The sequence below is a fragment of the Schistocerca gregaria genome, chromosome 8, assembly GCF_023897955.1.
Source record: "Schistocerca gregaria isolate iqSchGreg1 chromosome 8, iqSchGreg1.2, whole genome shotgun sequence".
Classification (NCBI taxonomy): Eukaryota; Metazoa; Arthropoda; class Insecta; order Orthoptera; family Acrididae; genus Schistocerca; species Schistocerca gregaria.
Window position 1 is genome coordinate 138480477 of NC_064927.1, and position 72089 is coordinate 138552565.

Below are 72089 nucleotides of genomic sequence, written 5' to 3' on the forward strand. Positions count from 1 at the left end.
TGTGATTACTAAGCCCATTCTGGCACAGAAATCCAAGAGTTGTTTCCCGTTCCTGTTGGCCTCCATATCCTCTCGAAATTCACCCATAACCTTTTCATACCCTTCTGTTCGATTTCCAATCCTGGCATTAAAATCACCCATGAGCAGAACACTGTCCTTGTCCTTTACTCTAACAACTACATTACTGAGTGCCTCATAAAAAACCTTTCCATCTTATCTTGATCTGTCCCTTCACAATGCGAATATACTGACACAATCCTAATTTTCTTGCTAGACACTGTCAAATCTACCCACATCAGTCGTTCGTTTACATACCTTATTGCAACTACGCTGGGTTCCATTTCTTTCCTTGTGTAAAGCCCTACACCCCATTGTGCTATTCCTACTTTGCCTCCTGACAGGTAGACCTTGTATTCTCCCACTTCCTCTTCTTTCTCACCCCTTACCCGAATGTCACTAACAGCTAAAACGTCCAACCCCATCGTACTTGCAGCCTCTACCAGCTCTACCTTCTTCCCAGAGTAGCCCCCATTGATATTAACAGCTCCCCATCTCATTACCATTTGTTTGCCAAGTCGTATCTTAGGAATCTCTGGTTTTTCAGTTAGAGGTGGGATTCCGTCACCTCCAAAGGTCTGAGGCATTTTGCTCTGATTGTTGCCAGCATCATATTTAAAGTGCCAGGGAAGCAGGTTGCTAGCCTTACTTGCCCCGAGTACCATTGAGTTTTACCCCTAACGGTTGAGGGACTCATAGCATGTAGGCTTTCACGGCCGGCGTCTACAGTGATTAAAACTTCCGGGCGAAGAGGCCGTGGTCCAATAGTAGAAATACTTCTCCCTGACGTTTCGATGCCCGCAGCTGCCAACGAAACGTAAGGGAGAAGTATTTCTACTATTGGACCACGGCCTCTTAGCCCGGAAGTTTTAATTATGGTTGAGGGACTAACCGGTGGATTTGGTAGTCTTTGCCGTTTGAGCACAAAGGTGACCACGACTCAGAATATGTCCGAGAAGCCTAGCCTTATTCCAAAGTAACTGGTATACCGAATGTCGGGACCACTTACTTGGCCACTCATACGTTGCCCGTGGTTCATGAACTAGGACATGACTACATCAACCCACACCATGAACCACTCAGATATTTAGTTGCTCCTGAAAATATAGAAGGTTCCAGTACTACTTGCCCCTATTCATTGAATGTTAGACTTCTCCCGTATTTCCAGATAAATTCATTTTCATAGTCTGAGCATGCAAATAATACTATCCGTGAAGTCATTAACCATAGTGGTGGTGCCATCCTTTATAAGGTCACACATGAGAAGTATGAGCAGTTTCGAATATATACACTCATCAGCTTTATAATAGAATGACGAAAATGAAAATTTGTGCCGGGCCCAGAATTCACGCTTGTAACGAACGGTCGCCTTACCATCAGGCTACCCTACCACGATTCAGGATCAGATCCTGACTTCATTTATGTCGTTGACCATGCACCCGTACAGGGGAGACATTTTAGTTGAAAGTCGCTTGCCCGATGTTGGCGGATGAATACGATATTGCAATGCTTGTGTTGTTCAGAAGTACGAAGTAATATTCTGCAGATGCGCACTGCAATATCATATAGCATACGTGTTACAGAGCTAGCGACAGCACCCATGACGTCATGAAGCCGGTGCAGTGAGAGTCCTAAGGGACTTCCCGCTGTAATCTTGGAAATGTTATAAGCTACGTCCGAGTCCTAATCCCATAGGCCTGAGTTGTGGGCAACATGCTGATCAAAGTACCAGTATTCATTACTTAAGAAATGTTTTAAGGCTGCTAATTCACTTTAAAAGTTTACCACTGTTTGTACTTTCGCCTATACCGAAAAATTTACACCTGATACAGATTGTTCCTTGCTACATGCAACTATCACAGTTCCTCATTTAATTACATATCCTTTCTGAACTTAAATACACTGCTAAATTTTGTTGTTGAGTAAGATTCAGTTACATCTTCTAGGGAGTTGTTCTGTTCTACGCTGCTAGAAAAAAATACAACTACCTCGAGGACTCTATTCAGTGTGTAATGGTTCTTCTTTTACGTTACCATTACGGTACTCCAACCCTAGTTCTCGATACCAGTAATATCGTACTACTATTCTGCGAAGTAACAGACATATTTTTGTGACAATATTCACATTTAGTTTTATTAATGTATAGGTACTCCGATGTATCGATATATTACAGTGATATGGTTCTTGTGTGTATTCATTTCTGTGAGACTGTCATAATCTTTGACGTACTTGTAACCGTTTTGGCGTGAATGCGCACAGAGCAGACTGTTTCACGTTGCACAAGTTAAGTTGTTATTTCGCTTTGTAAAATAACAGTCACGTCTTGTGTTTGGTTAAAGTGGAAATTAAATATATGAAGATTGATAGAAAAAGTATATGTGAAAATACAAGAAGTTTAATAAAAATGTGGATCGTGAACACCAAGTCAAAAATTATTTCTACCATACCATTGTTCTGATCTGGGATTGTTTGATCATTAAGATTGGATTGGATTGTTTGGGGGGAAGAGACCAAACTGCGAGGTCATCGGTCTCATCGGATTAAGGAAGGAAGGGAAGGAAGTCGGCCATGCCCTTCCTAAGGAACGATCCAGGCATTTGCCTGGAGCGATTTAGGGAAATCGCGGAAAACCTAAATCAGGATGGCCGGACGCGAGATTGAACCGTCGTCCTACCGAATGCGAGTCCAGTGTGTTAACCACTGCGCCACCTAAAAAACGCATTTGTTAGGTCCTCAAATATTGCTAAAATACAGATCTGAACCTTCTAGCAGTCAAAGTGGAGTCACCCCAGAATCAACAAGATAACAACTTCTACAAAATCTACGCGGGAATCCATACAAGATAAGTGCCAAAATTAATGAATTTTTTACGGTGACTTCATTATTTCCATTCTGACGGTACCATCCACAGTCAATAACTTTGTTGTTGCCCGATAAAGCGAACATATGCTGCGTGAGCAACATTATTAATCTGATTTCTAACCTACTTAGCATGTGGTGGTATTGTTAGAAATGGCACCATGGTGTATATGTGCATACAGAGCGGTTTTACTGTTAACGATTCATTTGTCACGGTGATCGGCGGTCAGACGGCGTTCAGGAGCACTCTCTGTGAACCCTCTGTTTAGACTCTTCAGGCAGTAAATGTGCGGAGTTCAGAGGTTGGCAACGGTCATTGTAGGGTACGACCATGCCTGACCGATGAGTACCTACTGCCACTGAATAGCTTCAGTCATTTGCAAAGGGTCGCAATGTGGGCCTGTGGGAAGCTGAACGGAAGCATTGCTGCAAATATATCGATGGTGTGTCGCTGCTTTCAACAGTGGTCTGTAGAGCACTTCCACACCCGTGGACCAGTACAGATGCCAGTATCGACGATTTGTACGAACAGCGGTGGCAGACCGAACATCATCCACGGACAAAATCTAGGAACATGTTACACCTGCTGTGTTACCAAGGAACACTGCGTAATCTGCCCTCAGCGGGAACACATCACGTATGCCTCGGGCCGGGTTACCATTGACACCACTACTCTCGTGTAATGAAACAGTGGACTGGAGGGTGAAATGAAGCTCTATTGTCTTCACTGATAAGACTAGCTTCCGTTTGTTATGCGACTGATGGACGTACACGTGTATAGCGTAGACATGGTGAGGTGCCTATTTAAAGAGTGCGTTCGCCGACGACACTCGTTCTCCAGTGCCTGCACGAAACATTCGCCGAATCGCAACAAAAGGTGCAAGATTCTTGAGACATTCTATCGTAGGATGCAGTGCGGCCCCTCTCCTGTCTCTCACCTGTTTCTCGTCATATGTTGTTGTTGTGGTTTTCAGTCCTGAGACTGGTCTGAAGCAGCTCTCCATGCTGCTCTATCCTGTGCAAGCTTCTTCATCTCGCAGTACTTAATGCAACCTACATCCTTCTGAATCTGCTTAGAGTATTCATCTCTTGGTCTCCCTCTACGATTTTTACCCTGCACGCTGCCCTCCAGTACGAAATTGGTGATCCCTTCATGCCTCAGAAAATGTCCTACCAAGCGATCCCTTCTTCTAGTCAAGTTGCGCCACAAATTTCTCTTCTCCCTAATTCTATTCAGTACTTCCTCATTAGTTATGTGATCTACCCAACTAATATTCAGCATTCTTCTGTAGCACCACATTTCGAAAGCTTCTATTCTCTTCTTGTCCAAACTATTTATCGAATATGTTTCACTTCCATACGTGGCCACACTCCATACAAATACTTTCAGAAACGACTTCCTGACGCTTAAATCTATACTCGATGTTAACAAATTTATCTTCATCAGAAACGCTTTCCTTGCCATTGCCAGTCTCCATTTTATATCCTCTCTACTTCGACCATCATCAGTTATTTTGCTCCCCAAATAGCAAAACTCATTCACTACTTTAAGCGTGTCATTTCCTAATCTAATTCCCTCAGCATCACCCGACTTAATTCGACTACATTCCATTATCGTTTTGCTTTTGTTGATGTTAATCTTATATCCTCCTTTCAAGACACTGTCTATTCCATTCAGATGCTCTTCTAGGTCCTTTGCTGTCTCTGTCAGAATTACAATGTCATCGGCGAACCTCAAAGTTTTTATTTCTTCTCCATGGATTTTAATTCCTACTCCGAATTTTTCTTTTGTTTCCTTTGCTGCTTGCTTATCCTTATATATATTTCACACGATTTTGATGCTTATGATGCATTTTATCACTTAATATAAACAAATTTAACTCTCAATGTGTTTGATGTACGAGTACGTCTAATATATGCAAGTTTGCATGTTTCATGGCTATTTTTTTTGGGGGGATTGATAGGTTACTACCTCTGAAATAACTGTCATCCATTCCACATATAGGATTTTTTGTGGCGAATATTACATACGTAGAGTCTGAATCTCTATTTGGCGCTTGGGACACTGCACAAGCGTCCACTGCCAGGAGGACCAGCCTGCATGCTTGATTTTACCATGTCCATGCAGAATGTGTGTGCGAGGAATTGGTTATTTCTGAATCCCTTTCAGTTTTCAGTACGGATTAAAGAACAAGGAGCATCCAGCGTTTTCCATGTTTACCATCATTTTAACTGTCGTCACGAGAGCTGTGACTGTAACGCTTTCACAAACAACATACTATTGATGTAAATCAAATGGTCCAAATGGTTCTGAGCACTATGCGACTTTACTTCTGAGGTCATCAGTCGCCTAGAACGTAGGACTAATTAAACCTAACTAACCTTAGGACAGCACACACATTCATGTCCGAGGCAGGATTCGAACCTGCGACCGGAGCGGTCGGTCGGCTCCAGACTGTTGCACCTAGAACCGCACGGCCACTCCGGCCGGCGTATTGATGTAGATCAGAACATGCAACCTCCACTTTGCGTGCGACAGCTGAATCAGTAGTATGTGTGTGTTGCATCCTGGTTGCGTTACTGGTATTGTGCCATACTCATATGTCTGCTCAAAATTTGAACCCCTGCAGATGACGGCTTGGCTCGGCTCAGATCGACTCCCTCGGCTCATTTCGAACCTCTGTTGCCTGCTGTGGAGTGTAGTGGATCGGATCTTAGCACTCTGACAAGGGGCACCTGTATGAAGTGGTCATAGACTTCTTGACTTGTCTGTCAATCGTAAGCGTAGCCGCCACCGAAAGGGCGCTCTCCCCACTCTGCTGTTCAAAATATAAACATTCCCAGAACAGCACAAGTCGACAAATTCTAAAACAAAGTAATTCCTGAGGTGAGTTGCTTAAACTTTGAACAAGTGGACTTTAACTTGGGTCAAGCAGTGTGTAACATCAGCGAGGAGAACTTGATGACTGTCTTTAATTCTGTACATAGAACAAATGATCTGACAGTCATGACTGTCGGTCCATTCATATAGGTTCCGGATAACATGTTAAGCGGTTTCAATTTCAATGGAACTAAAAGCCAATCCAAGTTGAAATATTTTATTTTTAAATCGGTGACTAGTTTCAACCCGAGACCCATTTTCATATCAAACTTCAGGGCAGAAGACCAAATTTACACTCATGCATAAAAATGTTATTTTCAAATTCTTAAGCATGTGCCAAAGGTACTGAACATATCGTTTTAAACTTACATAACAAAGTCGAAAATGGCATATCCAAAGATGTCAAAAAATGTCTAATATTTTTGCAGTGCATACAGATAACTGGTAGCTTACTTCTTCCTCTGTTGTGAGAAAACCTTAGAAAGGGAGCGTCCTATCAGGATATAGGAAACCTTTTTATTAATTAAAATGTTCTCCAACCAACAATTCATAAAATAACCGTACAAGTCCTCAATAAAATTAAAATTTAAAAAAAAAATCTTTACCAAAAAGTCAAATACTGAAAGCCGCTGATCAGTAGCACACAGCAGCTGTATACTATGCTGGCATATAAAAATCACTAAATGTGAAACCATGCAAGCCAACAATAAAATTGTTATATTTTTAAATTTTCTACCAGAAACATTCGATTATTTAAAACCATTAACAGTAAAACACAACAGCACCAAAAACGGCGTGTATTACAAAGTTGTATGCTATGTAGGCACGTAAAAATCATTAAATTCATTGCCCTGAAAGGGTTGTTACCTCTAGGATTAAAAACTGTTCGTGTCCCCTGGTCAGACAGGCATTCTTTGTCTAAAGCAGTCTTGGACCTCCATTGGAAATAAACACCTTCTGTTGTAGTTGTGTATGGCAGACAGGTTTGGACCTGTATGGGGGTGAACAACCTTCGTCTCAGGTGAGACAACGCTCTTTGTTCTAGAAATGGCACAGGGAGAGAAAGGGTGACCTTGAGAGATAGTGCCCTTTTCATGGAACCAAAGCCTCTTACTGGTGACAGAAAACATCTTTTTTTCTAGCACACAGATGTGCAGGGGAAACACACTATTTGTCCTAGAACCTGCTTATTGGGAGGGATGTCACCTCGGGAGACAAAGGCCTATGTCCGAAATCCCAGCCTCCGACTGGCATCTTTTGTCTGACATGAAGGCTTCGAACTGCAGGGAAAACAATCATCCTTTGCCCCAGGTGAGTGAAGTCAGAGGAAAATTCAGATAATCTGTCAATAATGCAGGCCGGGTCAGATCTCTCATCAGTCGTCTTGAATTCCAGTGTGAGAATGCATCAGTTTGGACCTTAGAATTTCCCGCTAATTTATACTTATAACAAGAGCCCTACTTTTACAGTGGTGTCATAGGAATTAGGGGGGAAGCAAGTAGTACAATTGGGCTATTCTGAATTTCCCACCAAATTTTCTATTTGTCGCCATTGTGAATTTCCCACCGTTTTATGCATATAGCAATTTGCCATAGAGGGGTGGGAGAGGAGAATGGGAGGAGAGGAAGGAAATCGGTCAGTAGTGCATCATGTCATAGTGGGAGGAGATTATCTGGCAACAATGCACTTTTGGCCAGAACTCTCTGCCTTCTTGATTTAGTATCAGAGTTTATAAACACGAAGTTGCCTAATACATATTGAATTGTTTCATTATCCTGCCTACTCTCTACAGTGGTAATTCCATTTAAATTTGAACTTTCTCATTGCAAGCCTTATCTTTATTCAGGAGAGCGTGAATGATTATAATCTCTGGTACTTCCTCGAAGAAAGAGTTGCGAACTCCTTGGCACATGTCGTAGACTGACCATGACCACACCAAACACATTCTTTTTCAAGACATTCCTTCCCTATGCTGCTATCGTTACCTATAGATGATGCACATCGTCAGTCTGCGTTTTGCTATTAGGTTTATACTAAGCTCGAAAATTCTGGTCAGCATGTTTGCAGTCTCAACATCGTTAGCATTCCTCAGTCTGTAGACCTTCACCGTTACGTAAAGAAACTTGCAATGGATCAACTGCGACAATGTCACCAAGACCATTTTAAGGTCACTCAGAGCCCATAACACTAATAAATTAATGATCCCTATTCACAAAGAGAGCCTGTCAATTTTTTAAGCTAATTTTTAAATTTCGTATTTATATATGAAGATTAAGTCTACTAACATTTTATTTTTCTAATTTAAACACTAACAGGTGCTATACACTTCAGTTTTTATTTGATTTTTTTTTTCTTTTTGCGTCATCAGTCCTACAGTTTGTTGCAGCCTGCTACAAATTCCTCTCCACTTCCAACCGCTTCTTCTCAGAGTAGCACGTATACACTATGCCCTCAGTTATTTGTAAGCCATAGTCCTGTCACTGTTTCCCTTATAGTTTCAAGTACCATATGTGCCGTGTCGAATGATACGACTCTTTTCCCCAGTGCCAGCGATCTCGTTCTTGAGTGTGTGGCTAGTAGCTGCTACAGGACATGTGACTGCCATGACCACCGCCACAGCTGAGCTTAGAGACTGGAGAGTCAATCATGGGAGTTGCTGACAGACACCAAGGAAAGCAACACTGATGGCGCTGACGCGTCGACAAGAACTTCTTTGGTTAGGTGCTGTTTTTTCTGGTCGCACACACAGCATTTCTGGAAGATGAAGAACGGCTTCAGCAGATAACGAGGAGCACAGTCCACATGCTTTTGAGTTAGTTTGGTACTCTAGTGCTCCTTGTTTCAGGTTAAGGCACACTGTTACATGCGAACGTGCAATAAGTGAAGTCATTAAGTCAATTGTAGCTCTCTTCAGCAAGAAGCATTGAATTAGGGTGGCCCTTTGCCGGTGATGCTGTGCTAAGTGAATTTTATGTATTTTACAGGGGGTGTGAGGTAGTGAGTGCCGTGTCAAAAGGCAAGCCGGTTCAGTAACATATCTACTAATCACTGCATGTAAACATGAGTAGTTCATTAGTGTATTGGTGGTTTGGTGACTGAGGGTACTAGCAGTAGCTAGTATCGATTTTACTCCATTTTACGTTATCGATAAGTGAATATATTAAGGTATAATCAGTTACTATTGTCATAACTATTTGAGACTGAAGACCACATTGTAAAGTGTTACGTGGTTCTCGTAGAATCGAGTGTACCGCCGGTGGTCTGCGTCTTCCCAACACAATATTTCAACGTCGTAGCTCGGCGTCTTCATCAGGTGTTCCCTGAGACTGGTTGACGCGCGGTCCGCATCATCAGAGTGTCTTCAACTTAGGAAATGTAGTGTTTACCAATTAGGCATTTACTACTAACAGCAGATTTATATAAGGAAAGAAGGGACATCACTTTCATTCATATGTCAGCATGCAGGCGGTGGAGAAATCGGAATTTCAAGAAGAGAGCTATACTTTGCACCTTAGCGAGTAAGTATCGCACTGGGCCGCTTATAGCGGTCTCTGTCATCAGACGGGGCACCGAGGCTCCGGATGAGTGGATTTGCAGAGTCCCCAGCAGAACGATAAAGAAGTCTGGCCTGGCGTTGAAAACGAGCCAGAACATATTCCTCTTGAGCTGCCTCGTGGAGAAAGCGAGATGGGAACGTGGCAGGAACGTGAAAGATACGGCGGAGGGCCTTGTTTTGTAGCTGTTGAAGGCGATGAATATGCTTAGTGGCGGCGTTTCCCCAGACAGCGCTGGCGTAATCCATCACAGGGCGGATAAAGAGGTGGTAGACGAGAAGCCCGTTCCTCACGGAGAGAGCAGAACGTTCATTGAGGAGGGGGTACAAGGCCCCCAGACGTTGGTGCAATTTAAGGCGGACAGCCGCTGCCTGCCGTTGCCACGTCAGTTGACGGTCCATAATGACCCCCAGGTAGGTGGCGGCGTCGGTCCACTCAATGTCCACACCAAACAGGCGGATCGGCTGGACTTGCGGCGAGCGTCGTCTGGTGAAAATGACGGCCTGGCTCTTGAGGGCATTAAAGGAGACTCGCCATCTCGTCGCCCACGTCTCGAGGTCAGAGCATGCATCCTGCAACCGACGGTGGAGAGCTGCTGGCCAGCGGCTACGTGTGTAGAGAAGGGTGTCGTCAGCGTACAGGGCCCTCTCAACGCGAGGAGACCGAGGGAGGTCCGACGTGTAGATGGAATACAACGTGGGGCCCAGGACAGAGCCCTGCGGAACGCCAGCCGTTATCAGCCGAGTCGAGGACAGGGCGTCGCCTATCCGCACCTGAAAGCGGCGTCCCTGCAAGTACGAAGTGAGGAGATGGACGATCTTCTTCGGGAAGCCCAAGTCCTTGAGTTTATACAGCAGCCCGCAATGCCACACACTATCAAACGCCTTCGAGACATCCAAGAAGACGGCGCCGCAGAACTCCCTATTGTTGAAGCCGAGGGTAATTTCCTCCACCACACGGATCAACTGGTGGCAGGTGGAATGCCCCTTCCGAAAGCCAAACTGTTCAGGCGGAAGAATGCGTCGGTGGTCCAGGAAGTCCCGTAAGCGGCGCAGCAGAAGCCTCTCGAAGACTTTGCTGAGGTGAGGCAGCAGGCTGATAGGCCTGTAGTTGCGAGGATCCTGACGGGGTTTACCCGGTTTAGGAACAGCCACAACAATCGCACGCCGCCAAGCTGTTGGGTAAGTGGACGTCCGGATGATGCTGGTGAAGATAGTGGCCAGTATCACGAAAGCGATGTGCGGCAATTCCTTCAGGACCCTCACAGGAACGTCGTCAGCACCCGGCGCCTTGGTCGACGATAAGGCAGCAACGGTGGACTTGATTTCCGCCGGAGTGATGGGAACGAGCAGATCGTCCTCCTCGCCAGTGTCTTCCGCCAAGTACGTGGCCATAGCCCCCTCCACGTGGTGAACATGCTGCAGATCGATGGGGTCATCGATGGGGCGAAAGTTCGCCTCAAAGACGTCGGCCAACGCGTTGGCCTTGTCTAAAGGTGCATAACCGACGCCGGCAGGAACGTCCAGAGGAGGAACGGAGGCCTTCCGTTTGGTGAAAAACCTCACAGCGTCCCAGGAGTGGGCATCCGGTGTGAAGGAGGATAGCTGCGACGCCCATTGACGATTCTTATGTTCAATGATGGCGGACTTGATGGTCCGGCGGAGAAAGTTGACATGCCGCTTCAGGTGAGGGTCCCGTGTAAGCCGCCAGTCCTTGAACAGCCGATTTCGCTCACGGATGAGATCGAGGATGTCCGGCGGAAGACCAGGCCGCGGCGGTGGAGATCGTCGAGGGCGCGGCGTGGAAGAATCCAAAGCATTCCCCACAGCGGCGGTGAATTCATCAACCGCCCAGTCCACGTCGCGAGCGTCGTCCTCAGGGTGAAGATGAACAGAATTCGTGAGGCGGGCACGGAAACGGTCCCAGTCCGTCCTCTTGAGGTCCCGACGAGCAGGCTGTGACGATGGGGTAACAGCAAGCCTGAAGAGGACAGGGACGTGATCCGAATTCAGCGCATGGATTGACTCCGCTGTGAGAAACTGCCGCAGCCCTTTGGTGATCGCAAAGTCCAGGACATCCGGAGCGCCCCTGGACGGAAAACAGGTGGGAGTGTCCGGCCCACAGGCATAGGCGTCCACCTGGTCCAGGACGCGAAGAAGTCGCCGGCCATTATGCGTCGTGGTGATAGAGTTCCACGCGGCGTGCTTTGCATTGAGATCGCCTGCGACGAAGAGCCGGCCACGAACTTGGAGCAGCGCTCGGGCTTCATCCATGTTGAGAGGTCCACGTGGCGGACGATAGGTCGCGATGAAAGTCACGAGGCCGGCAGAGGTCTCAACCGCGACCGCCGTCGTCTCAAAGGTCTGGAGCGGCGGCGTGGGTGCAGCATAGTGACGAATACTGGCTTTGACATAGATAGCAGTGCCGCCCCCAGCCGTCAGGCGGTCAGTACGGTAGCACCGGTAGTTAGCAATGTTGGCCCGGAGTGCAGGCTTTAGATGGGTCTCCGTGACAAGGCAGAGATCCACATCGTGGTCAAGAAGGAACTGCCGCAGGTCCAGGAGGTCGTGATAGAGGCCGTTGGCATTGTAAGTAACAATGCAGAGATCCTCCAGGCGTCTAATTCTGGCCATGCTGGGTAGAGGGTGCTTCGCTGGTTGCACGTAGTGCTCCTCGAACGGTCGCCTCGACCGCGGCTGCAATAGTAGCTGGGAGTGCGTGAATGGCCTTGGTCATCTCCGCAAGAGCAGCAAGCATCGTGTGAAGAAGAGTCTTCACGTCACAGTCGGCATCGTGGGGTTGACTCCCGGAGGGGTGCTGACGTCCAGCATCCGGAAGGCGACGCGGTGGTAACGCCGGAAAAGAAGTCTGCGACAGGTCCAAACCTGGAGCAAGAGCGGGGTTCTGAACCCCACCCCTGGCGACATCGGCAGCCGTAGGGCGCTGCAGGACGTAGGCTCGGCGCCGCTCCATCAAGGTAGGCGGCTGCGCTCGAGAGTCCGCTGCCGCCCGTGTAGACGTTACGGTGTTCCTAGTGGTGCCTCGCGGTGAGCGGCGCTTGGCGTTCAACGGTGGTAACCCACGCTGGCGCCGACTGGCCTCCTTGTGCTTCGGACAAGCACGATAGTTGGCCGGGTGGTTCCCACCACAAAGGCCACACTTCGCAGGCTCCTGCCGAGGGTGAGTGCAGATCTTACTCTCGTGACCCCCGCCGCAACGGACACACATAGCCGGCATGGTGCAATGGCGAGCGACGTGGTTGAAGCCCTGGCAGCGATAACACTGCAGGACTCCACGTGATTTCCGAAGTTTCTCCACCGTCACAGCCAGGGCACAGAGCCTGGTCAGTTGAAAAATTTCACAATGGCGGTCCGTGTCAGGCAGCACGACGACCCGCAAACCCGACTTCTTGTTCGTGCCAGGAATCTTGTGGTAGTCCACGACGGTGGCCACGAAACCGAGCTCTTCAAGCGACTCCTTCACATAGTCATTTTGAAGGGAGTTGAGAATCCCTCGAATGACAACTGTCAGAACCGGTGGGCGCACCATCGGGAAAGTATAACAGGCGATGCCCTGGGCGCCAACCATATCCATGACTGTCATGTAGTCGTCCGTGTGAGTCAGCGTCAGCTTCAGCTTATCCCCGCCGGCCTGCCTAGCGGTGAACGGCTGTTTGCAGTGCTGCTTAAGCCACTCGTACAACGTGCGATAATCTGCAGGATACTGTAAGACGATGGGCGGTATCCTCTGCTGTGGCGGCGGTGCAGGACGTTGCTGCTGTGGCGGTGGCTCCGGCGGCGCTGCCGCACCCGTTCCCTCATCGCCTTCTTCCATAGCTTCAAAACGATTTTGCAGGGCGATCGCGTCATCAGAAACTTCCTGTCGATTTCGTGCCACTTTCTTCTTGGGAGGGCGGACAAACCCTTCCTCGTCGATTTGCGATGTTGAAGGACGTTGGCGCCCTTTTCCTCTCAAGCGTCTGTCACTCCGACGGAGGTTGGAAATAAACTGCTGTTCAGCGTCGTCCTCGACCGACGCGTCCGTGGAATATTCCGCTGCGAAGTCCAGTTCACGTGCCGTGGTCGTCAATAGATCGTTTCCCGTCCTCCTTTGCCTGGTCGTCACCGGTGGAGTGACTGACGGGGCCGGCGGCTGGGCAAGCCCCACCGCACGGCGGTCAGTCCCCTCCTGAGCGCAGCTAACGTGGTCTGTACGCGTCGACATCCCCGTAGCGACTGGTGACTGGTTGACGAGTTGACCTAGTCCCATATTTATGTCTGGGCGGTGTGTGGCGCTCCCTACGCCGTCCGCGCCCGTTGCAGCTCTGTTCTGAGGTAGCGGACATCCCAAGGCGTACCGTATTGGGTCCGCGCCCGATAGGCGCGATCCTAGCACTATCATGGCTCTGTTAAACTTCCTTATGCTGTCCGCGACCGCGGCGAGTTTGTCTCGTGGCCGAGCTTTTCTCCTGGCCTTCTGAACCCGTTATGCGCCTATGAGATGCGCTTCCTGCGGCATCCGGCTGATGTTGGAGATGCATATTATGATGGCCATCCTCCAAGGAGCTTGCTGACGGAAGATGTTGCGCCTAGAGACTGATACCTCCACTAGAAATGGCCACAGTGGGTGCGGACGGCATAGGGAGCGCCACACACCGCCCAGGCATAAATATGGGATAAGGTCAGCTCGTCAGCCAGTCTCAGGGAACACCTGATGAAGACGCCGAGTTACGACGTCGAAATATGGTGTTGAGAAGACGCGGGCCACCGGCAGTACATCCAATTCTACGAGATGACAACAAATCGCCGGAAAAGTCTTAGAAATTATGTTACGTAGTTATTTGTGTTGCCTATATGGGGCTAGACTGAATTGTTTTGTCTCAAAAGTTGTTATCATTTCAAGAAGATTACTGTGTTATCCAAGCCCTGGTCAAATTTATTTGGACGTCAAAGAAGATTTTGATTGCAGTAATAGTTCCCATCTTGTTAAATTGGTCGTTGCATGGTAATTAAAGTAGTAATGAAAATACTGGGCGCCACATTTTCACAACCCTCAGTCCGAAGCCCAGTATCTAAATCCCAAACTATAAACTGGCCGCAGAAGATGATTATGTGTTGCGCAAACAGGGGTGTAGTCAAGTAGCTTTGTAAACTAAATCAGCAACTGTGTATTGCCTCCTTTGAGCTGATTGTCGTGGTAATCAGGGACGTGACAGGCGTGGGCTGGCTTCGAAAAGAAGAGCTCGATTACCAAGTGTCAGTGCGTGGGTAGGTTCTGGCAGTCCCAGCAGCTCTGGCAGGTGCTGAGTGAGCCAGCGCAGTTGTCCGGACTGCAACTCAAGGACAGAGTAGTATTAATGGTGTTATTTGCTTGGCATCTCTGAGTTGCAAATTGTTGTACAGTTTCTGCAGTGTGACTTGCCTTTGTGAGGTCAGGTGTGTAGATTACAAGCAACAGCTCTTTCTGAAAATAGAACTAGTGATCTGTTAGGAGTATTATGGATGAGAAGGTTTCAAAATTAATTAAGTCCTGAGAAGTTTGCTCCAAAAAACATTTTAATCGGAATTTTTTACCAAAGTGTTCTGTGCAAAGGAGTCGCATTTTAACAAGGTCATGGGCAGTGTTGTGACGCAAGGTACTAAATGCAAGATTTTTAGCTGGAGTAGCTGTAGAGTTGCAGTTTGCTAGGATTCCCCAGCACACAGTGTAATCAATCTAATGGAAAAAATAAAGGTTGCAAATTTCATTTTATTTACATGATTGCTAGTTTGGGGTTGGGACTCATTTTTATACCATCCAGTTAATCAAAATGATACTGTAACTGTTCATTGGCACTTTTTAACACGTATATGTATGTCTTAGCGTGCTGCTTATTCTTTGAGAAATACCATTTTCATTATCTCGATGATGAGTAAGTGGGTCACGATCCGAAACTAGTTATCAGCTAAATAAAAGTGAAATTTGCAATTTTGACTGTTATATGGTTGTATGATTAACACAAATTGGTGCCCTGCAGTTACTCCAGCACACTGGAAATTCGGCTGTAGTGCAATGTTTAATGATAACAACTTCTCCATTGACCCTTATCTTATGCAGTGAAATATTTTGTATTACGGTGTGCTTCACTGAACAATAGGGTGTTTATAAATTGCGGGACATGAAAATTCTGCAATTGAAGCATCCGCGTTCTATGGTTGGTTTGGCAAGTAGGATAACTAAGTCCAAAGTGCAAGGAAAAATGTTGGTGGGAGTTCACCAGCACATACAACGAGCAAGTTAACTGAGTCAGCTTGCTGCTACAAACAAGCAGTAAATGAATAGTTTGGTGATTAAGATTCGCGCTGCTGCGCAAGCATTTTGTACCCAGGCCACGAAGGCTGAGTCGGCTGCAGGTATTATAGAAGGCATTAAATTACTTGATAGGTTCCCGGGAATTACGCAGGATATTATTGTAAAAACCGCACAATATTTCAGCGAGACAACTGCCCGCCATCTTCAGCCTGCACCTAAAGATGGCGGGCAGTTGTCTCGCTGAAATATTGTGCGGTTTTTACAATATTATGCGGCGTAATTCCCGGGAACCTATCAAGCAGATGCAGCGCCGGCAAGGCCTCAAACAGCACATCAGGCATTAAACTAGGTGATAGGGCTCGGGTGATGTTCCCGCGATCATCTTGTAGGCTTAACAGTTTAGAAAGCATAACGGACAAGATTTAATGATTTTGACATGCATAGCAGCGTAATGGTTGATGAGAAAAGGTAGAGAGACAAGAGTACTAAATCTTATGAGTGTTCTTCATGTGGTGTGAAAGGACATTTCAGGAGATAATGCCCGAAGCAATGGAAATTGAGTAGTAAGTTGACGGTGGCCAATGGGTGAAACGAAACAGCTTAATCCTACCGCTGTTCCAGGAGGAAAAAAGGTTAGATTTGGGCGTCGGTGGCACCTTTGTCTACTGTGAAATTAATAAAGAGGCGATAAACGGATTGTTATACGTTGGTAGTGATGTCACACTCTTAAGTAAACAATGGTTTCAAACTCAACAAGCGGTATGCGGTTGACCAAGCTTGAATTCGGAGGACACTCCATACCTAATTGCCGATTCCAGTACATTACAAATAGTGGGATGGATTTTGCATTAAGTTCAGTATGAGCAGGTTTACATGGAAGGTTTGATTGAAAGGTAGAGGAAGGGCTTTCGGCTGAGTTTATTCTGGGGTTACACGTGCTTAGAAAAACTAATTCCGAATTATGCTCGACATCACTTCAACTTCCAGTTTTCTAAGAATAGAACATTTTCTTTAAGTCTTCATCTGCCAGTACTGGTAACGACTATACAGCAGACACTGTACAATTAGATCATCTGCTGCCGGGTCAGAGCGAGCAAGTGCAGCAATTATGCTGCGAGTTGAACGATGTTTTGACAGATACCTTGGGGATGACCAACTTAATGAAATATAGCACTGAGTCGACGGATACGGTACCAGTGAAGAGACCATAGTGTCGGCTGTCGCCCCCACGTATGAAGGGGCTTGAGGGTTCAGTAGAAGACATCTTACAAAAGGGAGTTATTTGTCCTTCTATTTCTCCCGCCTACACCATCTGGAAAATCGAGGGCAGTAGTCGATTTCAGTCAGTTCTGAACCTGCAAATGCGCGCTACTGGTGCTGTGTCCTGCGTGCATTTGCAGGTTCAAGACTGGTTGGAAACGCCAAACAAGGGGCCGTTAACAGCTGTCCACTGCAGCGGACGCAGCGCGCTCCAGGGTTAACAAAAAGGTCGTCCTGTGTTCTGTTCCGTTGCCTGATTTACGTGCAGGTTTTGGCTGGCTTTCCGTGGCCCATGTTTTTACCTCCGTGCACTTGAATCAGGCATGTTATCAGATCCCGCTAGAAGAGGAATCGAAGCGTATTATGATACTTGCTACGGAATGTTCTAAGCGCAAATGCTTTGAGCATAAGGGACTTAACTTCTGAGGTCGTCAGTCACCTAGAACTTTGAACTACTTAAGCCTAACCAACCTAAGGACATCACACACAACCATGCCCGAGGCAGGATTGTAACCTGCGACCGTTGCGGTCGCGCGGTTCCAGACTGTAACGCCTAGAACAGCTCGGCCACTCCTGCAGGCATAACGCTAGAAGGAAAACATTTGAAATTCATGTACTTCCGTGTATCTGTAATGAGAGAGGAATGTGAAAAAGCACTATAATTTTGTTTTGACTGAAAGATTTATTTGAAGTCTGGAATAGTTTTCTTCTGGCAAACTGCAATATCATCTAGAAAAGTATCTGTTACCGATAAAACTGAAGACTTGTCAGTAGAAGAGCATTACACCAACCGGTTCCAATTGCAGACATGGGCGGTAGTAATTTAACCACATTTCTACTTTTGTGATAGTCATTCGTTATAAAATTCTAATAACAATACACAAATAGTTCAAATGGCTCTGAGCTCTATGCGACTTAACTCCTGAGGTCATCAGTCGCCTAGAACTTAGAACTAATTAAACCTAACTAACCTAAGGACATCACACACATCCATGCCCAAGGCAGGATTCGAACCTGCGACCGTAGCGGTCGCGCGGTTCCAGACTGCAGCGCTTAGAACCGCTCGTCCACCCCGACCGGCTCTCTTTAAGGAATCCACTTGATTTCTATGTATATCTACATCACATTCAAGTGCCTGGCAGAGGATTCATCGAACCAACTTCATAATTCTCTATTATTCCAATCTTGTATGGCGAGCGTAAAGGATGAACATCTATATCCTTCCGTACGAGCTCTCATTAGCCTTATTTTACTGTGGTGATCTCATCCTCCCTGTGTAGATCGGTCTCAACAAAATATTTTCGCATTCGGAGGAGAAAGTTGGTGATCGGAATTTCGTGAGAAGATTCCGTCGCAACGAAAAACGCCTTTCTTTTAATTATTTCCAGCCCAAATCCTGTATCATTTCTGTTACACTCTTTCCCATATTTCGCGATAATACAAAACGTGCGCCTTTCTTTGAACTTTTTCGATGTACTCCGTCAGTCCTATCTGGTAAGGATCCCACACCGCGTAGCAGTATTCTACAAGAGGACGGACAAGCGTAGTGTAGGCAGTCTCCTTAGTAGGTCTGTTACATTTTCTAAGTGTCCTGCCACTGAAGTGCAGTCTTTGGTTAGCCTTCCGCACAACATTTTCTGTGTTCCTTCCAATTTACGTTATTCAAAATTGTGATACCTACGTATTTAGTTGAATTTACGGCTTTTAGGTTAGACTGATGTATTGTGTAACCGAAATTTAGCGAGCTCCTTCTAGCAGTCATGTGTGACCTCACAATTTTCGTTATTTAGGGTCAACTGGCACTTTTCGCACCATTCAGATATCTTTTCTAAATAGTTTTACAGTTTTTTTACCTTCTGATGACTTTATTAGTCGATAAACGATAACGTCATTTGCAAACAACCGAAGACGGCTGCCCAGATTGTCTCCAAAATCCTTCATATAGATAAGAAAGAGCAAAGGGCCTATAACACTACCTTGGGGAACGCCATAAATCACTTCTGTTTTACTCGATGACTTTCCGTCAATTACTACGAACTGTGACATCTCTGACAGGAAATCACAAATCCAGTCACATAACTGAAACGATATTCCATAAGCACGAGCCGCTTGTGTGGTACAGTGTCAAAAGCCTTCCGGAAATCCAGATATACGTCATCGATCTGAAATCCCTTGTCAATAGCACTCAACACTTCATGTGAATGAAGAGTTAGTTGCGTTTCACAGGAACGATGTTTTCTAAACTCATCTTGGGAGTGTGTAAATACGACCGGAATCTCTTTGGATTTTCTGACAGGTTTCGAGACAAAGTTTCGTTGTGGAAACTGTTATAGGCGTCTCGCATTGAAATCAGCGTTATATTTCTAGCTTCTGTAAAAGATGGCAAATCTTGGGGATTTTGCGTCTGTTTAAAGTTGGCATGTTTGTTTCGTTGTTTCTGCAACAGTGTTGCTTCAAATGGTTCAAATGGCTCTGAGCACTATAGGACTCAACTGAAGTGGTCATTAGTCCCCTAGAACATAGAACTTCTTAAACCTCACTAACCTAAGGACATCACACACATCCATGCCCGAGGCAGGATTCGAACCTGCGACCGTAGCAGTCGCACGGTTCCGGACTGCGCGCCTAGAACCGCGAGACCACCGCGGCCGGCACTGCAGCCATGTTCTAACCCGGTTTGTGTACCTAGGAGGATTTATTTGGTATAAATCTCTCAACTGCTATTATCTTTGAATTTAAGTCACATCTGGTCTACTCTTATATTATTAATTTGAAATGAGGGCAGATTGTCTCTTAGGAAGGCGTCAAGTGAATTTTTATCGACTTTTTGGAATAGGTTATTTTTCGAGGATTTGGGGATTACAATATTCAATCTCGCTGCGACAACTCTGTGTTCACTAATCCCTGAATCGGTTTTGATGCTCGTTATTAACTCAGGATTATTTGTTGCTAAGAGGTCAAGTGTGTTTTCACAACCGTTTACTATTCGCGTGGGCTCATGAACTAACTGCTCGAAATAATTTTCAGAGAATGCGTTTAGCACAATTTCGGGTGATATTTTATGCGTACCTCAGGAATTAATCATGTATTTTCGCCAACATATCGAGGATAAATTAAAGTCACCACCAACTATTATCGCATGAGTCGGGTACGTGATTGAATTCAAACTCGAGTTTTCTTTGAACCTTTCAGCAACTGTATCATCTGAATTGGGAGGTCGGTAAAAGGAACCAATTGTTATTTTATTCCGGTTACCAACAATGACCTCTGCCCATACTAGCTCACAGGAAGAATGTACGAGGTCTCTGAGAAAAGTATCCGACCTTTAGCCGCAAAAACTGGCTTTACCTGGAACGTTGGACTTCTAATCACACTCACAGTAGATCCCGTGGAACTCAGCACACTTGTCCCAGCGGTGACACAATTGTTGGAATCATGCCGAAAAAGCCTCTTTCAAAATGAAGTTTAGATCGGTTGTCGGCGCTGCCATAATGTCTTCTCTAGCCTGAAATCACGTTCCTTTCAATGGCCGCTTGAGTTTGGAGAACAGCCAGAAATCGCAGGGGGCTATACCAGGAGATTAAAGAGCCTGTTGAAGCACAGGAATATGATTTTTTGTCAAAAAAAGTCTTAATCTAGTGCAAGGAATGTGGCGGGCGTTGTCGCGATGGAGGCGCCAGTCTCCTGTTGACCGCAAGTCCGGTCTCTTGCGCCACACGGCATCACGTAGTCGTCGGAGGACATCCCTTTAGTTCCCCTTGGTGATTGTTTGGCCCTGAGGTGCGTGCACGTCGTGTACCACACTGTGGGAGTCAAAGAAAGCAGTTGCTGCGCACTTGGCGGGCTATTTTCGGTCTTGGTGACGAGGAGTGCTTCCACTGTGACGACTGGGATTTTATTTCCGGGTCGTACCCGTACACCCGGGACTCGTCACCAGTGATTATGGTGTTCACGATGTCGCTGACACTGCGGAGTCCAGCATGTCCTGTGAGCTATCGACACAAACTTGCTTTTGCTCTTCCGTCAGCAGCTGCGACACAAATTTCGCTGACTCTCTCTTCATGGCCAAATTTCCGGTCACAGTAGAATGTGCCAAAAAATGCCGATACCCACCTCTTCCTTAATTTCTCTGAAAGTCACGCAACGGAGCCGCATCAGCACAGCTTTCATTTTGGCAATAACCTGGACATTTGAGAATGTTTGATGGCTGACCAGATCCGTGGCTCGCTCTCCACCAGTGTACAGCCGTCTTTAAGCCGGTTCTACCACTCCTTAATCTATGTCACGCCCATAGCATCGTCACCGAAAGCCGACTGAATCTTCTGAATGGTTTCCGTCTGACTGTCGTCTAGTTTCTGTCAAATTTTGATGCAGTAGCGCTGCTCCAGTCATTCCGTCATTTCCCTTGCAGTGAAAAACCGACGCGAGCACTACACACTACTTCACTCAACTGCTGGCTGTCAGCAACTGACGCTGTCGACAGGCGAGAGAAATTCATGCGTGCACAAGCAAGGTTAAAGATCGGCTCATGCAAGCGCACTAGATTCAGATCCATCAGGTTTCGGCAAAAATAAATCGGATGCTTTTCTAACGGACCTCGTAGTATTCATTTCCCAAAAAGGTCATAATACTAGACCACAAAACGGGTTCCATAATTCTAACTGTGGTGTCACCGCCAGACACCACACTTACTAGGTGGTAGCCTTTAAATCGGCCGCGGTCCGTTAGTATACGTCGGACCCGCGTGTCGCCACTATCAGTGACCACAGGCCGAGCGCCGCCACACGGCAGGTCTAGTCTAGGGAGACTGCCTAGCACTCGCCCCAGTTGTACAGCCGACTTTGCTAGCTATGGTTCACTGTCTACATACGCTCTCATTTGCAGAGACGACAGTTTAACATAGCCTTCAGGTACGTCATTTGCTACGACCTAGCAAGGCACCATATTCAGTTACTATAATTACTATCTTCAAGAATGTATTCTGAACAGATAATATTGTGAATCATGTATCGTCAAGAGCGACGTTCGTCATTAAAGGATTAAAGTTAAGTATCAAACTAATTACGTCCGCTTTCTGAATTCTCATTCCTTGTTATGTTCCAGACCTCACGTCAGTATAGTTCTTCCCTCCTCACGCCAGCCTGCGTGAGCTAAAACGCGTGCATTTCGGCCTCCATTCGTAACACGGTGTTGGCCCTTCTGCTAACAAAAAACTAACTCTAGAACATACTTACGTCAATGGTATAGGCTTATAATCATTTTCACGTATCCGATAATGTTTCTTTGTCCAACAGCTCGAAACCCTTCGTTGCTCTAGCGGCCTACCATCACAGCAGATGAGTCAAATTTCTCAGGTCTGTATTTTATTTGCAAGAAAACCTCGTTGCGCTAGCGACCTATCATCCCAGCAGGTAAGTGTAATTCCTCATGTCTGTAGATAGGATGTTTGTTCAGCATGGTTAACCCCCCTACACATACAATCCTTCAGCTAATATTCCGTCTAACATTGAAAGACCGATGGATCAGACACATCGGTTATGTCCATTCCCATCATGGTTTTCGGAGGTGTGCCGATCAATGAAGAGCTAAACCTACCGATCAACGCTAAACTGGAATTACAGTCTTACCCCTGTAAAGGCAGACCAAGATGCCTTTAGAAGAGCTACATTTGACGTTGGCGAGAGGGCGGCATAGTATGTTCAACCGGAGTTTGATTTTTAAAATGTTAACGTAAATTTTTGTGATTACTTCGCTTTTCTCTTTATCAGAAAGAGCAACCAGTTACTTGTCAGTCTTCATTATTTTTGTGAGGTGTATCTTATGCTTAATATTCACTTCGTTGCTATTTTGCTTCCACAGAATATCCGATCCGGATTTTCTATGAGTTTTGTAACTCGAAATACTCCATTTCACCGACGCTTGAAATATTTACTCGTACTGTTTCTCTTGAAGCATCTACAATGTTGGATCTACTGTCGTCGAGAACCATTATTTACACAAATACCATCATCATTATTGAGAAATAATGGCAACACTTTCAGCCGTGTGTTTAAAGGTTTCACCATTAATTTCTATATTCTGACTAACAGTTGTCCAACTTTGCAACCGAAATAGAATATGGATATATGAAACTGTTTACAAAAATGAATGCCGTAAACGAGAATGAATCCGTCTCTTGCGCCTTATCAAATCGCGCTCAGTATATAGATAAGACAGTCAAGATTGAGACGTTCAAACGTACACAGAAAGAGACACATTATCTGAGAAAGATATGGTTCCATTATCAGTATTGCGGTAGCACACGATATTGGCTGCCGATCCATGGCGTTTCGTACACACACACCGCAGGTAGCGTGTTGATACAAGTGGTGCATTGAGCCTCAACATATGTCGCCTGCTTAAGTGACTCGCCAGTCCACAACGGAGATGCCGAGCGTACTCGCTGTTCTGCTGTGTGCACTGGCCCTCTTTCAGGTTAGTGGCTTTTGTAGAGAAAGCTGGTCTGGAAAATGCATGACTTAATTCTTCTGTATGTGATTTCGTGACTAGGAGGTAACTATTTGCATTCGCGTAATGTTCGTCAAATGGCGTTTGTATTGGCTCTCCATCTGTCTTACTTAATACTAAGTCCAGCTGAAGTCGATACTTCCTGTCAGTTTAAAACTGAAAGGCTAGACCGCGACTCGGATATATGTTACCGTTTTAATGCCGCAGCCGTTCCTCATAATAAATCTTCCTGACATCACTGTTCCTGAAAATTTACGCCTTTTTGTATCTTAAAATCCTGTCATGGAATTCAGAATCTTTATACAGATTGAAGGAAAGGCGTATCCAGGTAATATTCTGAAAACCTAAAATATTTCGTAATAAAAATATTCTGCGTAAGGGCGAAAATACAAGCAGAAACCTATCTTGGTCTCCTTCTCCCCTACTGTCCAATAGAAAGCTGGCAGAATTCGCGATATAAAACATCTTGGTAGGTAAATTTCCTCGTTTCGAAAAGTTACAGTACTTACTATGGTTCCATAAATTGAATCTGCTCTATATTAACGATATGTATGCAACATTCTCATATACTGTCAAAATCAAGCTTCATTATCGTTTCTGGCTAGCTCACCACCTCAAGTGTTTATAGCTTGACTTTTTTTGCTTTTTGTTTTCTTTCTCGCCGACACCAGTCGAACGTTTTCGTTCGACAAAACTATCTTTCAGGATCCAGTCTGCAATCGCCGCTTAAAGCGAGAAGTAATATAAGAACGTGACGTTGATCGCCTTATGAATTTTATTCAGCTCCTTACAGTCCGAACTCAAGCTTACACCGTGGTACTGAAATCAGGAAATTTTAAAAACTTTTCCTACAACTGTTCCCACACTTGTTAGAAATTATTCAATGCTGCTGATAAATGTATTCTAGCCATTGTACTAAAATTGTAGATCCTGAATTTAGACTACATGATACAAAATTCCTCAGTCTCCACTAATGGCCACTGCTTTTTCTTTTTTAATAGAGAAATGCCTCCAATCCGTTATTAAGAACGTCTGCATAAAGTAATGGGATTATGTATGTTTCACCAAAGTTATTTACATCATCTGCTTTCTCCTTGATCCTTGTCTTATTATTTCCGTCTAGCAATATATTTTTATGTGTTTCCGAGTTTTAACATCTATAGTAGTTTGTATTTAAACCGGAATATGGGTCGCATGTCAGAAACAACTAACTTGAAATATTCTCACACAAATTTCACGAGTTATACCATGCTCTGACAGTTATTACAGTTGTAACTGATACATATGAAAAACACTAAACTGGGTCTACGCAAATAACAAATGAGATTGTACATATTTTTTAAGATACGTTTCTTTTTCCACTCAATCATTGATCACTATTATAGGCCATAAGCGATTTTGGTTGCTGATTACAAGATTTCTTGAACCTTGTAATAGTGCCTAAGAACTAAAGTAAATATCTGAAATTGTGAGAAGTTACTTACTTCACCCATTACTGGCTAACACACCACAGTTAAATAAGCCTCTCGCCAAAAGGAACTTAAGGTATTTCTTAGCAAGTTACCCTGCAACTTAACAAACAGGTTTGAAGGTGGCTATACTCCGCCAAAACATAACGTGTCAATAAAAAATTGTATTGTGATATAAACTGACGAATATGAATTTGCATTTGAACAGGTTATAGACAAATTTCGAATCCTTCTGAAATTTCTGTATCAACTAAATACTTTATTAGTAGTTCTGATGAGCTAAGACTACTAGGTAAATCAGGATTTGTCACAGTGTAAGCAATGGTGCTACCTAGTATATGAGCTTCCTTAATTCTTTTCACACCCTGACGATTACGATCACAGAACTCGTATCTTCATGTGACCGTGTGTGCTGACTGGGGAAAATATTATACACTCCTGGAAATTGAAATAAGAACACCGTGAATTCATTGTCCCAGGAAGGGGAAACTTTATTGGCACATTCCTGGGGTCAGATACATCACATGATCACACTGACAGAACCACAGGCACATAGACACAGGCAACAGAGCATGCACAATGTCGGCACTAGTACAGTGTATATCCACTTTTCGCAGCAATGCAGGCTGCTATTCTCCCATGGAGACGATCGTAGAGATGCTGGATGTAGTCCTGTGGGACGGCTTGCCATGCCATTTCCACCTGGCGCCAGTTGGACCAGCGTTCGTGCTGGACTTGCAGACCGCGTGAGACGACGCTTCATCCAGTCCCAAACATGCTCAATGGGGGACAGATCCGGAGATTTGCTGGCCAGGGTAGTTGACTTACACCTTCCAGAGAACGTTGGGTGGCACGGGATACATGCGGACGTGCATTGTCCTGTTGGAACAGCAAGTTCCCTTGCCGGTCTAGGAATGGTAGAACGATGGGTTCGATGACGGTTTGGATGTACCGTGCACTATTCAGTGTCCCCTCGACGATCACCAGAGGTGTACGGCCAGTGTAGGAGATCGCTCCCCACACCATGATGCCGGGTGTTGGCCCTGTGTGCCTCGGTCGTATGCAGTCCTGATTGTGGCGCTCACCTGCACGGCGCCAAATACGCATACGACCATCATTGGCACCAAGGCAGAAGCGACTCTCATCCCTGAAGACGACACGTCTCCATTCGTCCCTCCATTCACGACTGTCGCGACACCACTGGAGGCGGGCTGCACGATGTTGGGGCGTGAGCGGAAGAGGGCCTAACGGTGTGCGGGACCATAGCCCAGCTTCATGGAGACGGTTGCGAATGGTCCTCGCCGATACCCCAGGAGCAACAGTGTCCCTAATTTGCTGGGAAGTGGCGGTGCGGTCCCCTACGGCACTGCGTAGGATCCTACGGTCTTGGCGTGCATCCGTGCGTCGCTGCGGTCCGGTCCCAGGTCGACGGGCACGTGCACCTTCCGCCGACCACTGGCGACAACATCGATGTACTGTGGAGACCTCACGCGCCACGTGTTGAGCAATTCGGCGGTACGTCCACCCGGCCTCCCGCATGCCCACTATACGCCCTCGCTCAAAGTCCGTCAACTGCACATACGGTTCACGTCCACGCTGTCGCGGCATGCTACCACTGTTAAAGACTGCGATGGAGCTCCGTATGCCACGGCAAACTGGCTGACACTGACGGCGGCGGTGCACAAATGCTGCGCAGCTAGCGCCATTCGACGGCCAACACCGCGGTTCCTGATGTGTCCGCCGTGCCGTGCGTGTGATCATTGCTTGTACAGCCCTCTCGCAGTGTCCGGAGCAAGTATGGTGGGTCTGACACACCGGTGTCAATGTGTTCTTTTTTCCATTTCCAGGAGTGTACACTCTCGTAAAAGAGGATACTGGTCGCTTTGAAGCCCGCCTACTGGTGTAGAACAGGTACTTGTAAACCACAGCTGTGAAATGCTGTGTGTGTGTGTGTGTGTGTGTGTGTGTGTGTGTGTGTGTGTGTGTGTGTGTGTGTGCGCGCGCGCGCGCGCGCGCTCACAAGTGCATGAGCGGGCTCAAGTGTGTGTGTGTGTGTGTGTGTGTGTGTAGAGTGTCTGCATGTGTGTGCGCACGTGAGTGTGTGTGCGCATGCGTTGCGTCTCGAGTGTGTGTGTGTGTCTGTTTGTGTGTATGAGTGAGAGTGAGTGTGTGAGAGTATGTGAGAGTGTGTGTCCAAGTGTGTGTGGCAGTCAGTTGTATGGAATCAACCCAGCAATATGGATCGATATGGTCGCGTGACAGAACGGCAAACAGAGGGATTGTGATTGGAACTGTCAGTAATCCATCCATGAATACATTGGTAACTAATGCAATGCCCCCTCTATGACAAATGGTTTCATACCCAATAGGAATTGCTGCTGCTACTAAACAGAGGAACCGATTTCCTGGTCGTAGATTGTGAAGAGAACTACAGGCAGAATACGACTGCAGTTGGGTACCTTACAAAAGGCCATTGTTCATACCACCATATAAAAGCTAAATATCTCCATTGGGTCAAACAACACTCAGACGTGACAGATTCTGACTGCTGTTTAGGGCGGTCAAACCAACATCGATTTGGCCTCTCCAAATGACGCAAGCCATCGAGTAACTGACAGGTCAATGAGGTGATTAATCTGCAGTATGTGGAGAGTGTAGCCCAGTAGGCTATTTAACACAGGGTATAATACAGGCGTTGTCTAATATTTCAGTCTTGTGAGAGTAATCAAATATTTAGAAGGAAGGAGTCTTAAGCAGCCCTACCTGAAAACACAGATAGGGATTATGATTGGAACTGTCCTTGAATAAAGTTGGCTGATTTGCTGGTGAATAATTGTCTACTAGGAAACGGTGTACCATTCGCAGCCATGTAAAACGACTAAGAACAGTGGTGTTAAAAAAATCCCTGTCAGGTTCGGGTAACTAATGCAATACGCTCTCTATGACAAATGGTTTCATACCCAATAGGAATTGCTGCTGCTAGTAAACAGAGGTCCATCTCAACCAATATCCTGGTCGTCGATTGTGAAGAGAACTGCATGCAGAATACGACTGCGTTTTAAGATGCAAGAAATGTTAATTATTATCGCACATTATAATCGATCACTAAATGTAACCAGCCTCTGAAACTCTTTTCAACTCTTCTCTTCCTCCACGACGTAAAATTGCTAAAATGCGTAAGTATTTGTAGTTGAAAATTCTCGAAGTCTGGGTTCCAATTCTCATTTGTCCATCCAGATTCAGGTTTTCAGCTGTTCCCCTGCATCGATTAAGAAGAAAGTTTACTTTGAAAATTTCAACATTTGCTGATACAGGAATGCATAGCAGTCTACTGGAAGCACGTGGCTCTGATGTTACAGCGACGTAAGATGAAGTAAAGTCTGTCAGACTGCGACAGAATTTTACTTATACTGCGGTTTATCGTTCCGAGATGTTGCTGCTCGCGTTTGTCAGGATTCCACAACTGTCATGCAGAAATGGAATCGACAGGTCCAGGAGGTTCATACTCAACACCATGCTGAATCTCAACGACGCTGCCCATTTGGGCCTGAGAGGACAGGCATGTTGTTTGCTCGACCCTGCTGGATTGTGCAGGCAAAACACACTTCTCAGGTCAAGAAAAGCGGTTCTTTACCGCAATACAAGTATCTGCATGGACTCTGCGCCGACGTCTGGAGCGACACAGAATGTCAGCACGGCGACTATTCTTGCAGTTTCCTTAAGGCGGCAGCAGAAAGAGCGGCGCTGACACCGCTGTGCAAACAAATCTGTATTCAAACGGCACGATGTCGTCTTTCAGACGAGTCCCACTACTGGTCAGAGCATCATGATGGGGTGTATCCATGTATAGAGGTGCCGAGGTGAGAGAACATTGCCAGATTGCATTCGTCATTTCCATGCAGGCCCGACATCTGATGGTATGGTGTGCCGTTGTGTACACAACACCATAACATGTGAATGACATCGGTGGTAATCTGCTTAGCAGGTGGCTGTTCCCTCCTTGACCTTGTCTTTCAACAAGGTAACACATGACTACATTTCCCCCACGCTGTCCTGACCTACCTCGATGCCTTTATTTATTTACTTAGCTACGTTCTGTTCATCAGATGCAAGAACAGACCATATGTTGCACGTGGATTTCATCTGTAATCCAGAAGGCGCAAATTGTTCTATGCTGCACTGCTGGACCGCAAATTTTGTAATGTATAGATTTGGACTACACTACTATGCACCATTACATTATACTGCACTACTGTACTTGGCATCACAGCCAAGCTAGATTCCACATTTGTATGGACAGTTAACCTCTGACGTGATGAAGCACAACTCAGGATTTGTGGGGGCTTTGCTGCTCTGCCACCCAAGGTGTAAAGATTGGAAAGTGGCTGACAGTCACTGGAAATCCGTTTTGGTTCTCCCTGTGACTAATCTCCTCACTTCTCTAGAAAGGTGTGGATATTCTGTCGCAGTGTCTCATTATCATGACGCATGACCTCTTCTTGCTTGTCTTTCAGCCATGTAGGCTAGCAATTCACAGGCTGGTATTTTAGCTGATAGCGAGTTCAGCTTCTCTCACAATTCCTTATTCCATACTCTGTTATAGACCACTGTATTATCAAAGACGGTCCTGTCCTGGTCTGTAAAATCTTGTCTGATTGAATACTCCCAGTTAATGTGGTCCGAGGTGCTGTCTTCTCCACATTCACAAATGTCTGTGGAGTTGTATTTTCAGTAAGTATCTGTCATATCGACCGTGTCTCGACAGGTAGTGTGAGGCTCCCTTGGTTGGGAGGTAGTAAAATATTCTTGACCTTTCTTTTATGTTATGAAGGAACTGCTAAGTCGTCCTCTCTGTTTCTGCCCTGTCACAGATTTGCTGCCAATCTTTATCAATACATGCCTTTATTCTTTATTCGACGTGGCTCTTGTGCTCAGTATCTCTATAACCATATATTCACCGTTTTTGAGCAAATATTGTGCACGTCTCTTTCTTACCGCTGGGTCCAGAGGTAGTATCGACAGAAAAAAACTGAGTCGGTGTTGTTGTATAGGCACCTGTTACGCGAGGAGTACACTTCTCTGTGCTCACTGTAAAGCGTGTACTCTCCCCACCTTTCTGGTTCTGTGCGCCCAGACGCTCGGCTCGTGGCCCACGATAGCGAATATTGCATTGTGGTAAGTAGTTATTGCAATTAATGGTAGCTGAAAACTTCTTTGGTCAATTTTCACTGTTCTGTTTCGAATTTTAAAGCGTCTCTGGCAGTCTGTTCCTACATGTGTATGAGACTTTTGCTTTCTGTAATGTTAATTCCAAGGTACCTACGAGTACATACTTCTTTTCTTTCCGTAGGTTGGTCATTTACTCCGATTGTGGGATTCCTCATTCTTGATAAACTTTCTTTTTGGTAACATATAGACTGTTTTGTGTATTGCTATCGTTAGTTTGTTTTTTACGTAACAGTTACTTGCTCTTTCAAGAATTTCCCTACAATTTTCCTTTAATTTAGACGTTGCGTTGACAGATATTAAATTAGCAGATCGCGTGCTCAGGCGGTTCAACCTCTACTGTTGTTACACTCAAAAGCTCTATGCCAACATCCGAGAACTCAGGACCGCAAGCAGAGCCCTGAGCCCTGTGGGCAGCTTTTGGTAATGTCTTTCACAACTGAATGGGAATACTGAGAAACCCCGCATGTCCATTTTTTGTTGTTGACAAAATTGAGTTACCTATGGTTTTGTATCTTAAACATATAGCCCGCTCATGATATAGAGGAATCCATTTGTAATGTTATGCAGTTATTGCATCACCTTCACTGAAGAAAACCCCATACGTAAAAAAGATATGGAATTTCCCAAAAATTTTAATTTATCAGCACTGTTTTAAAAAGAGAAAATAAAAATAGTCGATATTGCCTCTCACTCTTTGGTTTAATCGATTTATGTTTTTATTGATGGTAAAATGCCAGTCATGATGTTAGTGACAAATGTCAGGAAGTAATAAAAAACAGAAAGAATGAAATGGAGTTTCCGAAACATATAGCCATAAAATGAGCAAGAGGGAAAAATGAGGCGTATACAAACTCGAAAGGGAATGAGCTCAACCAAAACATCATGGTTATGACTGCAGGTGAGATCTAACCCAAACTTAGTATTGCTTCAAATTAAGGTTTAATTACACAGTGAACATAATAATGTAGAACATTAAATTCCATTAAATACGTAATTCTGTTTCCAGTAGTCGAATGAAACGCATGACAACTAAGATAACAGAGAGCAGCAAGATAGAATTATATGCTAAATTTATTGACTTCCGAATAAAAAATGAAGAGGATGGCTTCCTTCAAAGCCTCATAGAAGTAAAACAAACTGCAAGAAAGAAGCCTAGAAGTGAAAATGAATTTTGAGAGGAAGAAACCAAAAAGTGGGTCATATGTTTATGGGCTGTCAGTGCCCTCCCGGAAAAGCAAAACCAGTAGCATTAACAGTGGAAATAAAAAACACATCAACTCATTCCCAGTTAGGAAAGCAAATTACACCAATGAAGAATGGAACGTTCTTGACCCTAAACTAAAAGTGAAGATTATATGACAGATGTTCAAAAACATGATACTGGATATTCAAGTTGCCTATCAATTTTATTTGAAAATTTTCCTTGACATTTCGGTTCAAAATTTGGGTAACCACAAATGGATACGTGTTGCCCATCTGAAGAACTCGTAAAAATCGAAAGTCCATCTCTGAATGGTACCGTCAAAAGGGCACCAATAGCCAAGTTAATAGTGCACAAGAAGTGTGCTGGTTAGTTCTTCAACAAATTACATGCACTTAAAGCGAAAACTGAAACTGATTCTACCATTAAAGTTATCGCGTTTGATTTTATGCAGAACCTGCAGTTAAATTTTACTTGCTTTAGCTTTCATTAAATATCTTTAATGTGTGCAACTTATGGTGTGGAAGAGCTAGGTTTTACCTCTGTCATGAAGGAATTGTGGTGTCACCGCCAGACACCACACTTGCTAGATGGTAGCCTTTAAATCGGCCGCGGTCCGGTAGTATACGTCGGACCCGCGTGTCGCCACTATCAGTGATTGCAGACCGAGCGCCGCCACACGGCAGGTCTAGAGAGACTTCCTAGCACTCGCCCCAGTTGTACAGCCGACTTTGCTAGCGAGGGTTTACTGACTTCTACCCTCTCATTTGCCGAGACGATAGTTAGCATAGCCTTCAGCTACGTTATTTGCTACGACCTAGCAAGGCGCCACTATCCGTGCTATTGATATCGTGAATCATGTACCATAAAGAGCGACGTTCTCCATTAATGGATTAAAGTTAAGTATTCCACGAGCTACGTCCGTTTTTCTCAATTCTAATTCTCTTGTCATGTTCCAGACCTCACGCCAGCCTGCGTGAGCTAAAACGCGTGCATTTCGGCCTCCTTTAGCAATACGGTTGTCTCTCCTGCCAATCACAACAGGAATAGCACGAAAAAGCCCCGATTAAGTATGGTCATTTCTTTTTGATTATATATAAATGAAAATTTTGGAGAACATGATAAATACCTTCACTTGTTCTCCAGCTCTTGTAGAGGCAAAAATAAAAACCACAGAATGGCGAGATTTTGTTTAGTTCTGGTAACACAGAGAAGATTTCAAATTCATCAACCGTTGCTTACTTTCTAAGTGGTAGTGATTTTAGCATGGGGAAAAGGAAAATTGGAAAGGTGAATAGCATATATTTGCTGAACCAATAATAAAAGAACCCAGCACAATGATGAATTTTGAAGTGATAAATACCAAAAACAGGAGGGGTGCTAAATTTTAAGGAATGGTTGCTTAACTTACCGAAATAATGCTATGACCGATGAAACTCAAGGAAGGGCTACACATAAAAATAACAACAGAAGTTTCATGCAAGATAATTCCTGCAGTTCTGCTACTCATATGAAACTCTCGGTATTGTTTAAGTTAGGCCATTCATTGGCGGGAAAGAAGAGCACGCACTCTAACTGGCTGATCGAACATGAGCTAAGGCGATTTCTACCATGCCTAACAAAAGATGAAACCATCAAGAACTTGATTCTGACATATATAGTTGGCCATATATTTCATAAAATGAAGGATGTGTGGAGTATACTGCCAAAGAGAAAGGAAAATAGCCATAATTTGTTTGATGTTGTCCATATTTGCAATAAAGAATGAGTGAAGGATTGATTTATGTTTATTTATTACAAAATATTGAGAAAGACCACATGTTAACTACATAAATTTTAACGTAACCTCAAGAAATAGTATAAAGATCGCGTATAGAGTACTAGCGTTCATCCCTCTACATTTATTTTAAATGAGAAGAAAATGTAATTCTGCCATACTTTTAAGACATGGAATCTACATCTCCATAGATACTCCTCAAACCGCCGTACGGTGCGTGGCGGAGGGTACCCTGTATCATTACTTGCCACTTCCTTTCCTGTTTCACTCGCAAATAGAGCGGGGGATAAACTACTGTCCATATACCTCCTTATGAGAAATAATTTCTCGTATCTTATCTTCGTGCCCCTTACGCGCAATGTATGTTGGCGGCAGTAGAATCGTTCGAAGATCAGCTTTAAATGCCGGTTCTCTAAAATTTCTCAATAATGTTTCTCGGAAAGACCGTCGCTTTCCCTCCAGGAATTCCCATTTGAGTTCTCGAAGCATCTCCGTAACACTTACATTCGAGCAGTACTCAAAAATAGGTCGCACCATGTCCTATGTGCGGTATCCTTTACAGGTGATCCACTCTTTCCTAAAATTCTCTCAATAAACCGAAGTCGACCATTCGCGTTTTCTACCACAGTTCTCACATGCTCGTTTCATTTCATGTCGTTTCCCAACTTATTCTTTTTGTTATCAGTCTTCTAACTGGTTTAATGTGGCCCGCCACGATTTCCTCTCCTGCACTAACCTCTTCATCTCAGAGTAGCACTGGCAACCTGCTTCCTCAATTATACGCTGGAAGTATTCCAGTTTCCGCCTTCCTCCGTCCCTTCTCCTTATCAGTGTTTTCCACATATTTCTTTCCTCTCCGATTCTGCGCAGAACCTCCTCATTCCTTACCTTATCAGTCCACCTAATTTTCAACATTCGTCTGTAGCACCACATCTCAAATGCCTCGTTTCTCTTCTGTTCCGGTTTTCCCACAGTCCATGTTTCACTACCGCTCCAGACGTACATTCTCAGACATTTATTCCTCAAATAGAGGCCAATATTTGATATTAGTAGACTTCTCTTGGTCGGGAATGCTCTTTTTGCCATTGCTAGACTGCTTTTGATGTCCTCCTTGTTCCGTCCGTCATTGGTTATTTTACTGCCTAGTTAACAGAATTCCTTAACTTCATCTACTTCGTGACCATCAATCCTGATAAGTTTATCGCTGTTCTCGTTTCTACTACTTCTCATTACCTTCGTTTCTCTTCGATTTACTCTCAATCCATACTCTGTTCATTCCGTGCAGCAGATCATTTAATTCTTGACTTTCACTCAGGATAGCAATGTCATCAGCGAAACTTATCACTGATATCCTTTCACCTTGAATTTTAATTCCTCTCCTGAACCTTTCTTTTATTTTCATCATTGCTTCCTCGATGTACAAAATGAACAGCAGGGGCAAAAGGCTACATCCTTGTCTTACACCCTTTTTAATACGAGCACTTCGTTCTTGATCGTCCACTCTCATTATTCCCTCTTGGCTGTTGTACATGTTGCATATGACCCGTCTCTCCCTATAGCTTACCCCTAATTTTTTCAGAATTTCGAACATCTTGCACCATTTTACATTGTCGAACGCTTTTTCCAGGTCGACCAATCGTATGAACGTGTCTCGATATTTCTGTAGTCGTGCTTCCATTATTAGCCGTAATGTCAGAATTGCCTCTCTCGTGCCTTTACCTTTCCTAAAGCCAAACTGATCGTCATCTAGCGCATACTCATTTTCTTTTCCATTCTTCTACATATTATTCTTGTCAGCAGCTTGGCTGCATGAGCCGTTCAGCTCATTGTGCGATAATTCTCGCACGTGTCAGCTCTTGCCGTCTTCGGAATTCTGTGGACGATGCTTGTCCGCAAGTCAGATGGTATGTCGCCAGACTCATACATTCTACACACCAACGTGAATAGTCGTTCTCGTGTCACTTCCCCCAATGATTTTAAAATTTCTGATGGAATGTTACTTAACCCTTCTGCTTTTTTTGATCTTAAGTCCTCCAAAGCTCTTTTAATTTCCGATTCTAATACTGGATCCCCTATCTCTTCTAAATCGATTCCTTTTTCTTCTATCGCATCAGACAAACCCTTCCCCTCATAGAGGCTTTCAATATATTCTTTCCACCTATCCGCTTTCTCCTCTGCATTTAACAGTGGAATTCCCGTTGCACTCTTAATTTTATCACCCTTGCTTTTAATGTCGCCGAAGATTGTTTTGACTTTACTGTATGTATGTTGACTCTGTTCTTCCGACAGACATTTCTTTTTCGATGTCTTCACATTTTTCCTGCAGCCATTTCGTCTTAGCTTCCCTGCACTTTTTATTTATTTCATTCCTCAGCGCCTTGTATATCTCTATTCCGGAGTTTCCTGGAACAGTTTTGTAGTTCCTGCTTTCTTCTGTTACCCATGGTTCCCTCGCAGTTACCTTCTCTGTACCTACGTTTTCCTTCCCAAATTCTGTGATGGCCCTTCTTAGAGATGTCCATTCCACTTCACCTGTGCTGCCTTCTGAGCTATTACTTATTTCTGTATCTGTAGCCTTAGAGAACTTCAACCGTATGTCGTCATTCCTTAGTACTTCCGTATCCCACTTTTTTGCGTATTGACTTTTCCTGACTAATGTCTTAAACTTCAGCCTACTTTTTATCATTGCTGTATTATGATCTATCTGCTCCTGGGTACACCTTACAATCCAGTATCTAATTTTGTAATCTGTCTGACCATGATATAATCTAACTGTACCTTCCCGTATCATCCCGCCTTTACCAAGAGTATCTCGTCCTCTTGTGATTATTGAGCGAAGTATTCGCTATTACTAGCTAAAACTTGTTACAGAACTCAATTAGTCTTTCTCCTCTTTCATTCCTGGTCCCAAGCCCATATTCTCCCGTAACCTTCTCTCCTACTCCTTCCACTACAACTGCATTCCAGTCTGCCATGACTATTAGATTATCATCCCCCGTTACATACCGTATTACCCTTTCAATACCCTCATACACTTTCTCTATCTCTTCAGCATGCGACGTCGGCATGTACAACTGAACTGTCGCTGTCGGTGTTGGTTTGCTGTAGATTCTGACAAGAATAACCCTATCACTGAACTGTTCACAGTAACACACCCTCTGCATTACCTTCCTATTCATAACGAATCCTGCTCCCATTATACCATTTTCTACTGCTGTTGACATTGCCCTGTAGTCATCTTACCAGAAATTCTTGTCTTCTTTCCACTTCACTTCAGTGACCCCTAGTATATCTAGATTGAGCTTTTGCATTTCCCTTTTCAGATTTTCTGGTTCCCCTACGTCGTTCAAGCTTCTGAAATTCCTCACCCCGACTCGTAGAACGTTTATCTTTCGTTGATTATTCAATCTTTTTTGTGGTACCACCTTGACAGTCCCCTCCCAGGGATGCGAAATCTTATGGCAATGGAGAGACCATGATGACACTTCTTCTATTACAGGCCACATGTCCTATGGATACACGGTACGTGTCTTTAATGCAGTGGTTTCCATTGCCTTCTGCAACCTCATGCCGTTGATCATTGCTGATTCTTCCACCTTTAGGGACAGTTTCCTACTCCTAGGACAAGAGAGTGCCCTGAACCTATGTCCGCTCCTCCGCCCTCTTTGACAAGCCCGTCGGCAGGATGAAGGTGACCTCATATGCTGTAAGTCTTCGGCCACCGACGCTGTTTATTAGCCAAAATTTAAGCAGTGACGGGATTCGAACCCGGGACCGAAAACGTATTTGATGATGAATAAAAGACGCTACATCTACACCAACGTTACACCCGGATATTTAAACGACACGACTGTGTCAGGTAGGACACTAGTAACCTGTATCCGAGTATTACAGGTTTGATCTTCCTACTCATCTGCATTAATTTTTATTTTCATATTTAGGGCTAGCTGCCTTTCATCACACCAACTGGAAATGTTGTGTAAGTCGTCCTGTATCTTCTTACAGTCACTCAACTTCGACACCTTACCGTACACCACGGCATCATCAGTAAACAACCGCAGATTGCTGCCTGCCGTGTCCGCCAAATCATTTATGTCTATAGAGAACAACAGCGGTCCTACCACACTTCCCTGGGGCACTCTTTACTCTGGTGAGCACTCGCTGTCGAGAACAACATACTGATTTTCATTATTTAAGAAGTCTTCGAGCAACTCACATATATGTGTACTTATTCCATATGCCCACACATTAGTTAACAGCCTGCAATTGGGCACCGTGTCAAATGCTTTCCGGAAATATAGGAATATAGAATCTGCCTGTTGCCATTCATCCGTAGTTCTCAGTATATCATGTGAGAAAAGGGCAAACTGAGTTTCGCACGAGCAATGCTTTCTAAAATCGTGCTGATTCGTGGGCATAATCTTCTCAGAAATGGTTCAAATGGCTCTAAGCACTATGGGACTTAAACATCTGAGGTCATCAGTCCCCTAGACTTAGAACTACTTAAACCTATGTAAACCAAGGACATCACATACATCCATGCCCCAGGCAGGATTCGAACCTGCGACCGTAGCAGCAGCGCGGTTCCGGACTGAAGCTCCTAGAAACGCTCGGCCACAGCGGCCGACATAAGCTTCTCAGTCTTAAGAAAGTTTATTACATTCGAACTGAGAATATGTTCAAGAATTGTGTAACAAACTGAAGTTAAGAGATAATGGTCTATAATTTTGCGGATCCGTTCTTTTACCCGTTTTATATACTGAGTCATTTGCACTTTTTCCAGTTGCTTGGGACTTTGCGCTGAGCGAGAGTAACGACAGATGCAAGCCAGGTAAGGAGTTTAAGCCGTACGGTCCTCTTTGTAAAATCCAGCTGGGATCCCATCTGCACCTTGTGATTTATTTTCTTTCAAATCTTTCTCTTGTTTCTCTACGCCAGGGATTCTTATTACTATGTCGCCCATATGGGAGTCTGTCCGATGGTCAAATGACGGTATGTTCGTAGTATTGTCCTGTGTGAACTATTTCTTGAATGTGAAATTTAAAACTTCGGTTTTCATTTCACTGCCTTCAACTGCCAAACTGTCAGACTGGTCAACAAGAGATTGACTGGAAGCCTTAGACTCGCTTATCGAATTTACATAAGAGTAGAAGTTTATCGGGCTCTGCCAGATCTTTTGCTAAGGTGTGACGATCGTAGTTGCATACTTCGCGCACGAATCTCTACTATCCTTTTTTGTTCTGCTTGACAAGTTTATTTCTTGGACATATGGGTTTCTCAATATTACCATTAAATTTTCTTCCTGGGGTATCCTAATTGGAGCTGCCTGTTCATGCAATAATCTCGCAGGCTGTTGTAGAAATACCTGGGACAGTCCATATATTTCAGTGTTTTGAATAGGACAGCCCACCGTAAATTACCAAACGCTCCAGCTATAAAGTTATTACCCCTAGTTCCCTCAGCATAACCTATTTTATTTCGAGTACGTTCTATTATCGTTATTTTGCTTTTGTTGAAATCCAACATATATCCTCCTTTCAGTTGCTGTCCCACGTCTTTTGCTGTCCGTTGCAGAATTGCAATGCCATAGCCAAACCTCAAAGTTTTTATTTCGTTTCCCTGAATAATTCATCCTCCAAGTCTTTCTTAGGTATCCTTTACTGCTAAACATTTCACAAACGAGGTTACAACTATCTGCTAGAACATCAGAGAAAAAGCGCCTGACGACTAAAACTGTTTTACGGTGGAAGATCACACTGTAGTTCCTCCTTCAAATAGTATCACGAACGACAAAATGGCAGATATTGAAATAAGTGACAAAGGGACAAAAAACCAGCTGAAATCGCCCAAGATATGCAAGTACACTGACCTGACCGGAGTACCAATTCGATTCTACAAAGGTTACTTGAAATAACTTGCCCTCTTCGAGCGGTAGAGTGTACCCCTAGATCTCCAGACCAGCAAATCGTTCCTCGTTCCTAATGACTGAAAACACCACAGCTCATTCCCTTTTTCAAGAGGGGTCGTCGAACAAAGGCAGAAAACAAGAGGCCTGTATCTCTACGTCGGTCAGTTGTATTTTTGAAACATGTTCTATGCTCGCGTTATTATGACGTTCCTGCAGGACGAAAATGTGCACTGTAGGAACCAACGTGTGTTCCGAAAGGAACGGTTGTTGGAAATCCAGTTCACAAGATAAAGAAAGCAGTGGAAACTGAGCTTGCCCTTTTCTCACACGATACACTGCAAACTATGGATGAAGGGCAGCAGGCACATTCCAACCTTCTAGATTTCCGGGAAGCATTTGTCACGTTGCCCCACTGTGCTCTGTTAACGAAGGTTACGAGTATAAGGAACAGGTTCACAGGTACGTGAGTGGCTCGAAGACTTCTTAAGTAACAGAACCCAGTATGTTGTTCTCGACGGCGAGTGTTTACCGCAGACAAGGGTATCGTCAGGAGTGCCCCAGGGAAGTGTGGTAGGAGGGATCCGTAGCGGCAATTCGGAGGCGGGCTGCTAGATTTGTGGTTTGAACAACACATAAGTGTTGCGGAGATGCTTCGGAAACTCAAATGGGAATCTTTGGACAGAAGGCGGCGTTCTTTTAGAGAAACTATGTTGAAAAAATTTAGAGAACAGGCATTCGAAACTGCCGAAGGATTCTTCAAGGAGAGCTGCACTGAGGAGAGGTACCGATGACGGTCGGTGAGGCCTGGCATGAATTCAGCGTTAAAAAATATCCCAAAGGTGTTCTATACGATTCAGGTGACGACTCTGTGCAGGCCTGTCCATTACAGGGATGTTATTCTCGTGTAACCACTCCGCCACAGGCCGTGCACTGTGAACAGGTGCTCGAACGTATGCGATCGCCATCCCTGAATTGCTCTTCAACAGTGGGAAACAAAAATGTGCTTCAAACAGCAACGTAGGTCTGTTCTGTGATAGTGCCACACATAACAACGAGGGGTGCAAGCCCCCTCCACGAAAAACACGACCACACCATAACACCACCGCCTCCGTATTTTAGTATTGTCACTAAACACGCTGGCAGACAACGTTCACCGGGCTTTCGCCATACCCACACCCTGCCATCGGATCGCCACGTTTTGTACCGTGATTCGTCACTCCACACAACGTTTTTCCACTGTTCAATCGTCCAATTTTTACGCTCCTTATAAAAAGCGGGGCGTCGTTTGGTATTTACCGGCGTGATGTGTGGCTAATGAGCAGCCGCTCGACCATGAAATCCAAGTTTTCTCACCTTAGTACTTACAGTGAATCCTAATGAAGTTTGGAGTTCCTGTCTGATGGTCTGGCTAGATGTCTGTGTATTATACATTTCGACCCTCTTCAACTGTCGGCGGTCTCTGACAGTCAACAGACGAGGTCGGTCTGCGCGATTTTGTGCTGTACATGTCCTTTCACGTTTGCACTTCACTTCACATCGGAAACAGTGGACCTACGAATGTTTAGGAGTGTGGAAATCTCGTGTACTGACGTATGACACGAGTGACACCCAATCACCTGACCACGTTCGAGGTCCGTGAGTTCCGCGGAGCGACCCATTCTGCTTTCTCATGACGTCTAATGTCTACTGAGGTCGCTGACGTGGATTACCTGGCAGTATGTGGCAGCACAATCCATCTAATATGAAAAACGTATGTTTAACGGGGTGTCCGGATACTTTTGGTGATCTTGTCATTTGGAGACAGTGTGTGGAGCTGTGGATGCTAGAAAATGGAGTGCCAAGTGGAGAAATCGAAGCATTTCCGACATTTTCTTCTGTTTGAGTTCAACAAAGGGGTAACAGCAGCGGAGGCACCCAGAAACATGTGCGGCGTGTTTAAAACAGAGCACGGCAAGAAAATGATTTTCTCGTTTTAAGGAGGCTCGATTTTAATGTGAAGGAGAATATGTAAAGGGCGTTGAAAAAGAAACGAGCCGGAGGCATAATTACAGAAACCAGTAACTGTATGTTAGAAGTATTGACCCCGGCTGTTGAGACACTTGTTCCACTGTGACACAAGGCGGTGAATGGTTGTCTCATAAAATTCCCGGTGCTGTTATGTTAACCATTTCCGCTTGCAGAGTTGGCTGTCGTCGTCCGAGGTGAATCGTTTGCCTCTCAGAGCCTTTTTTAAGGAGACCAAAAACAGTGTAACGACAGAAAGATAGGTCCTGGCTGTTTGGAGGGTGGCCGAGAACCTCTCATTTGAATTTCTGCAGGAGTGCCGCGACTTTGTTGGCCGTATGAGGCTTTGAATTGTCGTGGGACATAATGATACCATTGGTGAGATTGCCTGGTCGTTTTGATTTGATCGCTTGGCGAAGGGTGGTCAAGGTTTGCGAGTCACGCTGTACATTCACTGTTGTCCCTTGCTGTAGGAAGTGAATCAGAAGGGGGCCATGTCGGTCAAAGAAGAACGTCGGGATAACCTTTACTGTACTCGTGTGGATGGCTTTTTTTGGTGGTGCTGACCCTGGATGCTTCCACTAGAGACTTTGTCGTTTTGCTTCTGGTTCGAAGTGATATCGCCATCACTCATCTCCAGCCACCACTCGTGCCTGGAACGCATTCCCTTTCCGAGCAGAGCGTTGCAGACGAGCAAGACAGTCGGCCTTTCGACATGCTTCCTTGTGTGGTTGAAGACTGTGGGGAACCCATTGGGCACACACTTTGCACATGTGCAATCGTTCCTTCATGATGCTGTGAACACTTCCGTCGCTCAATCCGACCACGGCGGCTATGGCTTTCCCTGTCACTCGACGGTCCTGGGTAATGAGTGCATCCAACAAATGGACGATGTCATCGGTAATGCAGTGTGGTGCTCCAGACCGTGCATCATCGGCTAACGACATCCGTCCTTACCTGAAGCGCCACGCCTTGACCCTTGCAAAGGAGATGCACTGTTCGCCGCGCACTTGTGATATTTGTCTATTATTGTCCGTTCTTCCTCCTCTTTCCGCTGTCAGAAAACGGACAACCCCTCTTTGCTCTTCTTTTGACGCACCTAAGTCATTGTTTGCAATGCGACTGGCAGCTTTGGACGATTGATGCATGCTGCTGCTAGATCTACACAACTGGCCATTAAAATTGCCACACCACGATGAGATGCAGATGATAAACGGGTATTCATTGGACAAATATATTATACTACAACTGACATGTGATTACATTTTCACGCAATTTGGATGATTAGATCCCGAGAAATCAGTACCCAGAACAACCACCTCTGGCCGTAATAATGGTCTTGATACGCCTGGGCATTGAGTCAAACAGTGCTTGGATGGCATGTACAGATACAGCTGCCCATGCAGCTTCAACACGATACCACAGTTCATCAAGAGTAGTGACTGGCGTATTATGACGAGCCAGTTGCTCGGCCACCAGTGACCAGACGTCTTCAGTTGGCGAGAGATCTGGAGAATGTGCTGTCCAGGGCATCAGTCGAATATTTTCTGTATCCAGAAAGGCCCGTACAGGACGTGCAACATGTGGTCGTGCATTATCCTGCTGAGATTAGGGTTTCGCAGCGATCGAATGATGGGTAGAGCCACGGGTTGTAACACATCTGAAATGTAACGTCCACTGTTCAAAGTGGCGTCAATGCTAAAAAAAGGTGACCAAGACGTCTAACCAATGGCAACCTATACCATCACGCCGGGTGATAAGACAGTATGGTGATGACGAATACACGCTCTCAATGTCCGTTCACCGCGATGTCGTCAAACACGGATGCGAACATCATCATGCTGTAAATAGGATTCATTCGAAGAAATGACGTTTAGCCATTCGTGTACCCAGGTTCGTCATTGAGTACACCTTCGTAGGCGCTCCTGTCTGTGATGCAGCGTCAAGAGTAACTGCAGCCATGGTTTCCAAGCTGTTAGTCCATGTTGCTGCAAACGTCGTCGAACTGTTCGTGCAGATAGTTGTTGTCTGGCAGACGTCCCCATCTGTTGACTCAGCGATCTAGAAGTTGCTACACGATCCGTGACAGCCATTTGGATAAGATGCCTGTCATCGCAAGTGCTAGTGACACAAGGCCGTTGGGATCCAGCACGGCGTTCCGTATTACCCTCCTGAATCCACCGATTCCATATTCTGCTAATAGTCATCGGATCTCGACCAACGCGAGCAACAACGTCGCGATATGATAAACTGCAATCGCGATAGGTTACAATCCGACCTTTATCAAATTCGGAAACGTGATGGTACGCATTTCTCCTCCTTACACAAGGCATTATCAAACAACGTTCCACCAGGCAACGCCGGTCAACTGCTGTTTGTGTATGAGAAATCGTCTGGAAACTTTCCTCGTGTCAGCAAGTTGTAGGTGTCGCCACCGGCCCCAACCTTGTGTGAATGTTCTGAAAAGCTAATCATTTGCATATCATAGCATCTTTTTTCTGTCGGTCAAATTTCGCGTCTGTAGCACGTCATCTTCGTGGTGTAGCAATTATAATGGCCAGTAGTGTATATAGTCACGTGATGTGCACGCGTGCCCTTTAGTGACGTGCTGTGAACTTCCACGCTCTGGTCAGAACCAAACCTCGTTACACACATCACGATATTAGCCTCCTGTCACCAGTTTGCACATTCCAGACTCCGCCCCTTATACTATTGTGACCGAAGTCTCTGTTATGTGAATATGTTGTGTTTATTAATCTTACGGTACGACGCTAGAAACTTATGCACCAAGCTAATATTTTTACGTCTGAAAATTACATCGGACATTGATATGTTGTATTCTGCTTGCTAGAAATTCCTCATTCCAGTTTGTGCCAAAGGAGCCTCTGCTCCCTCCTATGGTGACCAAGCCCTTCTCTGCAGAACTGAGACAGAGTGCTGTTGCAGGTGCCTGAGGCCGCCACCGGCCAGGACGTGCCCATCGACGGCATGGACCCGGAGAAGATGGAGATTCTGCGGCAGGTAGTGGCGGCGGCGCCGGACCGCGGCGACGCCATCCAGATGGCGATGCGCGCCGTCTTCGACGAGATGCGTCGCGCCGCCAGGGCGCAGGGTGGAGAACGCAAGGCCACACCCACTACCGCCCTGCAGGCGGCTCTGGACCGTGGCGGGGAGCTGGTCCAGCAGGCCGACGACGCTCTCCAGAAGCTCGCGAAAGAGCTCACGCTCATCGCCAAGCAGGTACCTATTTCCAACCTCACCACTCTCTTGTTGTTGGTGTGGCCTTCAGTCGTAGGACTGGTTTGATGCAGCTCTCCATGATACTCTACCCTGAGCAAGCTTCTTTATTTCCCACTACCTACTGCAGCCTACATCCTTCTGAATCTGCTTAGTGTATTCATCTCTTGACCTCCCTCTACGATTTTTATCCTCCACGCTACCCTCCAATACTAAAATGGTGATCTCTTGATGACTCACATGTCCTACCAACCGATCCCTTCTTCTAGTCGTGCCACAAATTTCTCTTCTCCCCAATTCTGTTCAATACCTCCTCAGTATTTATGTGATCTACCCATCTAATCTTCACTGTAGCACCGCATTTCGAAGGCTTCTAGTCTCTTCTTGTCTAAACTATTTATCGACCATGTTTCACTTCCATACGTAGCTACACTCCATACAAATATTTTCAGAAACAACTTCCTGACACTTAAATCTATACTCGATCAATTATTAAAAAAACAGTCTTAATCGCATTTATTATTATTATACCGCCAACCGGTTTCAACCCGACGTAGGGGTCATCTTCTGGGCGTTTACACTGGGAAATTATAGATATCCGTCAGGAAGACTCCATTATACAACAGCTAATATTGTTACCCATTGGTCAACTGCTGGTGGTGTCACTCCTGTCTACATAACGGCAGGAAACTATGGGAGACTAACCCTTCGTATGGGCTTAAATAGCGTGCTGAGACCACGTGAATAGACGGCAACACTCCCAGCTGCGATCAACGGCATTTAATACAGTTTACTGTATGTAATTACTAGACACCACAGTTTAACATAAATTTAGGTGACAGTAAACAACAGAAAACGGAACTATTTCATTTAAAAAGAGTTTCAATTATAGCATTAATTATAAAATAATAATAAATGTTCGTAGTCAACTCTTAAAATTCGTAAAAGTATATTACATTATGTGCCATGATATAAAGTAAAACAATTTCTGACACATACGAACATTTGTTATTATTTTGTAATTAACACTATAATTGTAACTCTTTTTAAATGAAATCATTGCGTTTTCTGTTATTCACTGTCACCTAAATTTATGTTAAACCAAGGTGACTAGTAATTACATATAATAAACTGTATTAAATGCCGTTGATCGCAGCTGGGGTAGTTGCTGTCTATTCACTTGATCTCAGCACGCTATTTAAGCCCATAGGAAGGCTCAGTCTCGCATAGTTTCCTGCTGTTATGTAGATAGGAGTGACACCACCAGCAGTCGACCAATGGGTAACATATTTTAAATTTAAGTAATTTTACCTGTTGTATAATGGAGTCTTTCTGACGGATATCTTAAATTTCACAGTGGGAACGCCCAGAAAATGACCCCTACGTCTGGTTGAAACCGGTTGGCAGTATAATAATAATAAATACGATTAAGACTGCTTTTGAATAAGTGATTAATCATACTAATCGCTGCTTCATCTCCACAACCATGTTGTTCAAAAATCTATACTCGATGTTAATCAATTTCTCTTCTTCAGAAACGCTTTCCTCGCCATTGCCAGTCTACATTTCATATCCTCTCTACTTCGACCATGATTAGTTATTTTGCCCCCCAAATAGCAAAACTCCTTTACTACGTTAAGTGTCTCATTTCCTAATCTAATTCCCTCAGCATCGCCTGACTTAATTCGACTACATTCCATTATCATCGTTTTGCTTTTGTTGATGTTCATCTTGTATCCTCCTTCCAAGACACTGTCCATTCCGTTCAACTGCTCTTCCAGGTCCTTTGCTTTCTCTGACAGAATTACAATGTCATCGGCGAACTTCAAACTTTTTATTTCTTCTCCATGGATTTTAATTCTTACTCCGAATTTTTCTTTTGTTTCCTTCACTCCTTGCACAATATACATATTGAATAACATGGGGAGAGGCTACAACCCTGTCTCACTCCCTTCCCAACCACTGCTTCCCTTTCATGTGCCCCAACTCTTATAACTGCCATCTGGTTTCTGACCAAATTGTAAATAGCCTTTCGCTCCCTGTATTTTATCCCTGCCACCTTCAGAATTTGAAAGAGATTATTCCAATCAATATTGTCAAAAGCTTTCTCTAAGTCTACAAATGGTAGAAACGTAGGTTTTCCTTTCCCTAATATATTTTCCAAGATAAGTCTTTCGGTCAGTATTGCCTCACGTGTTCCAATATTTCTACGGAATCCAAACTGGTCTTCCCCGAGGTCGGCTTCTACCAGTTTTTCCATTCGTCTGTAAATAATTCGCCTTAGTATTTTGCTGCCGTGACTTATTAATTTGCTAGTTCGATAATTTTCACATCTGTCAACACCCCACCACTCTATAGCCTCATATTGCAACGATGGTTATAATTTGATCAAATCAGTAAGAGGACTAGCTAATAAACATAGGCAAAAATTATATTCCATTAACAAGGATTAAAAAAACAGGGAACACAGAGTTATTTACAACTTGTACAGAATCCAAACTGCTGTTACAAGAGTCGAAAGACATGAAAGAGTTGAGTACGATATTGCACTGCAATATCTCTTTAAAAGGCTTACAATTAAACTGTCTCCCCCATACGGGAATATACATAATGGATGTACGAGTGCCGGTGTTATACACGTGATTGACGACATATGAACGTTTGGGTCTGCCCGTGAAGCATACTCGGGTAGCCTAATAGCAATCAGCGTGAAATCGGTTTCGAGTCTGTCTAACACAAATTTTCACTGTCGTTATTCCATTATAAAGCTAATGGCTGTCCTTATTCGCAACTACGACTATATATCATTTATGTGTAAGAAATGCAGTGATTGAGAAGGAAGAGGGACAGAGTTGAAGCCAGTGTGCAATGAGAAGGGAAGCAAGGAAAATTTCGTGTGAAAATTAAAGTTCAAGTAGAAAAAAGAAAAGCTTTTGATGTCCGCTGACGACGTAATTTTGTCAGAGGCAGCTAAAGACTTGGTAGAATAGTTTAATTCAACAGACAGAGATTATAAGATTATCAGCAGAAGTAAAACAAAGATAATGGAATGTATTCGAATTAAATTAGGTGAAGCTGAGGAATTAGATTAGCGAATGAGACAGTATAAGTAGTTGAAAGCTTAGCTATTTGAGCAGGAAAATAACTGATCATGAGCGCAGTACAGGCTATCGGATGCAAGCTAACGGTAGCTACGAAAGAGCTTTTGTAAAAGAAATTTCTTAGCGTCGAATTTGTAAATTTAAATTTTAGAAAGTCTCTTCTGAAAATGTGTGTAAAGGGCACCCTTGTACAGAAGTGAAACGTGGACGGTAAACAACGCAGACAAGATGGAAATAGAAACTTTTGTTACATGGTGAAACAGAAGTGTACTGAAGACTGGATTAACTAAAGACGAGATACTGAGTCGAATTACAAGGAAACTGGCTTTACGGTTAAACTAAAGTAACCGAAGGAATAAGCCAAGACCACGCATCCTAAGGTATCAAGGAATATCCACTCAATCTTGTAATGGAGGGAATTGTGGGGGGAAAGGGTGATGGATTAAAACTGCTTGTATACAATAAGTAGGTTCAAATGGGGGTAGATTGCAGTAATTATACAGAGATGAAGAGATTTGCGCAGAATAGATTAACGCTATGTGCTGCATCAAATCAGTCGTCGCACTGAATTTCAAATCATCATCATCATCAACATGTCAACTTTCAGTGGATTTAATTGAAACTTCTCATCGATGGCTGCTTGCATCTGATGGTCGTACGGTGACTGTCGAACATATTGAAAACATTGAGTATGAAGTTTTGCGATTATGATTCATACGGGCAGCTAACCAGGATCTACTTAAATTAACTTTCAGATAACTAATATTCTGATAAATCGACTCTGCTAAAAAGTATCGTGATATTTAGACTGGATGCGACTTCGAACTTACAGGTATAACTATTTCCAAAATAAACGCATGACTTAAATTCTACTGTAAAACTCTTCTCATTTTGGCTTCTCTATCAACTTTTGAAAGTTGAGATACAACCACGCTCGTATTTAAGGCACACAGCCATCGTTACCAATGAAGGAAGCCACTCCAAAATCGCAAAAATCCACCTTTTTCCACTACACGAGTTACTGGCGTCAGTGTATTCATCCCACACTAGTCAAATTAGTGACAAAACAGCAAAAAATTTCTCAAGTAATTACAATAAAATGCTTTTTTATTCCAGTCTATGATCACAAATTAATTCTTTAGACGATGAGGGGTGTCAGTCTGTAATGAACATCGTATCCTAAAGTGATACGGCCATAATGGCATCGTCAAACCGGTCATCGTCTAAAGAAGTCATTTGTGATCATAGCCTGAAATAAAAAAGCATTTTACAGTATTGGACCACTGTTTGTACACGCGATTATGCCTCAGTTGGTGAAATTACAATAAAAGTGGAGGCAGTGATACAACACAGGCCCACGAACTAGGCCACTTTCGTGCCCGTATACAGCTGAAAAAAGAAAGCGGAATACTGTATACACAGCAAATAAATGGATAAAATTATCAAGGAAATTGCTAGTAACGTAAGCGTTGTTGATTCTGAGCAAGCTACGTTCAAAGCTTGCAAAGCCTTTTCCTCCAGTTTAAAAGAAGCCGTTAATCTGGAAAATAATGCAGAGGGTGATTTAGCTGCCACAAGCAATAAGTTTTATACAGGCCGCAAACTTCCAAAAATCACGCACGGCATTTTCGTATTCTGTCACTCGCTACGCACTAACTATTAGTGCTACAGAAAAAATAAACAGGAAAGTTTTGTAGAAAATTTGATGTAGTTAAATTTTGTACTGGGATGCGTCTTCGTTGGAGGCCATTGTTTTCGAGTTAAAAAAGAAACAAGACTTTGGAAGTAAGTTTTGTATTCTTTTCTTGAATAATTAGAAAACTACAGCCTCCAGCGATAACGTATCCCAACACAACATTTTACTACATTAGATTTCCTACAAAATGTTCCCGTTCATTTTTTTCGGTAGGATTAATAGTTTGGGCTTAGCGAGAGGGAATATGAAAATCTAGCACGTGGTATTTGAAGGCGTTGCAAGTAGCATAAAACACATGGGTACGGTTAGCTGAATTACTCTGTATAAATTATTGATTACCGTCAAGGGAAGTACAATGTGACGACGTATGAAATCATAGAGTATCGTAAGAACTGTGTGATGGTAAGCAATACTGCTAGTGGCCTGGTCACCGATACATTTCAGTTCCGACAGAAACGGATTCTTAATCATCGGATGCTTATATGTGCCTATGAAAATGACATAGTAATAAAAGCTCCTAAGGTAGACACTGGGAATTCTGAAGAACTGATACAGAAATGTGACACGAAAAAGGACAAACATGGTCATTCAGGAAGTGAAGTCTGAAGTTTGGGACTCAGATTAGAGGGGAAAATTGTATTGTACACACAGTTAATTCGAAATTTTATTTTTTCCTAGATAACTTAATTTGGGCTGTGACTTCCAAAATAAACCCACAAACTAGATTTTTTAGGCTTTTGCACTTAAATCTTTTATCGGACTTCACTTATATGAAACAAGTTTATTTACACATACGTTACCTAGCCCCACACAAAATATCGTTGTAACAAACTAAATATTTTCAGAGACATACAAAAATTATTGATTTTCTCAGAAGTAAAGTTGAAGAATGTGTGCTGCTGTGGAATTAAGCGATTCAAGTGTAGCCTACAGATGAGAGCTGCTACTCATCAACCAATCCGACACCTAAATTTAAACAAACCATATGGGAAAAATGCATAAGGGGCTTACAAGCTGTTGATTAATTTCCTTCTACTTCTCGAACCTTGGTACGTGACTGTTTGCAGACAGCTACGAACTTCACGTCGTGCCTGGTGGAGGAACGGGAGCACCTGGCAGAGCTGGAGGCTGTGCTGGGCAGCGAAACCCTGAGCTGCCTGATGGGTGGCGTAAGGCTGCTGGCTGCCATCAAGGAACTCAACAGCACGGCCCGGGGACTCATCGCGGATGCCAAGAGCTGCTCCAAAGTAGACGACACGCTTGTCAAGGTGAGCACCCTGCCTAACGGGTCACAGGAGTTCCTGTTATAATACTTATCCAATGGCGCTTCGAAGCACCCGAAATGGTTAGCGTGCACCCAGAAGCAATCTTCCACTCTGCAGCAGACTGTGCATGTTCTGAAACTTCCCGGCAAATTATAACTACATGCTGGACCGGACCTCGAACTTGGAACCTTGCCTTTCACGTCCCAAACTCACATCGACTGAGCTATCCAGGCACAGCTCACGGACAGTCCTCACAACTTGACTTCCTCCAGAATGTATCTTCTTCCTTTCAACAGTGATAGTACAGCAAGTTGTGCAGGAGAGCTTCCTTGAAGTTTGGAAGACAGGAGAGTAAAGTTCTGGGACCTGGTAGTGAATCGTGCCTAAATAGCTCAGTTGGTAAGAGAAGTTCTTTCTAAAGGCAACATCCCGGTTTCGAGTCCTTGAATAGTCCACATTGTTCGATGGTGGCTGGTGGTGACTTGTGTTTGAGGCACATTTATGTATTTTTTTACTTATTTATTACAATGTAACGTGACACCTACAATTTAAACACAAGCTGTGTTCGCCGGCAAGAGTGGCCGAGCGGCTCTAGGCGCTTCAGTCTGGAACCACGTGACCGCTGCGGTCGCAGGTTCGAATCCTGCCTCGGGCATGGATCTGTGTGATGTTCTTAGGTTAGTTAGGTTTAAGTAGTTCTAAGTAGAGGGGATTGATGACTTCAGATATTAAGTCCCATAGTGCTTAGAGCCACTTGAACCATATTCTCTTCTTAGGCAAGCTGGCCCACAACTGTTATAAGTCACCCTTTATATTCTGAATACTGAGAGGAATGGGATGGAGTTAACGGCCGAGATGGTTTCACACATGTTTTATCGGGAACAGATCTGGCAACCTATTGGCTACAGGATTACATCAACATCAAGCAGACAGTTCAGAGACACACCTACCGTTCATGGACGAGCATTATCCTGTTGAAAAATTGCACCTAAATACTGGTACGTAAGACTTAACACATCTTTGAAGTGTCACAGTGCCGTCAAGAGTTACGTCAATCTCTGCCAGCTGAGACCTGACGTCATATACAATGGATCCCCTCAACATGGCATCAGGAATAAAAAAATAAGCTTGAAGTGTCTCAACGAAAAATATGATGAAATTTAGTGTCAAGAATACTTACTCCGACTTTAAAGGAAGCTCATACAATTTCACTATATTTTATAGAATTAATTCTTGAAGTCGAATTTTCTCAAGTATCGTATTTTTCAATTGTGTCACTGTTCTTGCCGAGGTACGATCTATTATGTCTACCGTGGGACTCTTTTCTGCTTTAGTTACGATGTTCTTCTGTGATTCTAGTTTCTTATTCAAACCCTTGAGTAGTTTCAGCTCCCTTCTGCTGTTGTTAGAGCGTAATTCACCTGTGACTCATTTTCTTATTTTAACTGCCGTGTTTGTTCATATTTACTCATTTTTGCTATATCACTTGTTAGTTTCACATCTGCGACAGTTTATTATTATTATTATTATTTTTATCATTATTGTGTTCGAGTCATTTGTAGATTTCAGGTTACATTGCTGCCATTGGTTTAAAGGATTCTGTTCATCCCTTGAAAGATATATCTAAGTTAAATTCACAATCCTATCATTAAATTTTGGGAACTTTTTTATGTCACTCCATTTTCAACATTAAAATATACGCCTAAGTTAACATGTTTCTTCTGATGTCCAGCTTCAGTGGGCTACACCTTCCCCATGAAATGAGATAGAAACTTACCCATCGAAGCTATAAGATTACTTTGACACCAGTTGTAAGTTTTGGTTCAAATGCTTACTGGTGGCTGTCACTCTGGGAATGTTCACCCGCTCGCTCGTTCACTACCTAATGCACATCGAGACAAGGTGGCAAACACACAACAAAAGGCGTTTTGCGTTCTCCGTTATAACAGGCATAATTAAGCAACACCTTGTTGGCATCATTTTTGACAAGAGTGCGGCACTACACTACACCTACTACAGCGTAAACGGCATAGGGATCTTGCATTTCATTATTTGGCCTCCTAAGCCGCCTGATCTCGCGGTATGTCTTTCTTTTTTCTTAGGTTTGTAAGATTCTCTGTCTGTGACTCCCCATCCAGCAACTTTGTGTGAACTTCGAGGCCACATGGCGACAACAGTTAATGCAGCCACTTCAGACATGCTTGCAAACGTAACGACGAATCTGACTATCGTCTGCATGGTGAAGAATGGTGAAACTTAGCTTAAAAGGTTGATCTTAAATGCAGTTGTAAAAATTACCCCAAAGTTGTATGACCCTATATTTAACTCTTTCATACCCTCTGGCTACATTTGTGTACATTTACCGTGTCTTATCTGCAACAGAAGTATTTTTTTCCTAACGGAATCCTGAGGTACACATTGAATGTTCAATCTTTTCGTCACGCGCCTAAGTGCTGCCAACTGTTGGACATAACATTGAAAACATCAGCAAGTCAACGTAGCAGTGCGCAGTCGCCCGTGACCACTAGAATACAGGGTTGTGGTTGGTTCGCTATACTCCACTGTATAACTCAATGTTGTTGTTGTTATTTTGCGTAGTAATTATTCAATGATCATTTTATATTTGTTACAATAGAGAATATTTCGTAATTAGTTATGTTAATCCATAAAATGAAGCCAAGGGTACAAAGTATGTCTTGAAAACAGGTACTTATTTTTGTATAAATCTTGGATCTAAAATCATTAAAAAATCACCAAAGAGCGTTACTATTTACAGAAACATTTTTCTTCGTCCAGGAAAAATTTGGATCTGAAAGTGTTAGAAGATGTACGCTTATAAAATGTTATGTTTCTTTTGAAAAAATAGTCCTATGCGTAAGTTACACTTCACCTCAAATTTCTGTCTTCATTCACGTAGAATATATAATAGCCATATCGTATAGTCAAATCAGAAGACAATCAGAAAACGGCAGTAGCTACAAGTCGTTGTGTGGATATGTGTGCTGCAGATTCAGTGCCGCTCGCAGCTGTTAGTGGAGCTCGGTCCAGAGCTGCTGTCGCGCACTGCAGAGCTGAAAGAGGCAGCCGCGGAAGATGCCGAGGCCGTAGCGGACCAAGTGGAAGCGCTCGTGCAGAAGTGCCTGCCGGCCGGGTCTCCGCTGGACCTCGAGGTGCAGGACCTGCTGACGGACATGGGGCGCTGCACTGCCAGCGCCGTGGCTGCCGCAGAGGGGCGCCGGGAGACCCCCCGCGAGGACCTCTAGCCGCTTGTGTCCACGCCTCTCGTCGTAGTGCAGTATCTGTGCCACTCAGGCAAAATTTGTGCAGCTTTTAGACACGAGAAGTATATGAGGAAACATATGGCTATACGCAATGAAGATTATGGAAAAAATGTTTGATAAACGACAGTGTCTGTAGATGTGTACTCCATATGGAAGTCCTGTTCCTTTGATTATGAAGAGAATAGTGTTCTATAGTTTATCACACACACACACACACAACACGGCACGCGCGCGGACTGGAGACTACAATGCACAATAGGAACGCCAACGTTTTGCTCCACGTAAACAAAGGAGACAGTCTCGACTCTCACTATACTTTTACAGGAATGATCAGCATCTCCATCTTGCAAAACACTATTTCCTGCCGTGATTTCTCATGAAGTTACTGTACTTAGATCCCTAAGTATTGTATCGACAAATGTAAGGAATGGCGCGAAATTAGCACCAGCAACTAAAATTATCGAAACTGTCTTAAACAATACATTTTGTCCTCCGGTCTCCCATTGCCATTAACTCTAAATACTTCCTCCGTCTAATTAATAGCATGTGTAATTCTTTTTATTGTAGTATTAAAATGGTCCGTAATGCTCCGCGTTATTTAATGTCGCAGTTGCTCCTGGGCTGTGGCGATTTGTTGTTGCAAGATTTTTGAGTTAATTAATGTAGTAGTCCACTGGTGTACGAGGTTATCGCAAAGAAATTTGACTTGGTTCAAATCAGGAATTTGAACACTTCAACTCGGCAGATCTGATCTTTTTTACTTCTTCGTCTTATCGAAAGCACACTGCAGTCGTCCTTGGTTTCTGAACAGGAGTGTAGAACAGTTCATATGCGAAATGTTCGACTCTAACCTTATTGCTTTTGTAGGTAACATGCACGCGTGTTCAGAAAAGAAACAGAACACCTTAAATTCATATTTACAGGACATGTACATTGGTATGTTCTGAAGAAATGATTAGCTTCTGAACCATGTCGATATCGCGAAGCACCACCACCTACCGGTAAAATGTGCCTGCACCTCTCGTTGCCGCTATAAACCGAAGGTCATGAATCAGTTTGACTTGAGCAGATGTGCAGGACGCCTCGCAGACGCATGCGTCAACGGTACCATGAAATCAGTGAGTTTGGAAGAGGGCGCATTATTGGCACGAGAGAATATCATGCATCCATTCAGGAAATTGCTGCTATTGTAGGACGAAGTGTTTCGGCAGCGCAACGGGTGTGTGCAGAATGGTTCCGGAAGGCCGTAGAACACGATGAGGTGGGTCGGTTCCTTCCCCGCCGACCACCCCTGAGAAGATCGACACCTCATCCGAATGGCAGTACACAACAGAACTAACCTCCTCAACTCTGACGTAAGAGTGGAACACATGGTACACTATTAGGGGTGACAGTCCGTCGCCGTTTATTATGGCATGGGTTACGTGCGCGTCGTTGTCCACTTCTCCGCCTGCCTTTGATGAATGTGCAGAAACATGTTGGACGGGAATAGTGTATGGACGACTGGAGTGACATTCGGATGAATCCAGGTTCTGTTTGTTTGAAAACGGTGGCCGCATTCTCGGTCACCGCCGACAGGGGGAGCGGCATCACAGTGACCTAATTCGCACAAGATATACAACGTCAACTCATGGCCTTATGGTGTGGTGTGTTATTGGGTACAACTGCATATCACAGTTGGTGCGTGTCCAGGGCACAGTGACCAGTGTGCCCTACGTGAATGACGTCCTGCGACCCGTAGCCATACCCTTTCTGCACAACACCCCACATGCCATTTTTCAGCAATACAATGCGCGACCACATGCTGCTGCACGAACACGTGCCCTCTTGGTGTCACAGGATGTCATCTTTTGCCCTGGCCTGCCAGAACACCAGACGTGTAGCCAATCGAAAATGTGTTGGATATGGTGAAACGACAGGTGCAGCCCTATAACCAACCACCATAGATGAACTTGCGGACCAGGAGAATGCAGCATGAATGCCTATACCACAGGACGCCATTTGCTCCTTATACGCATAGATACCATCACGTATTTGTGAAAAATATACCCATAGCCAGAATGAAATTTTCTCTCTGCAGTGGAGAGTACGCGTATGAAACTTCCTGGCAGATTAAAACTGTGTGCACGACCGCGACTCGAACTCGGAACCCTTACCTTTCGCGGGCAAGTGTTCTACAGACTAAGCTACCAAAGCTCGTCTCCTGACTCGTCCTGACAGCTTTAATTCCGCCGATACCCCGTATCCAACCTTCCAAACTTCACAGAAGCTCTCCTGCGAACCTGCAGAACTAGCACTCCTGGAAGAGAGAACATCAGGCTTCGCCACAGCCTGGCTGCTGTTTCTAGAGTGAATTATTTACTCTGTAACGGAATGTCCGCCGATATGAAACTTCCTGGCAGATTAAAACTGTGTGCCAGTTCTTCCAAGAGTGCTAGTTCTTCAAGGTTCGCAAGCTTCTGGGAAGATTGGAGCGTTGCAGACGAAGTACCCGCAGAATTAAGGCTGTGAGGACTGACTGGTCGTGAGTCGTGCATGGGTAGCTCAGTCGGCAGAGCACTTGCTCCCGAAAGGTAAGTCCCGAGCTGGAGTCTCGGCCTGGCTTACCGTTTTAATCTGCCAGGGAGTTTCTACATCCGTACTCATTTAAGCTCATTTTATCATATATCAGTATTATATGTTCGAGCACAAATGAGACTTACTAGTGACATTCAATAGTTTCCGCAACAAAACTGTCTCCGTTTTCCAAAATGCCTTCACCAAAGAAGACGAAGTAAATATTCCAGAATTCTAATCAAGAGAAACTTCCAACATGTGTAACTTAGAAGTAGATATCCTCGATGAAGAAAAGCAGCTCAAATCACTTTATAAAGCTCCGGGTCCGATAATATGTCAGATTCCATTCATAGTATGCTGATACAACAGCTTCACACTTAGCAATCATATGTAACCGCTCGTCGGAAGATCCGTACCCAAAAAGTGGCAAGCTGCACCCCAATACCCCAGAAAGGAAATACGAGTAACCCTCTGAATGCCAGACCCGTATCGCTAAAGTCGATTTGCTATAGGATTTTGGAACATACTGTGTCCGAAAATTATGGGCCACCTCGAAAAAAACCATTTAGTGACAAACAGCTAACATGGATTCAGAAAATACTATTCTTGTGAAATACAACTAACTCTTTATTCTCAGGAAGTAATGACTGCTATGGATAGGGGACTACAAATTGATTCCGTATTTTTATATATCTGGAAGGCTTTTGACACCGTTCCTCACAAGCGATTCCTAATCAAATTGCGTGCCAAAGTGCCATCTCAGTTGTGTCACTGGGTTCGTGATTCCCTGCGAGAAAGATCACAGTTCGCAGTATTTGACGGAAAGCGATCGAGTAAAACAAAAGTATTATCTGGCGTTCCCCAAGGAAGTGTTATGCGCCGCCTGATGTTCCTGGTCTATTTAAACGAGCTAGAAGACAATCTGAACAGCCGTCTTAGATTGTTTGTAGATGATGCTGTCATTTACTGTGTTACAGAGTCATTAAATGATCAAAAGAAATTACAAAACGATTTAGACAAGATACCTCTATGAAACGAAAAGAGACAACTGAATATAAATAACGGTAAGTGTGAAGTCATCCACGTAAGTTCTAAAAGGAATCCGCTAAATTTGCTAGAAACATGCAAACATAAAAGCTTTAAAGTCAACTAAATATTTCATCTATATCCTCACGATACTCCGCAAGCCACGTGATGGTGTGTGGCAGGAGGTACCTTTTGTACCACTAACTGAACCCTCCAACCCTGTTCCAGTCGTGAATAGCGAGTAGGTGGAATAATTGTCAGTAAACCTCTGTACCGCCTCAAATTTTTCGAATTTTCTCCTACAGTCATTACGCGAGACGTATGTAGGGGGAAGTAATATGTTGGCCGACTCTTCCCGGGAAGTGCTCTCTCGAAATTTCAGTAACAAATCTCTCTATGATGCACAACGCCTCACCTGTAATGTCTGCCAAGAGTTTGTTGAGAATTTCCGTAAAGCTCGCGTGCCGACTAAACGATCCTGTGACGAAATGTGCCCCTCTTCGTTTGACTTCTCTCTTCTATCAGTCCTATCTGGTAGGGATCTCAGACAGATGAACAATACTCAAGAATGGGTCGAACAAGCGCCTTATAAGTCACTTCATTCGTGAATGAGTTACTTTTCCTTAAGATTCCTGGCATCTACTTTCCCACTATTTATTTTATATGGTCATTCCACTTACGGTCGCTACGGATAATTACTCCTAGATACTTTACGGCAGATACTGCGTCCAGCGGTTTGCCATCAATAGTGTAGCTATACAGTAGTGGATTTATTTTCCTATGTATGTGCCATGTCACATTTATTTACATTCAGGGTTAACCGTCAGAGCCTGCGCTATTAACCAGTTCTCTGGAGGTCATTCTGGAAATCATTACTATTTTCTCACCTTTCTGCTAACAGCCTTAGAGAACATCCGACGCCTTCTACCAGATCATTTATATATATTGTAAACAGTAACGGTCCTATCTCACTTCCTTGGGGTACACCGGAAATTATCTTTACTCGATAATCACTTTTTTTTTCATTTAACGACAGTGCGGGACAGTGTCCAATGCCCTCCTGAAGTCAACGAACACGGTTCAACCAGAGCGCCATTGTCTACGACACTGTGGATTTCATGGAGAAACAGAACATAGGAAGAACTTGGAATGATCACGTAGATAACATTGTGAGGAAACCAAATCAAAGACTGCGATTTATTGGCAACAGGTCTACTAAAGGGGCTGTCTACAGTACGCTTGTGTGCCCTCTTCTAGAATATTTCTGTGCTGTGTGGGATCCGCATCAGATAGAATTGACGGAGGTCATCGAAAATGTTCCAAGAAGGGCAGCTCGTTTTGTAATTAATTGAAACATGCGAGAGGGTTTCACGGATATGACACGCCAATTGGGTTAGTAATAATTAAAACAAAGGCGTTTTCCTTTGCGGCATTATCTCCACATGAAATTTCGATCATCAACTTTCTCCTCAGAGTGGGAAAATATTTGTTGGCGCCCACCTACATAGGAAGGAACGATCATCATAATAAAATAACATAAGTGACAGCTAGCATGGAAGTACCTCAGAGTTCGTTTTTCCCGCGCTGTGATAGAGAGTGGAACGGTAGACAAACAGTTTGAAGGTGGTCCGAGGAACCGTCTGCCAGGCACTTAAGTGTGAATTCAAGAGTAATCCTGTAGATGTAGCTGTAGATAAATGCGGTTGGCTAAGCCTCTGCCATTTCTTCAATCGGCCGGCTGTCAAGCTACACGCTGTAGTTAATCACTCCATGAGACGTTCATTCATCCACATACTAATGCAGGGATGTTTATAGTATACTAATCATTGTTTATTTCTCTGATAAGCAGCTTCTAGGAGGCAACATAAACATGGAATTCTGGCAGACACACGGACTGATCTTGTACATAATACGTTATTGAGGATCTTCACGCACTATTGGCAACATGTAATTCAAACTGAAAAATCGAAAATAATTAATTTCTTTATCATAACAGATATTATTAGCAATGTACTGAACAGATGATTGACAAAAGAAGGAATTACAAAAGTTTTGAGGCAAATTCAGAAACTATAATCACTTAGGAAGTGCAGGTAAGCTAAAGTTAAATGTTCGACTCTAACCTTATTGCTTTTGTAGGTAACATGCACGCGTGTTCAGAAAAGAAACAGAACACCTTAAATTCATATTTACAGGACATGTACATTGGTATGTTCTGAAGAAATGATTAGCTTCTGAACCATGTCGATATCGCGAAGCACCACCACCTACCGGTAAAATGTGCCTGCACCTCTCGTTGCCGCTATAAACCGAAGGTCATGAATCAGTTTGACTTGAGCAGATGTGCAGGACGCCTCGCAGACGCATGCGTCAACGGTACCATGAAATCAGTGAGTTTGGAAGAGGGCGCATTATTGGCACGAGAGAATATCATGCATCCATTCAGGAAATTGCTGCTATTGTAGGACGAAGTGTTTCGGCAGCGCAACGGGTGTGTGCAGAATGGTTCCGGAAGGCCGTAGAACACGATGAGGTGGGTCGGTTCCTTCCCCGCCGACCACCCCTGAGAAGATCGACACCTCATCCGAATGGCAGTACACAACAGAACTAACCTCCTCAACTCTGACGTAAGAGTGGAACACATGGTACACTATTAGGGGTGACAGTCCGTCGCCGTTTATTATGGCATGGGTTACGTGCGCGTCGTTGTCCACTTCTCCGCCTGCCTTTGATGAATGTGCAGAAACATGTTGGACGGGAATAGTGTATGGACGACTGGAGTGACATTCGGATGAATCCAGGTTCTGTTTGTTTGAAAACGGTGGCCGCATTCTCGGTCACCGCCGACAGGGGGAGCGGCATCACAGTGACCTAATTCGCACAAGATATACAACGTCAACTCATGGCCTTATGGTGTGGTGTGTTATTGGGTACAACTGCATATCACAGTTGGTGCGTGTCCAGGGCACAGTGACCAGTGTGCCCTACGTGAATGACGTCCTGCGACCCGTAGCCATACCCTTTCTGCACAACACCCCACATGCCATTTTTCAGCAATACAATGCGCGACCACATGCTGCTGCACGAACACGTGCCCTCTTGGTGTCACAGGATGTCATCTTTTGCCCTGGCCTGCCAGAACACCAGACGTGTAGCCAATCGAAAATGTGTTGGATATGGTGAAACGACAGGTGCAGCCCTATAACCAACCACCATAGATGAACTTGCGGACCAGGAGAATGCAGCATGAATGCCTATACCACAGGACGCCATTTGCTCCTTATACGCATAGATACCATCACGTATTTGTGAAAAATATACCCATAGCCAGAATGAAATTTTCTCTCTGCAGTGGAGAGTACGCGTATGAAACTTCCTGGCAGATTAAAACTGTGTGCACGACCGCGACTCGAACTCGGAACCCTTACCTTTCGCGGGCAAGTGTTCTACAGACTAAGCTACCAAAGCTCGTCTCCTGACTCGTCCTGACAGCTTTAATTCCGCCGATACCCCGTATCCAACCTTCCAAACTTCACAGAAGCTCTCCTGCGAACCTGCAGAACTAGCACTCCTGGAAGAGAGAACATCAGGCTTCGCCACAGCCTGGCTGCTGTTTCTAGAGTGAATTATTTACTCTGTAACGGAATGTCCGCCGATATGAAACTTCCTGGCAGATTAAAACTGTGTGCCAGTTCTTCCAAGAGTGCTAGTTCTTCAAGGTTCGCAAGCTTCTGGGAAGATTGGAGCGTTGCAGACGAAGTACCCGCAGAATTAAGGCTGTGAGGACTGACTGGTCGTGAGTCGTGCATGGGTAGCTCAGTCGGCAGAGCACTTGCTCCCGAAAGGTAAGTCCCGAGCTGGAGTCTCGGCCTGGCTTACCGTTTTAATCTGCCAGGGAGTTTCTACATCCGTACTCATTTAAGCTCATTTTATCATATATCAGTATTATATGTTCGAGCACAAATGAGACTTACTAGTGACATTCAATAGTTTCCGCAACAAAACTGTCTCCGTTTTCCAAAATGCCTTCACCAAAGAAGACGAAGTAAATATTCCAGAATTCTAATCAAGAGAAACTTCCAACATGTGTAACTTAGAAGTAGATATCCTCGATGAAGAAAAGCAGCTCAAATCACTTTATAAAGCTCCGGGTCCGATAATATGTCAGATTCCATTCATAGTATGCTGATACAACAGCTTCACACTTAGCAATCATATGTAACCGCTCGTCGGAAGATCCGTACCCAAAAAGTGGCAAGCTGCACCCCAATACCCCAGAAAGGAAATACGAGTAACCCTCTGAATGCCAGACCCGTATCGCTAAAGTCGATTTGCTATAGGATTTTGGAACATACTGTGTCCGAAAATTATGGGCCACCTCGAAAAAAACCATTTAGTGACAAACAGCTAACATGGATTCAGAAAATACTATTCTTGTGAAATACAACTAACTCTTTATTCTCAGGAAGTAATGACTGCTATGGATAGGGGACTACAAATTGATTCCGTATTTTTATATATCTGGAAGGCTTTTGACACCGTTCCTCACAAGCGATTCCTAATCAAATTGCGTGCCAAAGTGCCATCTCAGTTGTGTCACTGGGTTCGTGATTCCCTGCGAGAAAGATCACAGTTCGCAGTATTTGACGGAAAGCGATCGAGTAAAACAAAAGTATTATCTGGCGTTCCCCAAGGAAGTGTTATGCGCCGCCTGAAGTTCCTGGTCTATTTAAACGAGCTAGAAGACAATCTGAACAGCCGTCTTAGATTGTTTGTAGATGATGCTGTCATTTACTGTGTTACAGAGTCATTAAATGATCAAAAGAAATTACAAAACGATTTAGACAAGATACCTCTATGAAACGAAAAGAGACAACTGAATATAAATAACGGTAAGTGTGAAGTCATCCACGTAAGTTCTAAAAGGAATCCGCTAAATTTGCTAGAAACATGCAAACATAAAAGCTTTAAAGTCAACTAAATATTTCATCTATATCCTCACGATACTCCGCAAGCCACGTGATGGTGTGTGGCAGGAGGTACCTTTTGTACCACTAACTGAACCCTCCAACCCTGTTCCAGTCGTGAATAGCGAGTAGGTGGAATAATTGTCAGTAAACCTCTGTACCGCCTCAAATTTTTCGAATTTTCTCCTACAGTCATTACGCGAGACGTATGTAGGGGGAAGTAATATGTTGGCCGACTCTTCCCGGGAAGTGCTCTCTCGAAATTTCAGTAACAAATCTCTCTATGATGCACAACGCCTCACCTGTAATGTCTGCCAAGAGTTTGTTGAGAATTTCCGTAAAGCTCGCGTGCCGACTAAACGATCCTGTGACGAAATGTGCCCCTCTTCGTTTGACTTCTCTCTTCTATCAGTCCTATCTGGTAGGGATCTCAGACAGATGAACAATACTCAAGAATGGGTCGAACAAGCGCCTTATAAGTCACTTCATTCGTGAATGAGTTACTTTTCCTTAAGATTCCTGGCATCTACTTTCCCACTATTTATTTTATATGGTCATTCCACTTACGGTCGCTACGGATAATTACTCCTAGATACTTTACGGCAGATACTGCGTCCAGCGGTTTGCCATCAATAGTGTAGCTATACAGTAGTGGATTTATTTTCCTATGTATGTGCCATGTCACATTTATTTACATTCAGGGTTAACCGTCAGAGCCTGCGCTATTAACCAGTTCTCTGGAGGTCATTCTGGAAATCATTACTATTTTCTCACCTTTCTGCTAACAGCCTTAGAGAACATCCGACGCCTTCTACCAGATCATTTATATATATTGTAAACAGTAACGGTCCTATCTCACTTCCTTGGGGTACACCGGAAATTATCTTTACTCGATAATCACTTTTTTTTTCATTTAACGACAGTGCGGGACAGTGTCCAATGCCCTCCTGAAGTCAACGAACACGGTTCAACCAGAGCGCCATTGTCTACGACACTGTGGATTTCATGGAGAAACAGAACATAGGAAGAACTTGGAATGATCACGTAGATAACATTGTGAGGAAACCAAATCAAAGACTGCGATTTATTGGCAACAGGTCTACTAAAGGGGCTGTCTACAGTACGCTTGTGTGCCCTCTTCTAGAATATTTCTGTGCTGTGTGGGATCCGCATCAGATAGAATTGACGGAGGTCATCGAAAATGTTCCAAGAAGGGCAGCTCGTTTTGTAATTAATTGAAACATGCGAGAGGGTTTCACGGATATGACACGCCAATTGGGTTAGTAATAATTAAAACAAAGGCGTTTTCCTTTGCGGCATTATCTCCACATGAAATTTCGATCATCAACTTTCTCCTCAGAGTGGGAAAATATTTGTTGGCGCCCACCTACATAGGAAGGAACGATCATCATAATAAAATAACATAAGTGACAGCTAGCATGGAAGTACCTCAGAGTTCGTTTTTCCCGCGCTGTGATAGAGAGTGGAACGGTAGACAAACAGTTTGAAGGTGGTCCGAGGAACCGTCTGCCAGGCACTTAAGTGTGAATTCAAGAGTAATCCTGTAGATGTAGCTGTAGATAAATGCGGTTGGCTAAGCCTCTGCCATTTCTTCAATCGGCCGGCTGTCAAGCTACACGCTGTAGTTAATCACTCCATGAGACGTTCATTCATCCACATACTAATGCAGGGATGTTTATAGTATACTAATCATTGTTTATTTCTCTGATAAGCAGCTTCTAGGAGGCAACATAAACATGGAATTCTGGCAGACACACGGACTGATCTTGTACATAATACGTTATTGAGGATCTTCACGCACTATTGGCAACATGTAATTCAAACTGAAAAATCGAAAATAATTAATTTCTTTATCATAACAGATATTATTAGCAATGTACTGAACAGATGATTGACAAAAGAAGGAATTACAAAAGTTTTGAGGCAAATTCAGAAACTATAATCACTTAGGAAGTGCAGGTAAGCTAAAGTGAAATGGCTGCATCAAAAACGAATCAAATGTTGTAAGGACTGACTCAGGATACAGAAAAGTCAAAACAGTCTTCAGGTAAATTAAAAGCAAGGGTGGTAACATTAAGAGTGCAACAGTAACTCTGCTGTTAAAGAGGAAGCAGATAGGAGGAAAGAGTACAATGAAGGCCTCTGTGAGAGGGAGGACTTGTCTGATGATGTGATAGAAAAAGAAACAAGAGTTGACAGGGAAGAGGTAGGGGATCCTGCATGAGAATCAGAAAAATTGTTCAAATGGCTGTGAGCACTATGGGACTTAACATTTTAGGTCTTCAGTCCCCTAAAACTTAGAACTACTTAAACCTAACTAACCTAAGGACATCAAACACATCTATGCCCGACGCAGGATCCGAACCTGCGACCGTAGCAGTCCCGCGGTTCCGGACTGCAGCACCTAGAACCGCACGGCCACCGCGACCAACATGAGAATCAGGACTTGTATTTAAAAGAGTTGCAGAAGACTTAACGATCAAATAAGGCAGAAGGGATAGATATCATTCCGCTGGAATCACTGTGAGATGTGGCAACAAAACGACTATTCATGTTGGTGTGTAGACTAGATGAGACTGAAGATATACCGTCAGACTTACAGAGAAACATCATCTATGCAATTCAAAATAGCATGAGCCAAGAAGTAAAATCATAATCAGACAATCAGCTTAACAGTTCACACATCCAAGTTGCTGACAAGAATAATATACAGAAAGCTGGAAAAGAAAGTTTAGGACCTGTTAGATAATTATCTGTTACACTTTAGGAAAGATTATGGCGCCTGTATAGTTCTGATGTTATGGCTGATAATGGAAGTAAGACTGAAGAAGAATAAAGACATGGTCACATTATTTGTTGACTTAGAAAAAGTTTCACAGTGTAAAATGTTCAAAATTCTGAGAAAAATGGAAATAAGCTATAAGGAAAGATCGGTAATACAAAACATGTACACGAACCAAGAGGGAACATTAAGGCTGGAAGACCAAGGATGAAGTGCTTGGATCCAAAAGGATTGACGACGGAGATGTAATCTTTCACCCCTATTGCTCAGTCTATGGGTCGAAGAAACAATGATGGAAATAAAAGAAAGGTTCAAGAGGGGGATTTAAATTCAAGATTAAGGATATCAACGATATGATTTGATGATGACATAGTTGTCCTCGGTGAAAGTGAAAAAGAATTACAGGGTATGTTGATTGGAATGGACAGTGTACCAAGTGAAGAATATGAATTTAGAGTAAACCAAAGAAAGAGGAAAGTAATAAGATGTAGCAGAAAGTGAAAAAGAATTACAGGGTCTGTTGATTGGAATGGACAGTGTACCAAGTGAAGAATATGAATTTAGAGTAAACCAAAGAAAGAGGAAAGTAATAAGATGTAGCATAAATGAGAACAGCTATAAACTTAACATCAGCATTTGTGATCACAAAGTATATAATAGAATAGAAGTTTGTCTCATAACACACAATTTGAAGCCATTACTTAATGTACAGGACACTCATCAAAATACAAAAGCTGGTTTACAATTTTCCTTATAATATCAGTAATATATGGTACTGAATAATTATTTATTTAAGCAATTAATAATTTTTCTTCAAAAGTAACAAACTTTTAAAAATTAACAGTCCTAAATACTTGCTCCCTCCTGCTAAAATTTTGTTTGTTATTTATGAATTCTTCTACTGAACAGAAACATTTCAGCACTAGTTTCTCATATTAGGTATTTTTCAATGTTTCTGAATTTATGCTGAGCAGTTCTGTTCCTTTCACTTTTTTATAAATTTTTGTACCTGTATAACTTAATGTGGAGTTTGAGCATAAAGTTGGAAACGGTTGGAAGGAAACACATAATTATTTTGATTTCTGGTGGTGTACTCATATTGAAAATGATTTGCTACAAATAAAACAGTGTTACTGTGTACAAAGATCAGGTCATATATGTGTGGTGAGGGCCTGAGGGGACACTTATCCTAATATACTTGGATTTTTTTAGGAGTGAGCAACATGATTTCTTCGCCCTACATTGTGCATATTTCTAATGATGGTTTTCTGAAGTTGTATTATTCCACACATATGGCTTGAGTTACCTCAAAATACAATTCCATACATTATTACTAACTCAAAGTAGCTTCTCAATATGGCGCCGATAGAACAATGCTGCGACACTTCAGTCTCTGCTAGAAAGCTGTTTCATAACAACTCAACATGTAAAGAATGCAAAAAAAAAATGTGATTAAAGGCATCTTCTGTGTGAAGTGTAACTTCTGGTTACATGAAAAGTGTGCAAATGTGAATCTCAAGTTCATAAATGACGATATTAGGTGATCATGTAGTAACACGATAAACTCAAAAGACGAAGTTATCAAGTTGGTAAATAGTGACATTGAGACTCTCAGAAAAAACTGTAATCTTGAAGCAAGAAAATAAGAAACAATTAAATGTAAAACGTTTATGGATGTGGAGATAAAGTGAATCAGTGAAGGAAAATGGCCAAAAAAATAGTCAAACTCAAATTGTTAAAAGTGACCTGTGAGGCGAAAAAGTGATAATGACGAAGATAGCGTAGAAAGAAGTAAAAAATATGTCGAACCTACAATTAAATATGTGGGTTGCAGTAACGTACAAATGCAAAGGAAGGAAACAACAAGCATATGGCAGACAAAGCACCGGTAATGACCTTTAATAATTGATTTACTATTTAAAAATGTTGCAGTACTATACACACAAACGAAGTTGCCAATCGGCGCTGGCTGTTGGGAGCGACTGTAAAGGCATTTCCCATTTACAGTCATAGTCAGCGCACCGAGTGTGAACTTTGTTTGCGCGAATAATACCGGATACGAAAATTGATGTCTGCCCAGGGATAGGTATACAACAATTAAATAATCACTTCAAGAACATGCAGACAATAAAACAAATGAATTACCAGTAGTACATCACAATGAAAACTATAAAGGTGTATTCATCCACGTGGGGACAAACTCATACAAAAGAGCAGAGAAGAAGAGATCGTGAACGAAGCACGAAATCTAATCTGGACCGCAAAAAACGTATACCCAGCATCAAAGTTAATAACCATTAGTGTCCTGCACAGAAGATTGATACCGGTAAGTGAAAATCACATCAGAGAGTAGTGCCACAAATTTGGTGCAATTTTCGTAGATTCGAATGAATTTATCAGCGATAAATGTATAGTACAAGATGGGCTGCATTTAAACACTCTAAGATCGGCAACATTCAGCGATATGTATACTGATATTTGTAAGCTCATACTTAGTAAGGGAAAGTAGCATGCAGAGATGGAAGTGTAAAAATTGGCAACAAAGTTGAAACAAAAATGCATGAACAGTGTTTCAAAACAGATGCCATAAGGAATATTCAAAAAAATAACAATGCATTCGTAATGCACTTGAACATAAATGGGTTAAGTTCAAACCATACAAATGACAGAGAAATAAAACTCAAACGACCTGCAAATCATTTTGTCAGAAATACCAGATATCGAGGTTATATGCTTCAATGAACACTGGCTTACAGAAGAAAGTATCAAAATCTTAAATAACCTTGATAATTTTTACATTGTCAGCAGCTTTTGTAGGACTAATTTAACATAGGGAGGTTCGGGCATACTTGTGGAAAGATCAGTGGAATACAGAGCCAGATTCGATTTCAATTCCCTTAATGAAGAATACATATTTGAATGCTGGTGTGTAGAGTTGGGGCAAAATATTGTAATTTTATCTGTGTGTGGAATTCCAAAAGCAGAAAAAACAAAAAAAATTTTGTCGATTCCAGTATGTGTTGTAAAAATTAGCCAGTGAAGCCATCAACTCAACAAAATATGATTCACATTTCGGGTTCCCATGCAAAATTCACTGATTTTACTCGAGTGAACGAAATGTCTGCAACATTTATAGATAATATTTTAAACCAGTTACATTTATAGTGAGACAAATAAGTTTCGTTTAGATATAGGACTTTCTGATCATTGTGCTCTGTTTATGGAGTGCCAAGAACAGTAGAACCTTCCTCGAAAAAAACCTATATCAAAACCAGTTCAGCAAAGAAAGTAGGAACTTACTCCATCATAGATTAAATAAGGCGGAGTGGACTGTAGATCATAGTATTTCATGCTCTGAAAATTTTGCTACTGTACTTTCTTGGAAAACTTCCTTCATGTTTTTAATGATACTTTCCCCATTGTTTTACGTCATAAAAAAGTAGGAAATAACGTAATATGGATTACTGAAGGAATAAAAATCTCAAGTGCAAGAAAAAGACGGCTACTTAGGGAAGTAAAACACAACAAAAATCATGATTTTGTTACCTATGTAAAAAAATCACAAAAGAATTTTTAAAAAAGTTTTAAAGACAGCCGATGAACTGGCAAAGAACAGATTTATATTGGATGTGGGAAAGAAATGAATGGCATTATGGTCAATGATCAAAGCTGAATTTCTTAATGCAAGATAGAGGATAAAACTATTGTAAATCCTGCTAAGATTTTTGAATTATTTAATGAATTCTTTATAAATGTAGACAAATGAAACAGCACTGTAGTCTGTAACCCAGATAAGGTAATTTTCTTCAACAGAGAGAAATTTGAATGTTAATTTTTCAGTAAATTTACCAGAACTACTGTAATAGATATAGAAAATGTGATACTATCATTGAAAAGTAAAACGCCAGAACAGTGGGATGGGATACCAACAAAAATGTAAAAACAGTCTGTAAAATAATTCCACAACCGCTACCTACAGTAGTTAACAAGACTCCTCAAGAATGTTATTTTCACGACACACTGAAGTACACAGTAGTAAGCCACTGTTCAAGAAAGGCACAAAAGATCATATGGCAAACTATTACCCACTCTCTCTTCTTCTGTCACTATCAAAAATATTTAAAAAGGTAGTCACCATACAAATTAAAAATTATCATAGAAAAATTTAAAATAATCTCAAATAATCAGTATGGATTTCAAAAAGGCAAAACCACAGTATCTGCTGTATATCATTGATAAAATTAGCCCATCTCTAGACAATTCACTGCATGCAACAGGAATTTTTTGTGACCTATCAAAGGCCTTTGATAGTGTGAATCACTCCTTGCTGCAGGAAAAGTATGGAATTGGGGGCACGGTATTAAAATGATTTAAGTTCTATCCAACCAACCATGGACAAAGAGTGGTTATATCATCAGATATAGGAACCTATACTTCAAAATGGAAAACCATTTCATATGGAGTACCCCAAAGTTCTGTCTTAGGTCCCATTATGTTTCTGTTTTACATAAATGATCTGCCACATAATATTGAATGTCAATCAGCCTTTTTTGCAGATAACACCTCTGTAATCAATGAAAGTAACAGTACTGACCAAATTCCAGAAACTGTACTACACACTTTAGAAAAATTACATACCTGGTTTGATTTAAATGGGTTCAAATTAAACTTGGAAAATACTCAGTTAACGCAGTTTAAAACAAAACAAGCAAAATTAAATGATATTCAGGTGAGTCGCAGACACCAGGATTTGCAGGAAGCTAGCTGTGTGAAATTCCTCAAAACGCAACTAGATAAAAATCTATTATGGGGATCATATTAACAGTAACTTGCAAATGAATTAAATAGAATAGCATTTCGAATGAGGATATTGTACAATGCTACCAGTATGGACATAAGAAAAGTAGATGAAACTGAGGTATTCTGCTACTTAGGAAGGAAAATAACCCATTATGTGTGGAGCAAGGAGTACATAAAGATACAGACTATCACTGGCAACAAGGGCTTTCAAGAGAATTCTACTAGACTTAAACATAGGTCATTGTTTGATGAACAAATTTCTGAGAACGCATGTTTAGAGCACAGCATTGTATGATTGCGAAATGTGCACAGTGGAAAAACCAGAACAGAATAGAATCAAAGTGTTTGAGATGTTGTGATGCAACAGAACGCTGAAAAAAAGGAAAGAAAAAAAGCAACAAGAAGATGTTGTCGTCTTATGCCATTGTAGTGTGGCAGAGTTGAGCCACACATTTATATCTAATTATTCTAGAATACTCAATACCAGACTACTTGGTACTCATGTCACATATTATTCAAACTTATTGTAAACACCAACTAACATTTTTGTGTCGCTAATAATTTTGTACCACATGGCCAGCTTGATTACGAAATTCATTGATTATAAAAACATTTAGGTAACTGTCATAGCACAAGCATTTCAATAATAAAGAGATCACAATTTTACTCTATGAAAGTTATCAGTTATATGAAAAGCATTTAATACAACAACACTTCAATACCAGACTTCTCAGTAGTCATGTCACATATTGTATCGACTTATTGTAAACACCAACTAACTTTTTTGTGTCTCTAATAATTTTGTACCACACAGTAAGCTTGATTATGAAATTAAGGAATTCTGCTACATATCTTAGCTCAGCATAATTTTTCAGTAATTTGTATACTAAACAAAAGCCATTGTCAATGAATTGAACTTTGTGTAATTTTGCATGTTTCATTCACATAAGTAACATGAAAGACAATTAAAGATATTATTTATCTCTTTATACAATTTTAACATAAATGCCTATTTTTCAGTACTAAATTATAAATTCTACTTTAAAATTGTTATATAAGCAATATCCAAAAGAGAATTCCTTGTAGCTTTGACAGTTTTTGTTCCAGTAAATCCTGTCCTGTTTCCGAGGCTGGTGTTGAGTATTTTTACATGAGTGGGTTGCTAGCCCTGAGCACCACCCCCCAACCTGGAGGACAAGGAGTTTCGATTTTGGGGTACTCTACCCCTAGGACGGTTGCCTTCACCAAGGCTGAGCGAGCATCTCCTGCCCATGCTAGTTTCGGTCCACCCCAGGTATTTCATTTCCCCAGTATCCTTTATATCCAGACAGCATTCCCTTATCTGCCACCTGAGAAGGCACCAGATGGAGGACTACAAAACCCCACACGGGTTGGGGGCATTGGACAGGTAGAAGTGGGAGAGGCTCATAGAGCACGTGTATGGTCGATAAGGCCCTTGCCACATGTAAAGTAAAAAAGTAAAATATGACCAATATGGTGGTAGCCATGTTCTTTCAGTCATTGTCTTGTTCCAGGTTTTGCAAGTCAGACTTGTACCAGTTTTGTTTAATACATGATATACTGGATGATTTTAATCAAATGTGTTGAGTTGTTTATTACGTTGTTAGCTTGCCTAGAAATGGAAAGGTTTAAAAATGGTGGGTTGAAAAATCAGAGAAAAGAACAAATAACTAACCACTTTCAGGATAACTGACATACACCTGCCATTACAGATCAGCTGCACATTCGAAGTTAGGTAAGTATGGTAATGTCCTCTGCCCATGCTTCTTCCATCACCTTTGCATGTTTGACAACGTAAAGCACACTCAGTGAAGAGTCTCTAGATGCTAACTACCTAAACAACGTTTTTATTCGTACGTATTTCATCTGTGAGGAATAAGTGAAACATGTTTATTCTCCAACATTTACCTACACACCTGCAAATTGGAGGCTACATTCCTTGACATTATATTAATTTCAGTCTTGGAATTTCCAATATTTTAATACTTTTCTCCAATTTCTCTCTCTCTTTCATCCCAGCACCCAGTCGCAACCTACTTTTGTGTTAACTTGTTTGTCTATATGTTATTCACTAGTTCACTGTTTCTTCTTATTTCCACTTCTTTCCACTTTTATGTTCTACGTACACAATAAATGAAAATAAGAAGGAAGAGCGAACATGTGAATAAAATCTAGACAAAGAAATTAAGACAAAAGGTGGGTGTAAAACACATAACTAGAGACTTTTAATAGGTCATTCTTATAACCACTATAAGACTTACTTTTTGACACTTCAGTTTGGTACCAACGTGAAAGACACAAATAAGAGACACTGAAATGTGACATCTCTTGTGATAATA

At 43.2% G+C, this 72089-nt stretch overlaps 1 protein-coding gene across 1 annotated transcript; it reads left to right on the top strand.

Annotated features, from left to right (window-relative positions):
• Window positions 1-23231: 23231 nt before the first annotated feature.
• Window positions 23232-53703, top strand: LOC126284430 (uncharacterized). The gene is made up of 4 exons (XM_049983351.1): window positions 23232-23376; window positions 43944-44237; window positions 50099-50299; window positions 53305-53703. Exons 1-4 carry the CDS (start codon window positions 23329-23331, stop codon window positions 53557-53559), a joined length of 798 nt encoding a protein of 265 aa, XP_049839308.1. The 5' UTR covers window positions 23232-23328; the 3' UTR covers window positions 53560-53703.
• The last annotated feature ends 18386 nt before the right edge of the window (window positions 53704-72089 follow it).

Bases quoted from the DNA above. Each gene is read 5' to 3' on its own strand.
- LOC126284430 (XM_049983351.1), top strand. From the start codon at position 23,329: ATGCCGAGCGTACTCGCTGTTCTGCTGTGTGCACTGGCCCTCTTTCAG. The intron at 23,377-43,943 runs GTTAGTGGCTTT...GTGCTGTTGCAG, and splicing joins GTGCACTGGCCCTCTTTCAG to GTGCCTGAGGCCGCCACCGG. The intron at 50,300-53,304 runs GTGAGCACCCTG...TGTGTGCTGCAG, and splicing joins TAGACGACACGCTTGTCAAG to ATTCAGTGCCGCTCGCAGCT.